The 72,089-nt window shown below is 39.1% G+C and overlaps 1 pseudogene; it reads left to right on the top strand.

The window, feature by feature from the left end:
• The first annotated feature begins 17,676 nt into the window (after window positions 1–17,676).
• On the top strand, window positions 17,677–48,276 carry LOC149164268 (uncharacterized; annotated as a pseudogene).
• Window positions 48,277–72,089: the final 23,813 nt, after the last annotated feature.

Here is a 72,089-nt window from a genome sequence, read left to right on the forward strand (position 1 = left end):
TGACTGATTTATTTTGGCCCACAGAAGTTTCTTTATTTCAGCCAAGGTCTTATCCAAGGATAACTCTTTCTCCAGGGTTTTGATTCTGTCCTTCAGGGTCTTAATTTCTCTTGTCTGTTCAGCCACTGTCATTTTGGACTTATCATATTTTTCTTCTAGTTTAGCCAGCTTTTCTTTGGCCTCCTTTATTTCTGTTGCTTGTAGCTTTAGCTCGTTGACAGCTCTTGTCAACTCATCCACACTCGTGCTAGACCCAGGAACTGTTGTTGCTGCCGCTGTAGCTTCTGTAGCTGTTGTTGTGGCTGGAATAATTGGAGGGGTCACTGCTACTTGTGATGGAGGATCAACAACAGTTGGGATTTTTTGAGGAGGCTGGGAGGTCGACTCTCCCTGCTTTCCTTGCAGTGCTTTCTCCAATTCCCCTTCCAAATCAATTACTCTTTTGTTTAATTTCATCATTAAATCCAACTGATCCTCATCTTCTTTCTCCTTCTGCAATTCTTCTGTTTGAGGATGCTCAGTAAGAAGCAACCTCAATCTCTTCTTTAATGCAACAATGTCATCATCTTTCTTTTTCATAAGGGTTCTCACACCCTTAGGATCTTTAGGATCATGTCCCAAGTCCACAATAATCTCCTCCAGTGTTTTAATTCTATTATCTTTGGCTGTGGAAGACAGTCTTTCAAAATCCAGCAGAGTGTTAGTATTCTTCAATGACTTTTTCAACTCATGGGCCAATGTGGCCTTCTCTGCAAGGGTGGAATAAAGCATTTCGGCTGTCTGCTTGTGCAATTCTATTTGATCCATTGGGTGAATGTCCTTCGCCAAGACCTCCAACCTTGTTTTAAAAAAATCTGCAGCTGACTGTGGCTGCTGAACCTTGGGTTTGAAATGGATGAGAATCATCTTTTCTTGTTTGATATCAAATGCTGCCATCAATCTTTCCTGTTTGGCAGGTGTTGCCTTCAAGAATTGCTTATACAATTGCACTCTTAGTAGCTCATTTTGAGCCTTGATTTATTTGAAGCTGGCCTTGGTGCTGGCTGGTTTCTTGCCTTTCTGTGTGGAGGAAGACACCTCCATGCTCTGTTGTCTATCTTGCTCTTGCTGAAAAGAGCTTGTTGGTGTATGCAGGCTCGCTTCCCTTCTCGGGCTTTCTATGACCTCTTCATTGACCTCCTCCTCAATTGGAGAGTCCCCTCTTTGCATTTTTGATTCAGGCTGCTGTGTAGACCCACTAGCAGGTGTGGAGTCTTCTCGGTCTCGCTTTCTACCTCTTTCTTCATTGATCGGAGTTTGCAGAGGTGGCACTTGCAGCGTTTCCATTTGGTGAGGAGGGGCCCGCACTTGAGATTCTTCCATTGAGGTGACCGACTGTTCCATGACTGTTTGCTCTGTCTCCATCGGCTCCTTCCCTTTGGTTGTACCTGTTGCTGATGTAGAAGCTCCTTGGGCAGCTTGTGAAGCTGCAGCTGTAGAAGTTCCCTCTTCAATTTGGTAAGGCAGCTTGAGATTTACCTGGTCAGCAGAATCCAAGTCAAGAGTCTTTTCAAGATCCTTGGCAGTTTGCTCCAAAATTTCCTCTTGAGTAAATTCTTCAACTAAAGTTCCATGTGCCCATGCATCTTGATTAGCATAATTTTCAATGTCTGGGTATTTGCAGTGGTCATAGGTTGTTAACCTATATTTGACTCTTCTAGCACTAATAAAGCCAAGAGGGTCATAAGGGACCCACCAGAAACTCCTTTTCAGCTTAAATTGATCTTTGAGTATCAGGTCAGCTTCTTGCCAACCATCCTTCTTGTTCATAATGAAGGGGCCTAGGCGGTCTTTGAATTTCAGTTGTGCCTTCTTCTTGGTGCTGTGGAAGTGAGTCAGATCTGAATTTATAAGCTGCCTGTAGTATTCTAGTGCAAACAGCCTCATTGGCACATATCTCGGGAGCCTGTAAGGACACAGCTCACAGCCATAAATTCTGATGACAGTATGGTCTTGATATAGGTACCAATCACCTAATTTGTAATTCTTAGACAGCTGCAAGATCTTTTGCATTTCATAGGTTATTCTGGGAGGAGGAACCTTCATCAAGAGGCAGGACACAGGATATACAAACTGGTCAATGAACTCACAGTATGAATAAGGAGAGTGCTGGACTTGATGAAATACAGATGACCAAAAGACAACAGACCTCTTTTCTCCCTTTGAATCCAGTTTCTTGATAGAGCATTGGAAGATTTCAGATTGATAAAACATGAACAAATGATAGATATAGGAGGAATATTTGAAGATTCCCTGCCTATCTAGTCTAGTGAGTTGGTCATGGATTTTGTTTGATATGAACCTGGCATAATTATACTTGACAGCAGGAGGCTTTCCTTGGCTGAAAGAAGACAATATAACCAGGACTGTCTCATCTACAAGTTCACTTGTTGTGAAGCCCAACACATAGGATATCATATCTACCAGCAGTTGGCCCACCTCATTGAAATGGTCATAAGGAAATGGGGGTGGTTACTTTGGTTGGAAATCTGCCCTCATAAATGTCTTAGCAATCATTTCAATCTTGGTACTAGGGGACCAAGAGGCATCTTCCAGCAAATCATTTATGGAAAAGTTCAGTAGTGTCTGAGTCTCTTTGAAGTTCAACATCTGGTTGATGGTGTCGGGAATGGTGTAGAAAAGTATACTTCCAGATGAAGACTTGACAGCCCTCTGACTTGGTTCATAATTTGCAGCACAGAGGTGAATAATCTCAGGAAAAATATTCACAGAAGGGAGGAAAAAATGGAGCAGATTGGACTCCCATATGCCAAACTTGTCAGTTTTGTTTATGAAACTGTTTCTCAGCTGGCAGTAGGTGTGTAGATGATTCCTTTTGGCAACAAAGTCTTGAATAAGATAATCTGTATCGGCCAAGGGCATGGACTCAAGCTCTTTACTTGGTGGGTTGATGGGGGTAATGTTCAGAGCAGATGGAGTGGCCATTATGCAGCTTTGAATACTTGAGCTGAAAGAAGGGCTAATGCAACAACTGGCTAACAGATTTTGCTTGCAGAAACAAGCAGGAGTAGGCAAACTGAACTCAAATGTAACAGTAGCTGGACAACTTGAGAGTTTATGCTGTAAGAGACCAATTTTGCAGAGTTTTGGGTCAATTTCCCTTTTTTTAGTGAATTTCTGGAGCTAGAGATTGTGAGGAATAGTGCAGAGGAGCAGAGAGTAATTGCAGTTTCAGTGGACGGACTTGAACAGTGGAACAGGGTATTTGCCAGTAAAATTGTAAATGGGCATAGGATTTATGAGGCTTTTTCTGAAATGAAGGGTTTCCAGTGGGTTAAATGGAGTCTTAGGTGCGGCAGAGTTACTATTTGGGGATTTTTTTCCAGGTTTACAGTATGTGCAGTGGATAAACATGAAGAACAGGAGCGAAACAGGGGCAGATACGACAAATACCTGGTTCAAATGGCGCCGAAAGTGGACGAACTGGGGCGCAGGTAAACTATGAAGTCGAATTGCAGGCCGCAGCAGCTTGCCTGATCACTTTGAAGCATTGGGAGTGAGAAAATGAATGAAACAGGAGGCCAGAGCGCTCAAATGAACCAATAGAAATGAAATGTAACGGTCATTAGCGCGCTTCTTTTAAGCAAAAATGGACATTTGGCACTTTTTCGGGATGACGTCAGCGTGACGTCATCGACGGGTCCCGGGTACGGATGGATGACGTGGCAGGATGACGTCAGCAGATGACATCATCATGTACGGATGAGTGACGTGGCAGTGCAGTGGCAGTGGCACGGTAGCAGGGCGCGGGTACAAAGGGATGAGGTGGCGGCAACATGGCACAGCAGCAGAGGCGAGGAGATGACGTCATAGGGGAGGACGTGGTGATGACGTCACACGGGGGAGGGCAGTAAGTGGTTGTGGGCGCACCGCCTTAGTGCCTGGGTGGTTTTGAGGGAGGGGGCTCCGCCACACCCGAGAGTTTGACGTGTGGCAGGAGTACGACGACAAAACCGCCAAACTCTCGGACGCTAAACCTTGGGCTATTGGCGCGTGCTAAGGACCCACCCACCGTAGATCTTGGGCGGGCTAGATCTGACGGCTGGCGAGGCGGGTAAGGTGGGGGAAGATTAATAACTGGTCTCGCGCGTTATTTAATTTAATTAATCACACGGTGGGGTGGTTTAACATTAATAAAGTGGGTTTTTCAGGATATACGAGCGGGGTAAAAAACTTTGGAACATGGGTTTTGGGTTTATATGCACGCGGGGGTTAATTTTGTTAGGATATTCCGACACATAGGATATAGTTAAGTTCAATTTGGTCTAGTGTAGAGTTAGGTATAGACTTAGGTAAAGTGTGTTTCTTTACCGTTGTACATTTTGTAACTTACAATCCGACGGTCACGATATGTAGTGATCCGACGGTTCACTCTCTCCTCGGTATTACCGACACTTGATCCGTGGCTTGACACCCGATTGGTCCATGAGTTCTATTTAAAGCGCATGGAGGGTCATTGTTCGGGTAATCCGTGCATGAGAGAAGCTTATGTAAATTTTCATTCTTTGATTAATAAATTGCCTGTAGTACCCACGTTGGGACAGGCCGTGGACTGTTTCCCTCTTTGAGGGTTTTAATCACGTCAAAAATACTGGTGTATTGATCTGTGATCTGGTTGTGAGTGGTGTCCTTTTGGTGTTCTTTCTGAGGAACTTACCCTGTAAATTCCTACATGGTATCAGAGCTATTTGAGGGCCGCGTCCGTTGGCGATCCAAATCTGAAGCCGGTAGAACTGCATCCGACTGCTGTTTCCTAGATCTGTTGTTTCTGACTGCTTTCGGGCTGAGAGGACTGCTCTGTTGTGTTCGGAGCATCTGTTCCAGTGAGTAACCCCTTTCGTTTCACGCAAAAAGGTTTCCGGTAGCCCTAGCTGCGTCATTTTTAAGATCTGGAGGTATACAGTCTTTATTTGCAATTTACTGTTATTTTCTCTCTGCTTATTTCGGTTTCGGTTTATTTAGCTTTTTTTTAACCAGATCTATACCTTTCATTTCTGCGTATGCTCTTTGCCCTGTGACTCTATGTGATCTGGGCAAATCAGAAACAGAAAGGAAGGATTTTTCTCATGCGTATGCTCTTTTCCCTGCACTTTAGTGTGATCTCGGAAAATCAGAAACATTGAGAAAAATATTTAGTTTTTCGGCTAAAGCTAACTTTGAGACGCAAGGTTCATTTTTTTAAATATCTAGTTTTTTTGCTAAAGCTAACTTCGAGCCATAAGGTTCGTTTTCTTTGCATGTCCGTGTTGGGTTTTGTGTTTTGTAGGGAAAAAGAGCTTTCTCAAGGCAAGCACGCAAACCAAGGCCCCCCCCCGCTCTCTCTCTCTCTCTCTCTCTCTCTCTCTCAAATTTTTTGTATAGATCAATTGGTTCAAAGCTATTTTAAGAGAGTAGAGGTCTTGGGTTCAAGTCTCCATTTTGTGGGGGCGGATTTTTTCATTTCCGCACATTCGCGCACTTTGCCGGCAACTTCAACAATTTTTTTTCAAAAAGCCATAACTTCTTCATCCGGAAGCCTTTTTCAGAGCCGTTTTTTTTAAAACAGCCTAATTTTTCGAGATCTATCCATTGGAACACTTACTGTCAGCATCTTCAGCTTCAGTTTAAAAAAAAAAATGGAAAGTCCATGCCAAGTCATTCTTGACAGCACTAACTACTTCCAATGGATAGCCTACATGGAAGATTTACTTCGAAGTAAAGGTCTCTACAGAATAGCCACAGACCAAGAGAAGAAACCCAAAGATGAAGACAAGGCTGCAAAATGGGAAAATAGACAAGATCAAGCACGTGGTTTGATAGGGATGTCTATTTCTCCTGATCTTAGATTCCATATTGCAGAACTTGAGACTCCTCATGAAGCATTGGAACAACTCACTAAAGTTTTTGGGATTAAAAATGAAATTAGAGCCCATCAACTTGAAAATGAGTTGCTTACATTGGATCCTAATAATTTTTCTTGCATTGAAGATTTCTTGTCCAAATTCAAGACCCTTAGATATCTCTTGGAAGGTGTTAAGGTTAAGAAAGAAGATAGTAACCTTATTTATTCCATCCTTACTAAGTTGGGACCAGCCTACTCTGTATTTGTTTCCACCTTCCATTCTACAAGGGAAGCTTTCATTTGTTAGGGAAAAGACTACAAGGCCCCTTCCTTTGACTCTTTTTGTGATTCTTTAATAAGAGAACAAGAAAAACTCTTACACCTTGGTCTTCTTAATCTTGGAAACTCTTCCAAGAAAGCGTTAGCCGCCCAACAGCAACCAAATTCAAAGAATCCTAAGAAGTCATTTCCTAAAAAGAATGGTCCTAAACCAAACAAGGGTCCTAAGCAAACTCAGCCTCAAAATGAAAGATCATTTCAGCAAAATGATAAGACCAATAAAAACAAATGGAAGAAGACTGATAGACATTGTAACTTTTGTAATCGAGATGGCCACTTAGAATCTAAATGCTTTAAGAAGATGGAAGCCTTGGAAGCCGCAATGAAGAAACATAACATCCATGTGGAGCATTCTTCAACTTCAACTTCAACTTCATCTTCAGGAATGGCACTTTCTGCATGTCGTTTTCAATCATCTCAGTCTGGTTATGCATTAAATGTATATTCTTCTTCTCATTCTCATGAGTGGCTCATTGATTCTGGAGCCTCTTATCACATGGTCAAAAACCAAGCCATGTTTTCTTCTTTAAATGATTGTAACACCAAAAATATATATGTTGGTGATGATAGATCTCTTAATGTTGTAGGGACTGGAACTGTTCATCTAGACAATGGTCAGTTTAATGATGTATTATGTGTTCCAACCTTATCCTGCAACCTTCTATCTGTATATCAGATAACTCATTCAGGTGAAGGTAAAATTGTTGAATTTTCACCTCATGATGTTGTAATCAAGGATCTGAGAGATCCTAAAAAGATTCTACCTACTGGCATTGCTGATGATTCCACAAGGTTGTATAAGTTTCACAACTTTGGGTCATCAAATCTTCCCTCAGTATTTTTTGCTCATAATGATGAAGTGAGCAAACTTTGGCATGAGCGATTTGGTCACTTAAAATATCGCTCCCTTCAGCATCTATGTAAAGAAAATATGGTGACAGGTCTTCCTATGGTATCTTACAGAGATGGTGTTTGTTCCGGATGTGTACTCGGAAAACATCATCGGGACAGTTTTGAAAAATGTGCCTCTTGGCATGCCTCAGCCCCTTTACAGCTTGTGCACAGTGATTTATGTGGTCCAGTTCCTGTTGCTTCATTCTCTGGCTGCAAGTATTTCTTAACTTTCATTGATGATTTCTCCAGACGCACTTGGGTATACTTCTTAAAACTCAAGAGCGAAGTATTTAACACTTTTTTGGCCTTCAAAGCCTTTGTTGAAAAACAATCTAGACATCAAATTCTTAAGCTAAGAACTGATAATGGTGGAGAATATGTTAAAAACACATTCATCAACTTTTGCACCGAAAATGGAATTCAAATGCAACATACTATTCCATACACTCCACAACAAAATGGTGTAGCTGAAAGGAAAAATCGCACCTTAAAGGAAATGGCTAATTGTATGCTGCAATCTAAAGGACTCAGTCTTAGTTTTTGGGCCGAAGCAATTAATTGTGCCAATTATATAATAAATCGCACTCCTACTAAGGTTCTAAAGAATATCACTCCAAAAGAAGCTTGGAGTTCCATTAAACCAGATGTAAGTCACTTTCTTGTTTTTGGAAGTGAAGCATGGGCCCATATTCCAGATGAAAAGCATAAAGCTTTAGAACCTAAGAGTGAGAAATGTACTTTTGTTGGATATTCTGAAGATGTAAAAGGTTATAGACTTATTCCAAATTTGATGAAAATAAATCGGCCTGCGAGCCTAGTCCAGCGGATGTGCCACCTCTTCCTATCTATTCTACTTTTGAAAACATTTCTTCTTCAGATGATGAAAGTGAGGATGACAATCCTCCCCCACCTTCTCAGGATCCTCAACTTCCAAGATGGGTCCGTGCTACTCGGGATGCAGCAGGTGATCTTGCCGGTGATCCTACAGATCAGCGACGTACACGTTCTCAGTTTGAAAGAGCCTCTTCTTTACTGGCTCAAGCTCTAGTAAATCATGATCCTGACACTTTTGCAGAAGCTTCAGGCCATCCACATTGGGAAGCAGCTATGAATGAAGAATATCATTCATTGTTGACAAATGATACATGGGATCTTGTTCCTCTACCAAAGGGACGCAAACTTGTTAGATGTAAATGGGTTTACAGAACCAAGTATGGACCAGATGGGAAAGTTGATAAACATAAAGCTCGTCTTGTTGCTAAGGGCTTTTCACAGGTTGAAGGCATTGACTACATTGAAACCTTCTCCCCTGTTGCCAAAATGAACTCTATCCGCCTTGTTCTTTCCCTTGCTGCCTCTTTAAAATGGGAAGTCCATCAGATGGATGTTAAATCTGCCTTCTTGCAAGGGGACTTGCATGAAGAAATCTATATGGAACAACCCATTGGCTTCATCCAAACAGACTCCAGCCTTGTATGTCGACTTAAGAAATCTCTTTATGGTCTCAAGTAAGCTCCTCGGGCTTGGTATGCCAAAATGGATAGCTTTCTTTTAGAATCTGGCTTTTCTAGGTGTTATTCTGACAATACTGTCTACACCAAGAAAGTGGGCAACTCTCTTATCATCCTTGTTCTTTATGTTGATGATTTTATTCTTACTGGTAGTGATCCCAACCTTATAAACCATGTGAAGTCCAGCCTTAAAAAGAAATTTGAAATGACAGACTTAGGACACTTACACTATTTTCTCGGTCTTCAAGTCTTGCAATCCAAGGAGGGTATTTCCCTTTCCCAGTCCAAGTATTCTTGTGATATTCTTCGTCATTTTCACACGGAAGACTGTAAGCCAGCCCCTTCTCCCTTTCAGTCTGGAGTCAAACTTTCAGTCTCTTGTACTTCTCCTGAAGTTGATGCTACCTTATACCGTCAACTTGTAGGAAAACTCTTGTATTTAACCCATACTCGTCCTGACCTTTCCTTTGCTGTTGGCCTTGTTGCTCGTTTTATGAAAAACCCCCGTGAAAGTCATTGGAAAGCAGCTAAAAGAATACTTCGTTATGTTCGAGGTACAGTACAGTTTGGGATTCATTACAGTGCCAAAGCAGCTCCTCTATTAGTTGGTTTCACTGATTCTGATTGGGCTGGTGACCCTGATGATCGGAAGTCTACTGCCGGTTATGTCTTCACTCTTGGTTCAGGACCTATTACATGGGCTTGTAAGAAACAGGCTGCCATTTCTCTTTCGTCAGCAGAAGCGGAGTATCGTGGTGCCGTGGAAGCCAGTAAGGAAGCCTTGTGGCTTTGTCAGATCCTATCAGAGTTTGGCTTTGAGCAGCAGCATCCAACCACACTTTGGTGTGATAATCAAAGTGCCATTCAGCTATGCAAAGATCCAGTCCAGCATCAGCGCAGCAAACACATTGAACTACACATGCACTTCATCAGAAAGCTAATTCATGATCATGTTCTTGAAGTGCAATATTGTTCAACAGATGATCAGGTTGCAGACATCTTCACAAAGGCTCTCACAGAGGCGAAGTTCACCAAACTTCGATATATGCTTGGAGTTCAGGAAGTTGTCACTAAGGGGGGATAGGCTCTAGTGCCTCCTTCCTTCTCCTATTGTGTCATATTTGTAAATCCTTCAATCCTATCCCAAGTTGTTCTTAAGGGGGGATGTTAGGATATTCCGACACATAGGATATAGTTAAGTTCAACTTGGTCTAGTGTAGAGTTAGGTATAGAGTTAGGTAAAGTGTGTTTCTTTATCGTTGTACATTTTGTAACTTACAATCCGACGGTCACGATATGTAGTGATCCGATGGTTCACTCTCTCCTCGGTATTACCGACACTTGATCCGTGGCTTGACACCCGATTGGTCCATGAGTTCTATTTAAAGCGCATGGAGGGTCATTGTTCAGGTAATCCGTGCATGAGAGAAGCTTATGTAAATTTTCATTCTTTGATTAATAAATTGCCTGCAGTACCCACGTTGGGACAGGCCGTGGACTATTTCCCTCTTTGAGGGTTTTAACCACGTCAAAAATACTGGTGTATTGATCTGTGATCTGGTTGTGAGCGGTGTCCTTTTGGTGTTCTTTCTGAGGAACTTACCTTGTAAATTCCTACAAATTTAATGTTTAATAAAGCTTTTTAAACATTGAGCCTTTGGAAATAATGACTACGGACGGTAGAAATGAAAGGTTAGCAGTTTACCCAGGGGTTAACTGATCCCAGGGGAAAGGAGGAAGGCTAAATATAAGCCCCAAATGGACTTAATATTTCCCTAGCTTTTAGAACATATGGCTATAGTGCCCGGGGAGGGGATATTCATAATTTTTGGGATTCTATATAATTTTTGTAGTGAATGGGGATAGGGGAGTGGTTAAGGAGCTATATAATACAATTAGAAGTTAATATGATTATGGGGTGAAATAAGAGTAGGAGGCTAAGTTCTAGCAGTAAAACTTAGATATAGGGGCAAATGAGAGTGGAAAGTGACTTTAGATAAGAAATATGGCTTCTTTCCCTTTAGGAAAGCCAACATTTTGACTTGATGTTTTACGAAAATGAAATGGAATGAGGACTTCTTGGGCAGATCCCAAGGTCCTTTAGGGGGATGTTAGTAAGAGAGTTTGAGAGGGAGGAGAAGGGAATTTAGACATGCTTCCAAAAATTCTGTCATTTAAACACTGCTTTGCTACCTCTGCCACTGATGAGATGAGTTTCCTTTGCCAGGCCAGAACTGAAGATGATCTTGTTTCTGCAACCCCAAGCTACCTACCCTTTGTACAACACCTAGCATTTTTTGTTACTTCAGGAAAGGTGCACTTAGACTTGCAAACCCTGATTGTTTTTTCTTTTAAACTGCCTTTCCTATCTAAAACTACCCCTGTTTCTTCCAAGGGCCCAGATTAAGCTGTTGGGTTCCTTCATTCTCTACCTAGTTGCTACTATGCCAAGCTTAAGCTGTTTGGACATATACATTCTCTATATTCTAAAGCAAAAAATTTAAACCTAAGGGAACCAAGCTTAAGCTGTTTGGCTTCCCCTTAACTAAGAAACCATTCAAAAATGGAACTTTTGTAGCATGGAAAAGATGAACATTTTTGGTACTTCCACTGTCAATCATGAAATATGAAACCCGTTGCAACAGGAGGCTAACAGTGGCTCCACTTGGGGATGGCTTTTCCTTGTGAAAAGCCAAGAACAGCAGGTCAGATTTCCTTAGTTTTCAACTGCTTCTGTACTCTAAAAACTTTCCTTTTGCTGGCTGCTTTATTTATATATATAACAACAGAGTTGAAGAGCTTAGGGCCTTCACTTCGGGCATCAACCGCATCAAGCTGCTATCAAACAGAAAACTGGAATCCTACCTACCTACCCTAGTCAGCACTTGTCTGCTGGTTAGGTAAAATGAAACAACCAGTGCAACCACTTTAGCACTTGTAGAAGAAAACAAACTGTTTGACTGATAGTTGGTGAAATCAGAAACATTGTCTGGTCATGTACTCCCATAATCAAGATTGTGACATATGAAGGTATTTGCTGAACTTCATGGTCTTCATAGAGAAAATTTGTTACAGATTTTGAGCTGAAAAGATCCTCCATGTAATCAGCTACAGGATCTATAAAAGCATTATGTGAGAGAGTTTCTTCTAGGCTTGCTTTGTATGATGGAACAACTGCATCCTTAGTAATGACCTCTACAGTCAATACTTCATTGTTTCTCTTGAAAGCTTGATCATCTTTAGTCTGTAAGTCAGAAGGTAATAAAATTTCCTTATGATTAGGAGAAGGAAGATTTTGGAAGAACTCTTTAGGATTAGGAAAATCATATGACTGAATTTGAGAATGCAAAAATTCAATCTCATTCTCATGTTCTTCAACAACTAGGTCCAGGAAAGATATTCTGATTTGAGGCTGCTCTATTGTTTTGACTTTATAACAACACAGATCTAACAAAATCTTGATCAAGTTCAGATTGGGATAGCAGCTTCTTGAATTCATCTAAAGCTCGCTCTATTGCAAGATCTTCCACACATCCAGTCATCCTGTCTCACTATTAGCTCTTTGACCTGGGATTACTTAGCCGAAGTAGTGTTCTGAAACTTTGAAGCTTTAGATCTTTAAAGAACAATTTCAGGTATTCCCTTTTCAGGTTCGCTCCTCCAGTGGAGTCTTGTTCGAAAATAAGGTGGAGTTGTGGGTGATTCAACTCTAAAGTGCCTGATCTCTGTCCACCCTCACAGATCAGAACTGAATTTGTGAAAATGCTTCTGAAGGACAGTGATGACTTTCTCTCAAAGAAAATGAGAAAGAAACTTCTCAAGGTCTGGTTCTCTCAGTGGAGCTTTCTTACCTTCTTTGTGAAACTTTGTGAAATTATCTAAGGAAAGTCCCCAGTGGAGTCGCCATTATGTTATCACTCAGGTTGTCCTTAAGCTCCGAAAAAGGATACGGCCGAGGTAACCACAGACCAACTTTGGACTGCAGGTTCTAGCCCACCTGCAATCAGAGAGGGCTCTCTCTCTATGATTTAGCTTTGTTTGGAAATGATTTTAGGCTAGCTATTGAGTTCAGGGGTTTTTGTATTTTGGTGGGAAGGAAAATGCTTTCAAGTAGAGAGGCAATGCATAGTGTGGTAAGTTTCAAACCATTGGGCATGGAGTCACGGGGTAAGACTGATGGTGCATTTTCTTGGTCACGAGAGAAATGAGGAGCAAGGTAGCTGCTCATGAAACAACATTTAAAGCTTAAAGATGGAATGAAAGTTAAGGAAAGAGAGGCAACAAAGAATCTCTCCAACAGTTTAACAGAATGAAGATGAATAAACCTTAATTAGGAGCAGTTAAGAATTCTTAGATAATCAGTCATTCATATGTGAAATAGATCAAACATGAGCCACAAAGGGAATTCATATTTATGTCTAGATCAAGAGGAAAACACTTGAGAAGCCACAGAAACTGAGCATAGAGTGCATTTAAGAAAATTCTAGACCAATCTTTTGTTCTGCAACCTGAGCATATATGAAAATGAAATAACAGAGGTAGGGAACACTTATTGTATCATATTGCAGCACAAGAATTCCTCATTTAACTCTTCAGAGACATCAATAACACATCAACAGTCCATCCTCCAAACTTGCATGCAGTCTTTGATTATAGAAAAATATCAGAAACACAGTGCGAGTCTCTCCTGGATACATTAGCCAACCAACCCTTCTAACAATGTAGGGGGAGGTATATATACAAAAATTGGATGCAAAAAAAAAATATCTGAGTCGGAAGTTAATAGTTCATAACTTCTCTACCAACTCCTAAGCAGTGGTTGATGAAAAAGTAAATGCTGAAATAAATATAAATGTAACAGTTGTTCTTTTCTGCCAGGAAATATTGACTTTTGATTTCATTTGAGTCGGTTGGGGCCGTGCTCTAAAAAAACCGCGCTTTTTTGGGGCTTGCTACCCCAGCGTCTTTGCTTTGTGACTGCCTCAACCTGTTCGGCGTGCTCTTTGACTACTCTGCCCGGTGCTCTCATGCCTTAACCTGTGCTTGCTGGTGACCTACAGCTGACTGTGATTTTAAAACAAAAAAGGGGGAAAACTAACGCTACCTGGGCAAGACGGCCAACATTGCCTGCCACCAGTTCTCAGAAGGCAACTGATGCCTTTGTATTTTGACAAGTGTTTCATCGGCCTCTGTGTACTTGTAATAACTAGGCGACATCTGAAACAGATGGTTTACCTCATGCTCCAGGTAAAATAAGCTTTCCAGCCTGTCGTAGAGTGTCTGTCCTGTAGGCGGCCCTGACTCTGTTGTAGAACCTGGTGCAGAAGTAAGCTGATTTGTGACAAAATTATTGAGCCTGGTAGCATATTGGTCACATTTCAATAGCTTTCCAGCGCTGGTCAACAGGCCGAGCAATCCTCTAATCTGTAGTGCTGCAAGCTTTATGTCAAAATTGTCTACATCCCTCTGTATATCCTGACATCTTCCCTCCAGAGTTTGCACCAAGCTTCTCAATGTGAGCACACTTTTTGCTGTTAATATAGCATCTTTTCTATTCATGATATGGAGTGCTACCAGCTCTTCCCTAGTCTGATGATTCAGAAAGTTGATCATTCTGTTAGCCTGCTCAGGCATGTTTCCTAATGCTGCCTTGGCCCTCTGGTTTTCAAGCTTAGCACGGCCAATCAGTTCCACCTGCTCATATATTGTTCTAATTGACCTCCATTGGCTGGTGATTGACTAATTTATTTTGGCCCACAAAAGTTTCTTTATTTTGGCCAAGGTCTTGTCCAAGGATAACTCTTTCTCCAGGGTTTTGATTCTGTCCTTCAAGGTCTTAATTTCTCTTGTCTGTTCAACCACTGTCATTTTGGACTTATCATATTTTTCTTCTAGTTTAGCCAGCTTTTCTTTGGCCTCCTTTATTTCTGTTGCTTGTAGCTTTAGCTCGTTGATAGCTCTTGTCAACTCATCCACACTCGTGCTAGACCCAAGAATAGTTTTTGCTACCGCTGTAGCTTCTGTAGCTGTTGTTGTGGCTGGAATAATTGGAGGGGTCACTGCTGCTTGTGATGGAGGATCAACAACAGTTGGGATTGTTTGAGGAGGCTGGGAGGTCGACTCTCCCTGCTTTCCTTGCAGTGCTTTCTCCAATTCCCCTTCCAAATCAATTACTCTTTGGTTTAATTTCATCATTAAATCCAACTGATCCTCATCTTCTTTCTCCTTCTGCAGTTCTTCTGTTTGAGGATGCTCAGTAGGAAGCAACCTCAATCTCTTCTTTAATGCAACAATGTCATCATCTTTCTTTTTCATAAGGGTTCTCACACCCTTAGGATCTTTAGGATCATGTCCCAAGTCCACAATAATCTCCTCCAGTGTTTTAATTCTATTATCTTTGGCTGTGGAGGAAAGTCTTTCAAAATCCAGCTGAGTGTTAGTATTCTTCAATGACTCTTTCAACTCATGGGCCAATGTGGCCTTCTCTGCATGGGTGGCATAAAGCATTTCGGTTGTCTGCTTGTGCAATTCTATTTGATCCATTGGGTGAATGTCCTTGGCCAGGACCTCCAACCTTGTTTTAACAAAAACTTCAGCTGACTGTGGCTGCTGAACCTTGGGTTTGAAATGGCTGAGAATCATCTTTTCTTGTTTGATATCAAATGCTGCCATCAATCTTTCCTGTTTGGCAGGTCTTGCCTTCAGGAATTTCTTATACAATTGCACTCTTAGTAGCTCATTTTCAGCCTTGATTTCTTTGAAGCTGGCCTTGGTGCTGGCTGGTTTCTTGCCTTTCTTTGTGGAGGAAGACACCTCCATGCTCTGTTGTCTATCTTGCTCTTGCTGAAAAGAGCTTGTTGGTGTATGCAGGCTCGCTTCCCTTCTCGGGCTTTCTATGACCTCTTCATTGACCTCCTCCTCAATTGGAGAGTCCCCTCTTTGTCTTTTTGATTCAGGCTACTCTGTAGACCCACTAGCAGGTGTGGATTCTTCTCGGTCTCGCTTTCTACCTCTTTCTTCATTGATCGGAGTTTGCAGAGGTGGCACTTGCAGCATTTCCATTTGGTGAGGAGGGTCCCGCACTTGAGTTTTTTCCATTGAGGTGACCGGCTGTTCCGTGACCGTTTGCTCTGTCTCCATCGGCTCCTTCCCTTTAGCTGTACCTGTTGCTGATGTAGAAGCTCCTTGGGCAGCTTGTGAAGCTGCAGCTGTAGAAGTGCCCTCTTAAATTTGGTAAGGCAGCTTGAGAGTTAACTGGTCAGTAGAATCCAAGTCAAGAGTCTTTTCAAGATCCTTAGCAGTTTGCTCCAAAATTTCCTCTTGAGTAAATTCTTCAACTAAAGTCCCATGTGCCCATGCATCTTGATTAGCATAATTTTCAATGTCTGGGTATTTGCAGTGGTCATAGGGTGTTAACCTATATTTGACTCTTCTAGCACTAATAAAGCCAAGAGGGTCATAAGGGACCCACCAGAAACTCCTTTTCAGCTTAAATTGATCTTTGAGTATCAGGTCAGATTCTTGCCAACCATCCTTCTTGTTCATAATGAAGGGGCCTAGGCGGTCTTTGAATTTCAGTTGTGCCTTCTTCTTGGTGCTGTGGAAGTGAGTCAAATCTGAATTTATAAGCTGCTTGTAGTATTCTAGTGCAAACGGCCTCATTGGCACGTATCTCGGGAGCCTGTAAGGACACAGCTCACAACGATAAATTCTGATGAAAGTATGGTCTTGATATAGGTACCAATCACCTAATTTGTAATTCTTAGACAGTTGCAAGATCTTTTGCATTTCATAGGTTATTCTGGGAGGAGGAACCTTCATCAAGAGGCAGGACACAGGATATACAAACTGGTCAATGAACTCACAGTATGAATAAGGAGAGTGCTGGACTTGATGAAATACAGATGACCAAAAGACAACAGACCTCTTTTCTCCCTTTGAATCCATTTTCTTGATAGGGCATTGGAAGATTTCAGATTGATAAAACATGAACAAATGATAGATATAGGAGGAATATTTGAAGATTCCCTGCCTATCTAGTCTAGTGAGTTGGTCATGGATTTTGTTTGATATGAACCTGGCATAATTATACTTGACAGCAGGAGGCTTTCCTTGGCTGAAAGAAGACAATATAACCAGGACTGTCTCATCTACAAGTTCACTTGTTGTGAAGCCCAACACATAGGATATCATATCTACCAGCAGTTGGCCCACCTCATTGAAATGGTCATAAGGAAATGGGGGTGGTTACTTTGGTTGGCAATCTGCCCTCATAAATGTCTTAGCAATCATTTCAATCTTGGTACCAGGGGACCAAGAGGCATCTTCCAGCAAATCATTTATGGAAAAGGGCAGTAGTGTCTGAGTCTCTTTGAAGTTCAACATCTGGTTGATGGTGTCGGGAATGGTGTAGAAAAGTATACTTCCAGATGAAGACTTGACAGCCCTCTGACTTGGTTCATAATTTGCAGCACAGAGGTGAATAATCTCAGGAAAAATATTCACAGAAGGGAGGAAAAAATGGAGCAGATTGGACTCCCATATGCCAAACTTGTCAATTTTGTTTATGAAACTGTTTCTCAGCTGGCAGTAGGTGTGTAGATGATTCCTTTTGGCAACAAAGTCTTGAATAAGATAATCTGTATCGGCCAAGGGCATGGACTCAAGCTCTTTACTTGGTGGGTTGATGGGGGTAATGTTCAGAGCAGATGGAGTGGCCATTATGCAGCTTTGAATACTTGAGCTGAAAGAAGGGCTAATGCAACAACTGGCTAACAGATTTTGCTTGCAGAAACTAGCAGGAGTAGGCCAACTGAACTCAAATGTAACAGTAGCTGGACAGCTTGAGAGTTTATGCTGTAAGAGACCAATTTTGCAGAGTTTTGGGTCAATTTCCCTTTTTTTAGTGAATTTCTGGAGCTAGAGACTGTGAGGAATAGTGCAGAGGAGCAGAGAGTAATTGCAGTTTCAGTGGACGGACTTGAACAGTGGAACAGGGTATTTGCTAGTAAAATTGTAAATGGGCATAGGATTTATGAGGCTTTTTCTGAAATGAAGGGTTTCCAGTGGGTTAAATGGAGTCTTAGGTTCGGCAGAGTTACTATTTGGGGATTTTTTTCCAGGTTTACAGTATGTGCAGTGGATAAACATGAAGAACAGGAGCGAAACAGCGGCAGATACGACAAATACCTGATTCAAATGGCGCCGAAAGTGGACGAACTGGGGCGCAGGTAAACTATGAAGTCGAATTGCAGGCCTCAACAGCTTGCCTGATCGCTTTGAAGCATTGGGAGTGAGAAAATGAATGAAACAGGAGGCCAGAGCGCTCAAATGAACCAATAGAAATGAAATGTAACGGTCATTAGCGCGCTTCTTTTAAGCAAAAATGGACATTTGGCGCTTTTGGCGCTTTTTCGGGATGACGTCAGCGTGACGTCATCGGCGGGTCCCGGGTACGGATGGATGATGTGGCAGGATGACGTCAGCAGATGATGTCATCATGTACGGATGAGTGATGTGGCAGTGCGGTGGCAGTGGCACGGTAGCAGGGTGCGGGTACAAAGGGATGAGGTGGCGGCAACGTGGCACGGCAGCAGAGGCGAGGAGATGACGTCATAGGGGAGGACGTGGTGATGACGTCACACAGGCGAGGGCGGTAAGTGGTTTTGGGCGCACCGCCTTAGCGCCTGGGTGGTTTTGAGGGAGGGGGCTCCGCCACACCTGAGAGTTTGACGCATGGCGGGAGTACGACGGCAAAACCGCCGAACTCCCGGATGCTAAACCTTGGGTTGTTGGCGCGTGCTAAGGACCCGCCCACCGTAGATCTTGGGCGGGCCAGATCTGACGGCTGGCGGGGCGGGTAAGGTGGGGGAAGGTTAATAACTGGGCCCGCACGTTATTTAATTTAATTAATCACACGGTGGGTGGTTTAACGTTAATAAAGTGGGTTTTTCAGGATATACGAGCAAGGTAAAAAACTTTGGAAAATGGGTTTTGGGTTTATATGCACGCGGGGGTTAATTTAATGTTTAATAAAGCTTTTTAAACATTGAGCCTTTGGAAATAATGACTGCGGACGGTAGAAATGAAAGGTTATCAGTTTACCCGGGGGTTAACTGATCCCAGGGGAAAGGAGGAAGGCTAAATATAAGCCCCAGATGGACTTAATATTTCCCTAGCTTTTAGAACATATGGCTATAGTGCCAGGGGAGGGGATATTCATTATTTTTGGGATTTTATATAATTTTTGTAGTGAATGGGGATAGGGGAGTGGTTAGGGAGCTATATAATACAATTAGAAGTTAATATGATTATGGTGTGAAAGAAGAGCAAGAGGCTAAGTTCTAGCAGTAAAACTTAGATATAGGGGCAAATGAGAGTGGAAAGTGACTTTAGATAAGAAATATGGCTTCTTTCCCTTTAGGAAAGCCAACATTTTGACTTGATGTTTACAAAAATGAAATGGAATGAGGACTTGTTGGGCAGATCCCAAGGTCCTTTAGGGGGATGTTAGTAAGAGAGTTTGAGAGGGAGGAGAAGGGAAGTTAGACATGCTTCCAAAAATTCTGTCATTTAAACACTGCTTTGCTACCTCTGCCACTGATGAGATGAGTTTCCTTTGCCAGGCTAGAACTGAAGATGATCTTGTTTCTGCAACCCCAAGCTACCTACCCTTTGTACAACACCTAGCATTTTTTGTTACTTCAGGAAAGGTGCACTTAGACTTGCAAACCCTGATTTTTTTTTCTTTTAAACTGCCTTTCATATCTAAAACTACCCCTGTTTCTTCCAAGGGCCCAGATTAAGCTGTTGGGCTCCTTCATTCTCTACCTAGCTGCTACTCTACCAAGCTTAAGCTGTTTGGACAGATACATTCTCTATATTCTAAAGCAAAAAATTTAAACCTAGGGGAACCAAGCTTAAGCTGTTTGGCTTCCCCTTAACTGAGAAACCATTCAAAAATGGAACTTTTGCAGCATCGAAAAGATGAACATTTTTGGTACTTCCATTGTCAATCATGAAGTATGAAACCTGTTGCAACAGGAGGCTAACAGGTTCAAATACCAAGGACTAACTACCACGGACCAAAGGTAAGTTCTCCAACATATACGTGCTTTTCCTTGCGTGAAAGTGTGTGTATACGCATACGCGCCTTTGTAACGATCAACATGTGTGTATATGCGCCTTAGTCTAGGTGAACCTGCGTATATGTATTTTCCTTCATTCTGAAAGCCTGCACTGAGATCTGTCACCAGAGAGAGTTGCCATCAAGGACAACACCTGTGCCATAGCTCCAAATCTGTGCCATAATGCCAACAATAACATTGTGACTTGATTTCTTTGTTGAATAGAGATTATGAACCTTTTCCCAAAGGGCTTTAGCTATTGAACATTGACCAACTTTTGTTTTCACAGAATTTGGCAAAACATTAAACATTACATTCATGGCCTTTGAATTGTACCTTTTAGCTTCGTCGATAGATGTGTCTCCAGAAACAATTGATTCCCATACTCCATATGCTTGCAAAGATACTTCCATCCTGGATTCCCATATCCAATAATTATCTGCATCAAAATCAGGGGTTCGTACACAATACTCACTTTCTTGAGATTTTTTTGTACATGTACCTTCCTTTGAAATCCTTGTAACCCACTTCTTCTTTGACTTTCCCATCTCTATGCTCTGAAAATTGACTTCCAGTGGTTAATTTTGTTACTGTAGGACCAAGCTCTGATACCAATTGTTGGAAAATACTGGGGGGGTGAACCAGTATTCCTTAGCAATTAGCACTTTTAAATCTTTTCAGAGCATTAGTTAATCTTCAATTATCATTAATGTTTATGCATTAATAACAGTGAATAAAAGAACACAGGAGCAACAAAAAAACTTAGGTGGAAAACCCCCTCCGGGTCAAAAACCACCGAACGATTTTTTAATAATTCTTTAATCTTCAACTCCAATTGAAAAGAAAGCTCCAAATTCCTAGAATCTAGAAAAGAATTCTTCTCCAGCTCCCACTGGATGGACACTCCAACTTCCAAGATTCTTCGGTAGTCAACTGAATGGATACCCAAACATCCAATGAGCTACAACTTGACACCCTAGCATCACCCTACCACCCTAAAGTTTTCATAGGCTTGAACTTGTTGGTGACTTCATGCACCAGCCTAGAACCACCCTACCACCCTGTAGAAGAATAAAATAAGAATGGACTCCTGTACCAGGGAAAATGGTCCACTTTACAATGATATAGAATGATGTAGAAGAAGAAGACACACTAGACCATAACCCCAACTATGACACAACCACCTAATGATGATCCTAGACCTCCCAACACTGCCTCTTGAAATCTTGGCAGATAGACACTTGTACAACTTTTACAATGATGCTTTTACAATGACTATGTACAATGATACTTTTACAATGATTGTATGCAGTGCTTCCCACTTGAAGACTTCATATGGTGAAATTCTTGCTATTGTTCTACACCTTGATTGCTGCTCTTGTCATGCTACCCTTTCTCACTCTTTTGAACATTATATTATGCATTGAGTCTTCTCTTGATGAATATATAATACCTGCAAAAAGTCTTCAAGGAAATACCCATGACATGATAATAGCAAAACTTACCTCATCCTGCAGAGCATATGTCAGTGCTAAAAAAAAACAACAAATTATAATACAAAGAACCTAATGCAATTAAGAAATGAACATGCATATATAGAAGATACTTACCTGTAGCTTACCTCTGCTGCATCATTTTTCCACACCTTGCCCCTTGATCTAGTTTTTCTTGCCTTCTAGGAGAACAATATTTAATCTGATGTATCTCTGTGATTTTAGATCCCCAATATGTGATATTTGGTCCTATAGTATCCCTCTGAGTCTTCTTTCCAATGCTACAGGTCTGACCTGATGTGGACTCTTCAAGACAAAGTTATGCCCAATCTCTCACAATGACCTAATTATGGACTAGTTCAGTAGATCGAAATTGTACGGCGTGCCATGTGTAACTGTTTCCTAGTTTGGCTCTAAACTTGATACACATAAAACTACAGTCTGTGCACTATCCGCCACTTTTTATAGAATTCCAATCCTCTTCTCAGAGAGAGAGTTATGACGATTTTCCCAAGGTCACTTCTTTGCAATGAAATTCGAGGGCCTACAAAATCCCTAACTTCCACAGATCATATCTCCAAAAATATAGCGAAACAAGATCGGAAATTCGGTCACGACATTCATCAGGATTGCTAAGAAAATGGGTTTTGATTTTAGAATCTAAGACTTTGCAGAAATGAAGTTATAGCGACAATGCCACAATCACTTCATTTGGAGGATATATGAGATTTCTTTTTATAGAGTTTAGAGGGGATTCTATAGAGAACGTTGGAGGGATTTTAGGAGCTTAAAAAATTATTAATTATTGACTCTTAAATTACCAAAACCAATTATGAGTGCCATGCCACAAACCCATAGGGTTTTAGCCCACTAACTGGGGTTACTAACTTCAAACATGAATATCTCTCAAACCGTGAAGAATTACTTGGTGAGCCATATATCAATGGAAACATCTCAACGAGTAGAATCCATCTAGAAGATCCTTGACTCAAAATAGAGTAAGTTGTCAAGTCAAAGTCTCCTTGCAATATCACGGTAGCCCATAGTGCTGCTTGGGTTGACATCAATGACAACCTTAGATCTTCATTAGATCAAAAAATATAAGACCTGATATGTGTTTTGTTGTAAATATTTTTAGTCAATTTCAGTTGGAGCCTCATCATGACCATTGGATAGTTACTAAGAATATTCTTAGATATATCTGCGGAACTATATATCACTACCTAAAGTATGATGGAAAGGAAGTTAAGTTGACAGGTTTTACATATTCTTATTGGGGTGGCAGTGAAACTGATGGAAGAAGCACTACTAGTGGATGTTTCAGTTTAGGGTTTGCAATGAGTTCATGGATGAGTAGAAAACAAGATCCTATTGCTTTAAGTAGTGTCGAAGCTGAATACATTACTACATGTGAAGTAGGAAAGGAAGTTGTTTGGTTGAGAAAACTCTTGTCAGATGTATTTGAAAAGCCTATGGATCCTACTATAATAAATTGTGATAATCAGAGCAACATCAAGATGTCTAAAGACCCTGTATTCAATGCAAGGACGAAGCATATCAACAATAAGTACCACTACATTAGGAGTTTGGTACAATATGGGGTCGTAAAGTTACAATGTATTCTGATAGATGAAAAAGTAGCTAATGTGTTGACGAAGTCTCTTCCGAATAAGAAGTTTGAGTATTTTAGAAGCACGCTTAGATTGGTTGACATTGCATATTTAATTGATAAGGAGAGATGAAGCATCTAATGGCAGATGCTTGGGAGGGCTTCTAGCCGACCTATGTGTGTTTGATGTCCTGATCCCAAAGAGGGAGGGTGGCGTTGGTCTTAGAGCTCTGACCTTGGATACACACCTAGATCCCTGGGTTGACGATTAGCTAGTAATCCTGATGGTATCTAGATTGGCTGAAAGCTTTAGTCCATCTTAGTCCCACCTAGATAGATAACCCTGGTCCACTATCTAGTCTATGGAACTGAGTGTGCCTGAACTCTTCGTAGTTCATGTGTTTTTGAGATATTCCATGTAATTGTGTGTGTGTGTGTGTGTGTGTATATATATATATATATATATATATATATATATATATATATGAATACCTCCCTAGTTAAGAGGGAGTGTTGAAGAATGTAACTAGGTTCAGTCTTCATAATTGTATAATGCAATTTATTTGTCAAAAGAAATTTTATTATTAATAAAATTGACTTATTAAAGCATGAGTTTCATGCTCCTGTCATCATTTTTTTAGGAAAAAGCCTCCATTTTAGGCTTCTAGGCTTTATATTGAGTTAATAGAGTCATTGTCAATTTTATTAGACCCTCCTTGGATTTTTGTATCATGTAAAGATAATTATTTTTGAGTCAAATAGGTCATTTGACACCTCCACACCCTATCTTGATGAATTCAGCCTACATTAGGGCAATTTGACCCACATTGTTATAGGGAAAACTAGTGTCGATTCAAACTGCTAGTCCCACTAAGATGGGTAGCTATCTTAGAAACAAACAATGAAAGCTTTTCAAGAGTTCCTTTAAGTGTGATAGATGGAAGAGAAGAAAAGAGGACCAACCTGGATCTTGCGCTTTTATCCTAGCTTGATTTCTCCCTTCCTTGATAGAATTTGCCACTCCTCTCCTACTTCTCCCGCTTCAAAGAGTACTTGTAGAGTCAAAGTAACAACAAACTATCAAAGCATCTCTATCTAAAACATCATAACCAATATGGAATCAAAAACACATTGACCATACAATTGCATTCATAAACAATAAGATTCACAAATACAAGATCATATGGAGGAAAACTCAAAGAACTTTATTAATAGTAATGTAAGAGAGGATTACAACCTAGCTGTCTGATCCAACATCATCCTCCCAGTTGTAGAAGCCCTCTTCACCTCATGAACAAGCAAATCACCCAACAATGCAATGTCTCTTCTCAACAAACCAACAACACTTCCTTACAAAATACAAAATTCCAGCCTCTAGATCTCTCAGATGAGTGATCCATATATAGATATCTTGCAAGGGTGTGAGTCAGCTCTAGGTTTTTGATTACTGTCATTCCACTGATAATTCTTTGTTCCACTTGGAGATTTCATGATCTCTTACTCATCCCTGGGCGAATTCAGAGAGGCAAGTGTCACAGGAGAAGTTTCTGGAAGATTCCATGATCATCCACCTTGCAAACTATCTCTGCCATTTGTCTATTCTCGCTCATCGCACCCCACAGAATGCCATTTTAGTATGCATCGCACTTGGCCAGTTAGGCAATCAGTATGCATCGCACCTTGTCCATGGAGCAGCCTGCATGGTGCAGTTTTGGCCAGTTCTGAGTAGTTTTCATGTGGAACTTCTAGGAAATGATGTAATCAGCTGACCATGATCCATTAGGGTATGAAGCAACACTTTTAGGGACTTGAGGAGTCCTTAGTTTATGGACATATGAGTTTGGGGTTGCAGTGCCCAAATATGTGCCCCCTAAAGCATGAGGTCGTAAATCTTCTGATATCGGGTGAAATGCTTTATTGATGAGGATTCGAGGTATTCGAACTGGAAGGTGACCTGTATAAGATACAATACAATACATCATCATCATATTATTTTCATGATCTACCTGATTTGGGCATTCCCATGCTCAGTTTTATAAATTCATTTTCATGTACATAGGACAGACAATCGTCTATTGTTGCAAACTGGTGATTCTTCGCATGAAGAGTCATCTTCCCTGGCTAGATGACTATCTGTGCAGCTTCTGTGTACAATTGATGTCTTTATTTTCTTGAATATATCGCAGCCTGGATGGATGAAACTAGATCCGAGGTCTTCAAAACTCGTCCAATCTTCGCCCGATGTACAAGTTGATCCATGTGAAAAGATGTTTTGAAGTCGAACATGGAAAGACATCGCCTGATTACCAGCTAATAATGTGAGCCGTTAACAGATGTGAGAGGAATCACCGATAATGATGATGACCCTCAAGGTACTATAGTACAATTCACATGGTGTGAATATATGAGCCGATGCCAAACACCACGCAAAGTCTTTCGGTCGTAGGTCATTGATGTAAACCTGTCGTCGGAAGTGAGAAACTTGCCATTGAAGCATGCAAGCTTCAAAGTACTGAAAGGGTTGTTTTTGGGTCAACTTTCTTAGATAATGAGCTGATGTCAGCAAGAAGTGACCTGTCGTAGGAGGGCCTTGATGTATCCCACATCTACGACATGAAACAGAGCAAATGATTTTTGTGGAGGTGAAAACGATTTGATGATATGAGGTTCAGGAATGGCGGTCATGAAAAATGAAGAGTGGATGTAATGCAGTGGATGAGGCATATGCTGGATGGTGAATTATTTGTAGGAATTCTCTTGAACATATTGGCGACACTAATGGGCTGGTATCGTTAACCCCATGGATGGCACAATGGACCAATGGTGACGGTGAACGGAAAAACCCAACCCAACTCAATCACGGTGATGGAGTGAAAGTGTCATGTTCAAGAGCGACTTGCTACCAATAGAGTTCTTCAAGTTTTCTTCCCATTTTTCCCCAGTCATTGCTGACCAGTACCTCTTTATTTTTGACAAGCTTGAGGAGGATAACATATGCTTGGTCTATAATTTTCCCTTCGGGCAAACCTGTCGCTTTGTGTTTAGCGAGCCTAGCGTCAGTGAGACTCGTTCTTGTCTGGGTGGACAAGTTTGTCGCTATTGTTTTAACGAGTTTAACGACAAAGATAACTCGGTCCTTTTCTTATTTAGAGAGTCTGAATGGATGAAAAGGAGACTCCAACAGTCCTTTTTCATGGCATAATCCCTTAAGTCCGAAAAAGTGTAAAATAATACAAAAGGGATGAATTTTCGATAGTTTTAACGAGTTGACAAAGACAAGCACTCGATATTTTTGTTTTAATAATCCCTCAAGTTCGAAAATATTAAAATATATGAGAGGGATGGCGTTCCCCTTACTTTAACGAGCTATGAAGGCTAATAGCTCGACAATCTTTTTATATTTAACAAGTCTAAAAAGAGTTTAAAAGAGGCTCGTTTTTTAGGAACAAGTGATATTTCTGGGTAGCAGCTGGTTCCAGGTAAATTTGGAACTTCTCAAAACATGGCAGTGTGAAGTGGGTGGCAATCAGAATCACTCGTCGCAGATGTTCCTCAAAAGGGTAAACAATCAAGTAGAAGCGTATGGTCGGCCAAATGAAGTGGAGGTGACGGAAGGAACACAACCAAATTTCAAAACAACAGATAGCAAAGCGATCACAAAGGTTATTTACCAAAGGCGGGTTTATTTTTTTAATGAGCTTGAACCTTGTGCCAACATGTGCTCAGTGTAGGTTGATTTTTTAACGAGATTGAACCTTACGGGAACATTGCTCTTACCAGTCTTTTGATAATGTCTCTTGGTAGATTTATTTTTTAATGAGCTTGATCACTACTATAACATGTGCTCATGACCTTTTTATGTAAGCTAGAAACGACCGAGCTATGAGGTTAAAGGGTTAAGAACCTACAAACTAAGAAAATCAAGGGTCGTTTTTCACTTGCATGCAAAGGTTTGCATGCTCCCAGGTCTTTCAGTAAAAGGAGAATTTTCTAGGTTATCAAATGAAAGTCCTGCGATTAGGCAGGATCGTTTCTATTGGGAGACAAAAACTCTTCCTTTGTGATGTCCATCGAAATAGACAAAGGTGATTGCTATGAGCTTCCAATCACATAACGTACGAAGGTGAATGATGTGAGCATCCATTCACAATTGTACAAAGGAAATAATCACATCAAACTGATTACATAACCTATACGGGAATGTTATTCAGTCCAAGTATTATGACCTTTCAAGAAAATCTCTCTTTTCCTCTGGGTTCGCTTGTCGAAACAGACTAGGGTGCATGCCCCCTAATATTCATCACACTTACCAAACTACCCGCAGTAATTAGGTGGATGGGATGAAGACAAAAGAGACATTTTTTATGCGAAGAGACCATTTAGGGATGATGGTTGATTTATAGATGTGTTTGAACTGGGAAATGAAAGCTCGTCGACAAGCTGTACCAGTCTGCCTTCATGTCGAAAACACATCACCCGAAAGAATGTGGAGACAATGGCTTCCATGCTATATATATAATCACGTCCAAGGAGTAGATTGTAATCTAGTGGACCTTGGACTACCATTACATTAAAATGAACGGTTTTCTTTCTAAAAGTTATAGGCAACTTTGGAAGGATCCCTAATGGTCAACTGGTTCCTTTGTTGAAGCCTGACAAATTTTGTTTTTCAGGCAAAAGCGATGGCGAACCAAGCGCTTTCCAAGCAGTTGAGGAAAGGATACTCACCGAAGCCCCTTCATCTATGATTGTGCCAGACACGATCATTTTGTACACCTGTACTATGATTCGGAATGGTACATTAGATGGAAGGTGAGGTTTCGCTAGTTGATTCCAGTCAAAGAAAACAACTAGATTGCTCAGAGGAGGTACCAGATAAATGTCCAGATAAGATTCATGAACTGGGGGGGTCACTTCCTATTCTGAAGGAATGGGTGGATTTCCCCCAAGTTCATAAGTTTCATGAACTAGGAGGGTCTCTTCCTGTTGTAAAGGAATGGGTGGATTTCCCCCAAGTTCATTAGACTCTATATTGACAAAAAGAATTTGAACAGTGTCGTTCTCATCCTCTTTGGAAACTATATCATCTGAAGGTGGATTTTCTAAAGGCAAGACTGGGTCGACTACCATCTCAACCAGTTGACTTTGATTCGGTATGGACTCAAAAGGCTCACATTCAATGATAGGCGATTCGATCGACAATTGAGGTATGTCAATCAGGTTTTCAACTAGCGAAGGACTTGGCAAGAGTTTCTTGTATCCAGGTGGAAGTTGCTGTGGTGAAGTAGGACGGTTATCCAAAATGCTTTTGGCTTCATCCAGAAAAGGACAACGGTAAAGAGTGTGATCACCTTCACATAACCTACATGGAACTCTAGCTTTTCCTTTCTGTCGATTGACTTCGTTTTCACTAGTTGATGGTGTGCTGTCAACTTGATTGTCAAGGGTTGATGACACCGAATGGTGCAACCGGGGAGACCATTCTCTCAAGATCCGCAGGATGCAAGGGAAATCTCGATGGTAATGGTTCTCCTTGCAAATTGCGCATGGAGTTTTTGGTTTGGAAACTTTAGTGTGTGGATTTTCGCCAGACGATGCTTTGGTGTTCCCTTGTTTAGCTGGCTTCTTCTTCTTCTCCTTCCCTTTCTTTTTCTTCTTAGTTACTTGGTTTTTAGTGTCACTAGTTTCACCAAGCGAAGAGGAAGAAGGGGAAGGAGAAACAAACGAAGTAGAAGGTGAAGGGGTAACTTCAATATCATCTGGTTGCTGATTAGATTGTTGAGGAATTGCAGTGTTTTGAACGACAGAGGTCGATAAAAGCCAGACTGGCAGGCCGATTGTGATTCCTGGAAGGGAAAATGTAGCCATATATGGAGAACCAATATCTCCCCAAGAGGAGAAAGGACTAGGATTCCCGCCAAGGGGGATTCCTTGATTGGTAGGCTCTATTATCTCAACCTCAGATCAACATAGGAACAAGGATGTTTTTCCGTTTAAAAGAAATTTTAAAGACACTTGGACGCAACTTTCTTTTTCAATTTTTAAGAGTCGAGAAAAAGCTAAAGGTGACTCTAGTCGCCTTCGATTTTTAATGATCCTGAAGTGACAAGTGCTCAGATGGACCTTTTCTTTTAAGGAGTCGAAAAGGAATGAAAGTGACTGCTCTAGAAGTCTAGCTAGAGGGTTTACCAAATCGATCGTAAAACTGAAAAATACACCTTGGTGATAAATGATAGAGAAATTACCAAGGACTTATGTACAACAGTCAATCTTTCCGAATGCTGTGTTCAGTGCATTACGATCGATAGGGCGGCAGACACAGCTTCCTAAGGATAAAGGATAATAGCCTATTGTGGTCTCCCAATATATACACAATGGTACAGGGAGCACAAGTCTGTATTGGCACTTGTCGTATCAAAGAGGAGGAATCACCCAACCTATGATGAAAATGATAGTTACCAGGTTTTATGATGCCGGAACACATCTCTAGCCTAGACTTCTAGATGTGTTGCGTTAGATTCCAAAGCGTTTTTATGTTCATTAAGGTTTATTTTATGGTTGATCTTGCTTAGAATTTTGTCTTTCAAGGTTCACTGTGTGATGTAAATGTGAAATTCTTAAATATGCAATCTAAAATGATAAACAATCGTTTATGTTCTTTTAGCAATGAAAATTCTAGCTACAAAGGAAAGAAGATGACGATTTTCTTTCAGCGAAGAGCATAGAGCACACACTAAATGCACTTTCCTAAACCAAAATCATAAGCAATAAAAATGCAGATGCACATGCATGTATTTGTTTTCCGCTTTCTTAATGTGTGAATGACAAAAGGAAATCTAAGTACAGATCTGAACTATTTTCTTTCAAAGCAATAGTACTAACAATTTTCTCTTTTCAAAACGAAAGGAGGACTAAGACGACACTTTTCAATTTTGAATTTAACACTGTTTTCGAAACTTGAAATAACTAATAATTTCAAAATAAATTACAATGAAAAAAGTACAATCAACTATCTAGAAGAGGAAGACTTTACGACACCCTTCTTTTGATTGAGAATGACAATTACGACACTTGTATCAAAAACGACAGTTCGATTAGGCTAATTTCGACAAATGAGGATTGCAAATGATCAACAAATACACAAAAACATTTACAATTCCTAACTGATGGAGGCTGAAATAATGTGAAGGAAGATGGTTACAGCAAGAAGGTATTGATCATGAGCAGCAAAACTACTGGATAAAGCTGAAAACAAAGAGAAAAAACCAAATTTTAGAGAAGAAAACACAGTTTACTCTATCATTGCACCTGCAACACAGGGAAACAGGGATGCATCTCACTTACACATACGGGAGGTGCGATGCATCCAGGTTTCACAGTTCAGACAGTGCGATGGGCCAAGGAGCGAAACTGAGCTTGGTTTTTGCTCAAAACTTGCAGCTAAGTTCAGTGATTTAGGCTGAGTAATGATGGACAGTAAACATAAATCATAAGGGTAGGATCTGATGAGGTTCTGAGCTACCACAAGGGAACTTAAGATGCTTTTTAAGTTAGATTTTCAGTTCATAAACCAATCCGGAGATTGATTGAAGCAACGTTTATCTACTCCGCAATTGCATAGCAAAGGCGTTTCGAAGGTTTGCTGGCTAACTTAAGGCTCCATCTGTAGTTTATAAAGCAAACAATAAACAAACAAAACAAACTATTCGTTCCCCAGTGGAGTCGCCATTTTGTTATAGGGAAAACTAGTGTCGATTCAAACTGCTAGTCCCACTAAGACGGGTAGCTATCTTAGAAACAAACAATGAAATCTTTTCAAGAGTTCCTTTAAGTGTGATAGATGGAAGAGAAGAAAAGAGGACCAACCTAGATCTTGCACTTTGATCCTAGCTTGATTTCTCCTTTCCTTAATAGCATTTTCCACTCCTCTCCTACTTGTCCCGCTTCAAAGAGTACCTGTAGAGTCAAAGTAACAACAAACTATGAAAGCATCTCTATCTAAAACATCATAACCAATATGGAATCAGAAACACATTGACCATACAATTGCATTCATAAATAATAAGATTCACAAATACAAGATCATATGGAGGAAAACTCAAAGAACTTTATTAATAGTAATGTAAGAGAGGATTACAACCCAGCTGTCTGATCCAGCATCATCCTCCCAGTTGTAGAAGCCCTCTTCACCTCATGAACAAGCAAATCACCCAACAATGCAATGTCTCTTCTCAACAAATCAACAACACTTCCTTACAAAATACAAAATTCCAGCCTCTATATCTCTCAAATGAGTGATCCATATATAGATGCCTTGCAAGGGTGTGAGCAAGCTCTGGGTTTTTTATTAGTGTCATTCCACTGATAGTTCTTGGTTCCACTTGGAGATTTCATGATCTCTTACTCATCCCTGGGCGAATTCAGAGAGGCAAGTGTCACAGGAGAAGTTTCTGGAAGATTCCATGATCATCCACCTTGCAAACTATCTCTGCCATTTGTCTATTCTCACTCATCGCACCCCACAGAATGCCATTTCAGTATGCATCACACCTAGCCAGTTCGACAGTCAGTATGCATCGCACCTTGTCCATGGAGCAGCCTGTATGGTCCAGTTTTGGCCAGTTCTGAGTAGTTTTTCAGGTGGTACTTCTGGGAAATGATGTAATCAGCTGACCATGATCCTTTAGGGTATGAAGCAACACTTTTGGGGACTTGAGGAGTACTTAGTTTATGGACATATGAGTTTGGGGTTGCAATGCCAAAATATGTCTATAACGCACATAAGAGGCTATATATAAAAATGAATTTTTATCCATTTGTATCACTCACTTAACAAGTTTGATACAAAAGAAATAGAGTCAAAAAAAGTGTAATGTTGCTAGAGAAGGAAGAATATTGCAAGGAAAGACAAAATCAAAGTTTTGGGCCATCTATCTCTCACACGTGTGAAGTTACTAGGCATTTATAGGGGTTGAAAATATGAATTCTACTACAGGTCGAAGTTTTTTGTAGGGAGGTCGAACTTCTACTGCTGCAAGGTAAAAAATTTAGGTCAAAGTTGTTGGGAATTTATCGCTTGGAGAAGAAGGAAGGGTTGACTTGGTGATTGGAAGAAGTCTATGCCTAGGTCAAAGATTCTTGGATTATCTCATCTTGTCTTTGAAACTATTAAAGGAAGAGTTATGACTGGGTTTTCCCCTCATAGCAGGTTTGCCTTAGTTGTTTGCCTACATCTTGCATCTCCTATTCTTGTGATCTTCATACACATATAATTTGATAATTTCTTGATGAAACATAATTTAATAAAGAAGTAAAAAAATCCAACATTATTCACAAGTAATTATCAAGAAGAGGAATCAAAACCTTAACTCTTATTAGTGTTGGTTTCTCAACATTGTTGCCTCTCCGGATCTAGAAAACTTCCTCTGGATCATTGGCCCTGCGCCTCTCCATCTCTTCTTCCCTTCTATGGCTCGAACTCTTTTGAAAACTACTGTTTCTCTCTGGAAAATCGAACTCTCCAAGGGAATTGATCTCTTGTGTGTGTTCTCCATCCACCCATCAACTTATTTTTATAGTATTATGTTGGGACTCCAATGACCAAGATTAAATCTTAATCAATGGCTAAGATCATGTTGGAGTCAATCTGTGCGATTTTCTAGATGGTTCACATCTTATCTCAATTAATTATGATTAATTAACCCCTTTTCCTAAGTTTAGACGTAGGAAATATTTAAAAATAGTCTAATAATCTAATTGATACAATTGTAGGTGGAATTTCTAGAAATGATTTTTGAGTTATGGAGAAATCATGTGTTTTAGATTCTCCACAAAGATTTGATACTAGAACACCGCTGATGCTACAAAAAATAACACTCCCTCTTAGCGAGGAAGGTGTTCTAGTGTTGCACTGATGTTACAACACCATGTCTTTGTATCACCCTTTGTCACATTGTTGATGTCTAGCCACTGTGGCTGACAGCCACTGCCCACCAACCATTGCACAAATTTGATGGTGCATTCATGCTGCTACTGACACTGCCATACTACTGCCAAATATGCATCTACACTACAACTCCCTCTCATCTATTGTGCCTGCTACTACAACTACTGCAACTGAGAAGCTTCCTAGATACTGAATCAATTATGTTTGTTGCATTTTTCTCTGTAGAAATTTTGAATAATTTAACACATATTCAACAGAGATTATCCTGATCATGTACTATTGCGGAATACATACACAATACATAAGCTCCTCTATGTTGATCATCAATATAGCAGCATCAATAACAATAAAACATCAAGAGCATTCACACATTAACACAGTATGTAACCTGGGGAAAGCATCTCGCTAAAAACCCCAACTATCTGTATATTAATGATTGAGACCATGTAACATTACAAAGTACAATGCTTATCACAAGCAATCCAGTACCAGCTCCACCTGTTACACACAATACAGCTCAGATCTGATCTCCAAATCTATTCCACTGCTTGCCTGCCTCCACTGCTCAATACTTGCTCAAGAACTGATGAGAATGGCTTACCAAACTCGTATTTCACCTCAAAATAATCACTCACACTTTGTTGGACGTGAGAAAAGGCTACAATACTGGGCAAATACGTGAGCAAACTCATTGGCATACTCAATCGCTTGATTGTGCAAGCTCTGGTGCACAACTATAGTCACAACTGATAGCAATCTGATTCTCTACCACCTGTCCCTGTTGAACTGAACATGCACTGACATGCAACTGAGTTAACTGATGTATTCATTATTTGCATCATGAGTTAATAATTAGTTTAACAACTCATCATTAGTCTATTTGCAGTTAGACTAATTACAACTAGTTTAACTAAGTCAAATTGAACACAACTCCATCAACTCCACAATGAACTCCACCAAACTCAACTGATTGAGTTCTAACTGAAATCATGCATGCAACAACTCAACTGACTCATAAGAAAAGCGTATTTCCTTCTGACAGCTGCATGTGCCACCTCTGTAGCTCAAACTGAAGTGCTCCAAGAGAATAAGATCATGTTTATAGTCCAAATATTATTATGAGACAATAATATTTGACTTTTCTATTTTTGACAGCCAGTCTAAAAATAGACTTTGATCACTCACACTGTGATCACTCACACTTTGATCAAAAAATAGAAGTCCATCTATTTTTTCCCAACTTGACCAATCATCCATAAACAACAACCTGCAATCCATAGACATGATCCATATGTCTAAAAATAGACATAGTCTAAAAATAGACTTGCGCCAAAAATAGCCTGCGGGCCCACTTAGTGAAGGCGACTCTTTTCACTAAGCTCCATCATCTTGTTGCAATCTCAACATCTCTTGAGTCTTGATTGGTACTAGCTACTGCATTTTCCTTTGAAGAATTTGTGTTCCTACTTACTCTGCATTGTGCCACTCTACATTGTTTCCAACACTTCATTGCACTCGTCAACACTTGACTACTACTAGTCTACAACTATCACTCTGGAATCTAACTTCATCATTGACACTGATCCATCCTACTACTAAATATTGTGGGCCCCATTAGCAAGGTAATGATCCATGAGGAGGACACCTCAAGGATCCTGCCCAAACTTTGTGGTGCTCTAGAACTATAGATCTATATCGCCCCACCTCACTCGTAGAAGTATACCTACAAGCACAGAAAAATCTTCATCTAAACTTGAGGACAACTTATCTATCTCTGTAGATGTTGTCGCCTGGTCCTCCTTCTCTTGCTTGTCCTTATTCGTAAGAGGAGATTGCATATTATAGCAACCACTCTTGCCACACCTAAAGCACTTGATCTTAGATAATTCCTTCTTCTTCTTCTTCTCCCCTTGTCTTGGGATAGGACCCTTGATGCTAGGGCCACATTCTCCTCTTCCTTATCACCTTTCACGCCCTTGTTGTTGCTTCCATTGATGGTATGCTTAAATAGAGCATGCCTCAACTCCTCCTGCAATAGGTATAATGTTATGTCCCTATAATATTAGTGTATTCCCCTTATTGTTATTGTTTTTCCCATGCCTCCCTCATGTTTTTATTGTTGTTCCCCCATAGAAGCCAACTATTGTTATTATTGTGCCATTACATTATTATTGTTATGTAGGCTCTGATTATATTGTAACCCCTTAGACTCCTATGTATACCAAGGAGGTCCTATCATTTGTATCATCCAAGAATTATTCATTTATTTAGTGTAAATGAGATTTCCCCCTCCAAGAGGATAATTTTTAAGTCGTTGATCTATCTATTTGTGAGCTAGTTGCATAACATTTGGTATTATTGCTTTGGATTCTAGGGTTTCTCTTCTTCAAAAAGGTCATCTTGGAATTTTCATTATAAATTTTTTTCTACGAGGCTTCAGAAGATAAAATTCAAACCACATTGAGCTAAAATATTGGTGAACATCGTGTACAAATTTCAGATCATGGTTCACTATATTTTTGGAGATATGATCTGATGATGTTAGAGTTTTTGCAGGCTCCAAAATTCCATCTCAAACAGGTGACTTAGGGAAAATCATCATAACTTTCTCTCCAAGCATCAAATTTGAATTTCGTAAAAAGTGGCTGAAATTAAAGAGACTTTAGTTTTTTTGTATCATTTTCAGGGCCGAATTTCAAAAGTGACACTTGGAACTTTGTACAAGCTCACTTTACACAACAAGTCTATAATCAGGGCATTGTGGGAGAGTGGGCATAACTCTTTCTTGAAAAATCCAATATCGGTCTGACTTATGGGGTTGGAAATAAGACTTAGAGGACTACCATAAGATGAAATTTCAGATCTTGGAGATCCAAAATTATAGAGATACACCAACTTCAATATCAAATTCCTAAAAAAAAAAAAAAAAACGTGTGTAATTTTTTAAAGTTCGCAAAACTTTTATTTGAAAAATCAATTTGAAGTAATTACAAGGGCATAGTGAAGCATAGATATCATTATTTGATTCCAAAATGCCTCAAAACAAAAAATGGATACGCCTAGTAAGAAACCAGAAAGATCTTCTTTGATGCATGAAGAAGAGAAATAAATGCAACATGATATATCAAATTTACAAGACCAAGTGCAACAAATTTCGCTCTCGCAAAAAGTAACCAAAATTGAATTGGAATCTAAGATTGATGGTTTAGAAGAAAAAATAAAATGCAACATGGAGGTTTTTAAAGTAGACATGGACGCGATGAATGTCAAGTTGGAAGGGTTGACAAAGTTGTTGCAAGAAAGGCTTCCCAGTGGTGACAAGGTAATCCATGAAAAACATGATGAGGACAAAAGGAATATGAATTATGATTTTAGAGACTACAATGTGGAGTTTAAGAACGACCACATTCCAAAAATAGATATGAGGAAGTTTGATGGCAATGATCCAGTAACATGGATACTACAGATAGAGCAATATTTTGATCTCCATGATGTGAAACACAAACAAAAGGTACGCATTGCATCTTTATATTTAGAATCCAATCAGTTTGTATGGTATCGATGGATTTTTTCTCGTAAACCACTTGTCACTTGGTCAATTTTTACAGAGGAAATGATAGAAAATTATGAGGATACAAAGAGAAACACCTTCTTTATCCAATTTATAAATCTCAACCAAAAGGGTTCAAGGACGGAACACATTGAGGACTTCCAAAAATTGAATATCAGGGTAATTGATATTCTAGAGGAGCATAGGATTGATGTTTTCATAGGGACTTTGAAGGATAACATCCAATATGATATTCACCTTTACCTCATTCATTGGAGAATACATTTAGAGTGGAAAGAAAAGTTGAAAGAAAAATTATGGCAACAAGGAAGTTTACCACTCTCAACTATAAATATGGAAGTGTTGCTGCTCCTAGCCTTCCACAACCTATATGGTTGATTCCACGAAAATTGGAGGAAAAAAGAGAAAAATGTTTTTGTTTCATTTTGATAGAAAATACACTGAAGGTCATAAGTGTGTCGAGAAGAAATTATTCTACATATATTATGAAGAGGAAGAATAAAATGAACAAGAAACATCAAAAGAGGAGGATATACACTAGGAGCCAACCCCAAAGAAAGAATAAATGAATCTGAACATATCTTGTAATGCATTAGCAAAAATTACCACTCCTCAAACTCTCAATATAGAAGGATATATCAAGAATAAAAAGGTAATAGTGTTGACTGATTCAGGTAGTACCCATAATTTTATTCTTTGTAAGATAGCCAAGGAATTGAATTGCTTCCTATATCTAGCACCAGAGTGTCAAGTGATAGTTGCAAATGGAGGAACTATAAATTTCTCTAGAAAGTGCCAAAATATCAAGCTAACCATGGGGGAATATGTATTGAATAGTCCAATGCTTTCTATTCCAATGGGTGGTGTTGATTGTGTACTAGAAGTCCAATGGTTACAATCTTTGGGGACAATAGATTTTAAGTTTCAAGAACTTTTCTTGAAATTTTTCTGTGAAGGAAAGTAAGTTGAATTAAGGGGTATCGCAGGGAAACAAGGAAAGATAATCAACTCTAATGGCATGAAAAATCTTCTGAAGAAAGAACAACGGGGTGCAATTATGCTCACTAGAGGTTCAAGCATCGAAATCATCTATTTCTCTAGATCTCCAAAAAGTCTTGGACAATCATTCCAAGGTATTTGTGACTCCCAAAAGCCTCCCACCTATTCATGATAATGATCATGCTATTCATTTGATTCCAATAAGTGTTCCTTCAAAACATTAGACCTTACATATATCCCTATGCACCAAAGGGTGAAATTAAACATATGGTTGCAGAAATGCTAGAGGCTGGTATAATTCAACCAAGTCAAAGTTCTTTCTATGCTCCAATAGTACTAGTACACGAGAAGGATGGATCATGGTGTATGTGTCCATATTACACGGAGCTCAACAAGCTCACTATTAAAAATAAATTTATGATTCTTGCCATAGATGAATTGTTGGAAAGTTGAATCTTCATTTAGGATATCATCAAATTAGAATGAATACTGAAGACATTTTGAAAACAGTATTTAGAACTCATGAGGGTCATTATGAATTTTTGGTCATGCCTTTTGGACTTTGTTAAAATTGGAAAATATGACCAAACTCCATGTGGGTCATATTATTTATGGCAGATGATATTTTTCTTGGATCCCTCTCATCAAGAGGTGTAGGATTGATCTAAAGATCATTCGATTCCAATAAGTATTCATAGAGATATGAATTTATTTTTATTATGGGACAATTCATAAAGGTTGGCTAGCAACTAAACTGCCCCCACTTGTGCTCCACGTTTTAGTATAAAAGGAAGTGACTTGATAGTCATTTGTACACACACTACACTCTTGATTGCTCTCCACTTGTTTTGGGTTTTAGTGGAAGAGAAGTCTAAGAGGAGGAAGCCCTAGACGCAAGAGGAAAGGAGACTATGGGAGCTTCCCTAGAGGAGATGCCCTAGCCCTAGACACTATCTAAAGAGACCTAGACACAGGCACTATGGACGCAGTCATGAAGGATGATTATCATTGGAGAGAGGCACCTACGCTGCCCTAAAGGAGGCTCTCCTACGCTATCCTAGAAGAGGCCTTATCACAGATAAGAAGACGTCCTAATTGCAGTCAGGAAGGAGAAACCTTATCACAGTCATAGAGACCTTAACGTAGTCATAAAAGAATACCTTAACGCTGTCTTGAAGGAGAAGCTTTAATGCTGTGAAGGAGGCTTCCATAACGCTGTATGGAGAGGCCTAAACGCAGGTCCTATGCTACTGTTCTAGAGTGCCCTAGACGCAGTCATGGGAAGATAAAATCACAGTCATACGCTATCACAAATGAGGTTATTCGCACAGCAAGGAGAGGCTTAAATACATGGCCTTAGGAAGACTCTATACGCTGTCCAATGAAGGTCTAAAAGAGCCCTAGCCACAGTCAATAAGTGGAGATCAACTTACAGCTAGTCGCAGTCCTAATGAGAGGATTCTAGTCTCACCCTAACTGTTGGTTATGGAGAAATCTGGTCGCAGTCCTTATGGGGTTGATTTGTTGACTGTGGGATAACATTAAGGCTACAACCATGTGCCCTAACAAACAGGGTTGGAGTAGCATGGACTGCCAATGTGTGAGGGTAGGTAGGACTGTTGATGGCCTAACCTGTCCATGATAAAGGCTGCCCAATCTACTGTTTGAATGTCATCCAATGCAGCAAATAGAGAATCCTCTAAACTACATGATGATGCAGTTCAAGAAGGTACAACAGTATGAGATGTGACAACATTGTGATAAGGGGCAGCATGATGTGGAATGCTATTGCATAATGATGGGCATCATGACAAAGTGAAGTGTAGCATGTTGTGTGCAGCACTTGCAAAGTACAGTACAATGATATAAATGCTACCATGAGATGCAACAGGATGGGTACAGTGAGGTACAGTATGAGGCAGCACTGGTGAGTACAGCAAGATGATGTAGTACAGGAAGGTGCATCGTAAGGTGCAACAATATGATGTGTGTAGCATGGTAATGAGGTCCAGCATGATGATTGGGTGCAACACAATGATAGGTGCAACATGGTGATGGAGTCACCTTGGAGAATCAGTTGAAGCAACATGTCTTCAACTAAGTTCAGCTACCTCATGTATCATCTTCTTAGAGATGATCTATGCTCTTATTTAGATAAGTCAAAGTGTTGATTTCTGTTGTATATGTACTATCTCTCTCTCTATGCTGAACTATTGAAGAACATATAAGAAGAATTGATCAAGGGTTTCCCCACATTGGGATTTGTCCCTGGCTAGCGCCACATCTTGTGTCCTCTTGTCTTGTCTTGTCTTCTGCGATTTATGTTTATGTTCTATCTGCATTTTACTATCATGCTAAATGTGATTGCTAATTTGGAATTGATATTGAGTTAATATGGAAAATTGAAGTAAACTTTCTATCAGCATAGAGCATACCTAAAATTTACAAATTTACTAATTCACCTTCTACATTTCAAGGTTTAATGAATTCCATTTTCAAACCCTTCCTTAGAAAATTTGTGTTATTATTTTTTGATGATATACTAATCTACAACAAGTCTTGGAAGGATCATGTTTAACAGCTGACATGGTACTCAAACTATTAGAGGAGAAACAATTATATGAAAAAACCTCTAAATGTTTCTTTGGAAGACAAGAGGTGGAATATTTGGTTCATATTGTATCTCATGAGGATGTTAAGGTAGACCCTAACAAAATTAAATCCATTAAGGAATGGAAAATCCCCACAACCAGAAAGCATATTCGAGGATTTTTCAGGTTGACAGGGTATTATCACAAGTTTGTTAAGAATTATGGGAGAATAGCATCACCTATAACAACATTACTGAAGAAAGATGAATTTTCTTGGACTCCAAAATCAACTAAGGCCTTTGAACATCTTAAATAGAAAATGTGCCAAGCACTGATCTTAGCTACGCTAGGGTTCACAAAAACCTTTATTATGGAATGTGATGCCTCTAGAAATGGAATTGGTGTTTTTTTAATGCAAGAAGGAAGACCCATTTCTTTTAAAAGTTGTCCAATCAAAGGAAAGTGTTTACACAAACCTATTTATGAGAATGAGATGTTGGCAATACTACATGCATTAAAACAATGATGACCTTACCTAATGGGAAGAAACTTCAAGGTAAAAACAGATCATAATAGTCTTAAATACTTTTTGGAACAAAGATTATCTTCATAAGAGCATCAAAAATGGGTCAGAAAGATGTTGGGTTATTACTTTGAAATCATCTACAAAAAAAGAGAAGAAAAATGTTGTTGCAGATGCACTTTCAAAAAGGATGAGGACGTGGAAGCATTTCTTTGTGCCATTTCTATTATCCAACCTGATTGGATAACTGAAGCAAGGGATGAATGGAAGAATGATGAAGAGGTGTGGACACTCATTCAAAAGATGCAATAAGATCCTAGAACATCTAATACATTTAGCTGGAAAAATGATTCATTATGGTACAAAGATCGATTATATCTTTGTAAGAATTCCCAACTGAAGAAACATATTCTTTTGGAATTGCACACCTCCCCCTTAGGAGGGAACTCATGATTTTTAAAAGATTACCACAGGTTCAAGAAGGATTTTTTTTGGGATGGCCTTAAATTTGATGTTCAGAAGTTTGTGGCACAATGTTTGTTTTTCCAATAAAATGAAGTCAAAACAATTAAGACCTTGGGTCTGTTACAACCTTTAGCCATTTCAAGTCAATGTTGGGAGGAGGTCTTAGTGGATTTTATCACAGGTTTACCTAAGTCTAAAGGAAATAGTGTCATCATGGTGGTAGTTGATAGACTTACCAAGTATGCATAATTTTGTGCATTATCTCATCATTTTAAAGCCAGTACAATTGCTACTGCATTTATGGAAACAATTAAAAAGCTACATGGAAACCCAAAGATTATTTTAAGTGACATAGATATCATTTTCGCTGGAAAGTTTTGAATGAAATTATTTTCTTGTTTTAGTACTCAATTATCTCATAGCTCATCTTATCATCCCCAATCTAATGGGAAAACGAGATAGTGAACAAATGTTTGGAAGGATATCTTCGTTGCTTTGTATCTGATAAACAAACACAATGGGTCAAGAGGTTATCTCTATCTAAATGGTGGTATAACACTTCCTTCCATAGTGCAACAAAAACAACCCCATTTATGGCACTTTATGGATATCATCCACCATCCATCACATCATCTTTAAGAAAAAATTCTAAGGTTCAAGTAGTGGAATATCACATCGAGCATCAACAACAAGTTCTCCAACTCTTAAAGGATAACATCACTCTAACACAGAATCAAATGAAACAAGAGGCAAATCAACATTGCAATGAAACAAGTTTTGATGTAGGTGACTTGGTATTTTCACAGCTACAACCATACAAACAAATTTCCTTCAAGCAAGCTAAGAAGGATAATAAATTATCACCCAATTATTATGGTCCTTACAAGGTGTTGCAAAAGATTGTTACTATGGCATACAATTTGGATTTGCCTACATATTCCCGAATACACCCAATTTTCCATGTTTCGTGCTTAAAGAAGGTTATTGGTGACAGGCTCCTAGTTCAAACAGTGTTTCTAGAACTTGATGAAGAAGAAAAAATCATATTTGAGCCTCAAGCAGTTATGGAAACAAAAAATCAACAGCTAAGAAATCAATTAATTTCAAATTATCTCATTAAGTGGAAGAACTTTCATGCTGAAGATTCCACATGGGAGGATGAGAATTGTATATAGAAGCATCCAGAACTACTCAATCATTGAGGACAACACTCTTTTGAAGGAGAGGGGCATGCCATGTCCCTATAATACTAGTTTATCCCCCTTATTGTTATTTTTATTGTAGCCTCTTATTGTTATTGTTGTGCCCATATATCCCCATGTTGTTATTGTTGTACCCCTACATCATTATTATTATGTAGACTCTAATTATATTGTGACCCCTTAGACTCTTATATATACCAAGGAGGTCTTATCATTTGTACCATCCAAGAATTGTTCATTTATTTAATGTAAAATATGTTCCCCCCTTGAAGAGGATAAGTTTTAAGTCGTTGATCTATCTATTTGTGAGTTGGTTGCATAACATATGCCCACATCTTGTCCCATCCAATAAATGTGTCACTGCCCAATATACTTTGGACAATGACTTTCCAATCCTCTAAGACACTATTTAGTGCTAACCATACAAGCTTTGTGGGTTGAGTTTCCTCCCCAAAAACTGCTAGCTGATCTCGGACCTCCTGAATCCTAGTGAGGAAGGGATATATGATTTCACCCTTCTGCATTCTGAGGCTTCTCAGCTTCTCCTGGAGGAACATCTTCCACTACGCGGAAGTACCCTGATATAGCTAGACAAGAGCATCCCACATCTCCATGGATGTACCTTTGTTATTTTTATGTGAGACTATATGGTCTAAGACTCCATCCAGGATTAGTAGCTTCACCTTCACCATTTATTTCATCTACTCCTTCAGCTGATCCACATCCTAGGTAACTACTACCACATTCTCTACATAGGTCTTAAGACCATATTCATCTAGCATGAAGGACATCCTATCTTTGTGGATGACTAAGTGGGAGGATCCCTCCAACCTATCTTGATCTCTAAGCCCATCTTTGGCCATCTCTGAATCTGGCTGAGAATATCCCTATTTCCATCTACTTGGCTGCTAATTTGTTATTTGCACTCCCTTCTAGAGTGAGAAAATATGCTCACAACTTCTGCCAATTTGCTACAGGGAAAAACATATTTCTAAAATTTGAAATCCCTTAAGAGAAATTGTTGGGCCTAAGAATTATCCTTAAAATACAACCACTTTCACTCCATTCACACATTTTCTCACCTCTATTTCACCACCAGGTCACCACATCAGCTTCACTTTCATCATTATATGGGTTCCTTTGTGTTTTCCAAAACATTATTAATTCTTAGTATTTTTAAGATAATTTATGGTTAACCTTTAGAAAATAATCTCCATATACTTATACCTAACAATTAGAATGAGTTTGTTGACATGTGTAGGTACAAATGAAGCTTCCAAGGCATCTTTATGTGGCACTCTATGTTCAAATTCGAGTTTGAGGAGATCATGGACCTCATAGAGAATATCATGGACCTCATGGAGGAAATCATGGAGGATAGGGTTATGTGTCACCATTGGTTGAAAAATATGTGGAACAAAGGAGGGAATAGTGGATTTACATTTATGAGTTTGTTATCATAGCTTTTGTATAAATAGGAGTGTTATGTCCTTCATTTGTAATCTTCATTTTGTAATTTTAATTTTTAGAATTTAGAAACTTAGTCCTTCATTTGTAGTTTTAGATTTTAGAATCATTGTAATGTAGAGTTTAGGACCTCTTGGAATGTAGAACTTGGAGCTTGTAATTGCAATTTGCAATTGATGATAAATAAAGTGGATTGGATTTTCTTCTACATTTGACTTCTTGCTAGGTGTGCTTGTGGAGCTATGGAGGGCCCCTATTGCCTCACTTGCATGCTTGTTTTGTTTTGCTAAACTTTCATTTTATGTTTGTTGTGAATTTCACTAGATTAAATTATTGGTTCATATGTTTGAAATATTAATGAATGACCTTTTGTAAGAAAGTATTAATGTTTCTTTCGATGAATCTGATTTGTTATTTAATGTTTGATTTCATTAGTTTAAGTTTCTGATTCATTTGCTTGAAATATAAATGAATAGTATCTTGTAAGAGAGCTTTAATATTTCATGCAATCAATTAGAATTAGATTTAAGTGCTTTAATTTTATTATTTTAAATAGTTTTTTGATTAATATGATTAGAAATATTAACGAACAGTCTCCTGTAAGGGAGATTTAATATTTCTTACACTTGTCATAATGTCTTTAGATTTCATTTTCTTAAATGACTAAATAGGTGTTGGAGATCCCAATGAAAGACCTCCTATAAGGGAGCTTTAGAATTTCTTCACCTAGCTTAGTTTAGTTTGTCTCTAAGTCCATATATATTGGATGATGCTCGAAGTTTACTTACCCAGATTGATAGTAAATGAAACTCTAATTTGCATCCGCATTTTAGACCAAATAGAAATTTTCCTGTAATGTGTTCTTTCTCTTCCACCTGACGTTATTTCTATTGTTGCAAACTACAAAAAAACCCTCTATGCCCAAGCAAGGAATCTTCTCAGCAAAAATATGAGTTGTTGCTTCTCCCTTTACATGTTGAACTCACTCAATTGGAAAGCTGATTTTTTCTACTAACCTTCACTAAAAAATCTAACTTCCACAAGCAACTCGATCTTCCTGGCCCAAGCATTGTGCCGCCTCCAGAAATTTGTCATCTAACTCAATCTGAATAACAAATTTATGCTTCCACTTCTGAGCTTCCCTATCTGATCAATCACGCTCAAATACCATGTGCAAGTTTCAGCTAATGAAATCCTATTGCAACAACTGGTACTACCTTTTCTAACTGTTATTTAAATTAGTAGTTTATTGCTATGGAAACAATGAAATAAACACACTGAAATATTCACAAAAATATTGCAGAAAATAATAGCACTAGAAACTGAGAAATAATTCTAGCACACACACATAAAATTGACTCAATTATTTATGGATAATTGTCCCTGGAAAAAACCAAGTTGGGAAATTGGTGCAACAACTAAGGGTTTTTATTATTATGCAACAATGAAATTATGAGTACAATCTATGGATGCCCAACTGGTGATCCAAACAACAAGAAAATATGACCAAAATTATCTAAGGGGATTTCCCTTCCTCCACAAGCAACCACGACACAACTTCGCTTAAAAAATGCATCATCGTGGACCCCTCATGCTGGCTTCTACGCAGTGCTTCCACACATGCTTGGACGTCTAGCCTGAAACTACCTTTGATAAAGTCATTATGCCCGTGTCTTCTAAGGAAAATGATTCTCTGTCCTTCTGGAAGACTTTCCAACCTCTAAAATCTTAATCGATTTTCCCAGTCCTCTGCGCTGCCTCGCTGGGAATAAATTAGCTTCTTTTTGCTACCTCCTCGAATCTAGAAAAAATCCTCTGGATCACTGTACCCACCCCTCTGTCTTTACTTCCCTTCTATGGATCGAACTCATTCAACAACTACTGATTCTCTATGGAAAATCGAACTCTCCAAGGAAATCGATCTCTTATGTCTGTGTTCTCCATATACCCATCGACTTCTTCTTAGAATCTTTTGTTGAGACTCCAACGACCAAGATTAAAACTTAATTGATGACTAAGGTCATATTGCATTCGATTCGTCTAAGTTTCTAGATTATTCATAGCTTATCTCAATTAATTATGATTTGTTAAACACATACATGGCAGAAACAGAGTATGAATGATAAGCATGAGAGTACATCTATTATTGACATGATATACATTTATAATACATAGGAGTGACCCTTGGTTTCATATTCCAAGTGGTTCCTTGGACTCCCTTTGGTTGTTCAACTTCCACACCAACCTTTAGATGATTAGGTGTCCAACATTCCCCCCTTAATTTGAAGGGTTATGTATGAGTCCAAGAAGAGAGGTGTAATACAAAACGTGGAAAAATGCATGGCAGCACTAGGCTGAATGTGCTCTATGAAATGTTGGTATAAAGGGAGGTGGTTTAAGGATGACCACCAGCACTCGAATGCTTAGTGCAGTTACCAGAACTCTTCCAAATCTGGCATGCAGCTGAGGTCTTCTGCTAGAGGAAGTGATCCTGATATTTTGAAGAGGGAAACCTTCAACCATGAAAGGGAGGTCTCACCCTGCATAAAAGGGAGAACCTCAACCTCAAAAGGGAGGTCTCAACCTGTGATGGTTTAAGGATTACCACCAACTCTGGAATGCTTAATGAAATTCCTAGAACTCTTCCAAAACTGGCAAGAAGCTAAAGTCTTCTCCTAGAGGAAGTGTCCCCAATTCTTTGAAGAGGCATCACCAACTGAAGGCATGCTTAGGGGCATCTTTGTCTCTGGCTACAAATCTAAATTTGGTATGGCAGGTTGTGGCTCAGGCTCGCTTGATGTGGCTTTGAAGCTCGTAGATGACCATCAATTCTCCCCTATCATATACAAGGTGAGATGATGGAGAAAACTCAACTGCAAGACTATTCAATATTCAAGAACAAATCCTGTTGTATGAGAGAAATATCCTCTTGGTTGTTGATGCCCATTACCAAGAAGCAATCCATCCAAGATGAATCTATGTTCTTATAGGAGGTTTGTTTTTGAAGCATCTGTTTGAATAATGAATGGTTTTATGACAATGCTTACATGGATGAAGATCAAAACAGTGATCTTTCACATGGCCAACTCAGTCACAATGTTGGCATTTAACATTTTGTTGTTGTTGTTGTGGAAAATGAACAGAATCTGAAACAACTGAAGGTGAACTATCATGAAGAAATCCAGCAATCTGAAACTAGATGGACTTTGAGTAATCTCGAATATGAAAGGATACATCCTTTTCATATCCAAGACCAGTTTTGTGCTTGTTGTGGACAAGCTCTTCCCAAGGTTTGATGATGGACATGCGAAGTGTATGCTAAACTTATGCTTCTTTCTGCAAATATGTTCCTTCATTGGGCATTAGATCTGAATCAACTTCAACATTATTGACTTGTTTTTTATGGGAGTTTGTCTCAATGTTCTGAACAAAAACAAGTTCAGAATGACAACTGAGCTGTTTTAATTCATCTCGCTGGAAGTGAGATTCTAGCTGCAAAAATTCAATCTTTTCATGTGCATCTTGTAGGCATATTTGAATATTGGAAAGAGTGGTTTTGCTTATTTTTATTGTATTACGAATAGTAGAATGTATCAATGTCTTCAAAAACTCTAATAATTTTTCAATGTTTGCCATTTTCTCAACAACTCAAAGTCAACAAATGAAGGTGTGAACTTGTGCAGAAAATGTGCCAGCAATAAAATAATCAATGAAATAAATGAGTAACAAATTCGAGATATTTCTTTGAAATATCTACCATTATCTTGCTTGGATACTAGATAGAAGTCATGTTTAGAAACAATCTTGAATATATCAATGTTCCTCCCTTGTTCAAAGTGAAATTTTCAAAGGTTGTTGCCCATAATTTAGAAAATATAGAGAAACTTAGAATTTAGAAAAGGCTTCCACAGTGTTTTATCTTGAAAGATAATCACCCATCTTGTCTCTCCGCAAATCCTGTCACTTTCTTTCCAGGAAATTTCATTTGTTGAAATGTATGGCAGCTACTCTAGTGGTAGTCATTTGAGCGGTTTGTATAGGCATACTGGATACAAAGTTATTGTGCATGGACTACCTAGCTCTGCATTATGGCAAGATTTGAAGGATCACATGCACCGTGCTGGTGATGTATGCTTTTCTCAAGTTTACCACAAAGGAGTGGAACTGTGGGAGTTGTAGACTACACAAGCTATGAGGATATGAAAAATGCTATAATTGATGATTCAGAGTTCGGCAATCCATTTTCTCAATCGTGGGCATAGTTATTCTCGAAGTTACTCAAGAAGCTACAGTGAGAGAAGTGCTAGAAGTTATGATTCTCGTCAGAGTCATAGTCAAAGCCGCTCTAGGAGCCCGTTTATATATTCAAGATCAAGATTAGTCTCAAAAAGTGCATACTCTCCCAGTCATAAATCTTACTCTCATTCAATATCACATTCATGCTCACATTTCTTTTCTAGGTCTAGATCGAGGGCATCTTCTTACAAGAAATCGATTTCTCGAAGCAGGAGCCATAGTTTGAGAATACCCCATAATACTGAAAAGTGAAGCATTAGTGCATCTCAATATCGGTCTCAGTCTCGGTCTTGGTCTCTATCTCGATCTCCTTCTCGCTCTTGCTCATGGTCACGTTCACCTTTGGAGAAGGCCAAGTCATGAAGCCATAGTGAAGGCCCATGTGTTCGAAGTCTTAGCCCGAGATTAGAAGATGATATATCTTTGAGGTGGGATTCTTCTTTATCTAACTGATGACGGGAACTAAACTGTATTAACATGCATCTATTAACAAAACCATATCAGGATCGAGGTTCGATGCGGGTGTGGCATCCACCGACGAATTCAATGAATGTAGATCTTGTAAACGAACCGTATGGTGCGACTGTTGGCATTCAAAGTGAAGGGTGCAACTGTATGGTGCGATTGTTGGCTACCAGCTATCCAATGATCCAAACCTTTGAGGCAATGAAATGATTGTCCTCAACCACGTGCAGTGTAGGAAAAGCAAGAGCGGAAATGGCAGATGATGTCTGTACTATGGAAGTGGCTCGGTTCCCTCAAGGGAAGTACTTGCAATGGTTTCTACTTGTCACAAATTTCGACCGTCTAGTTGTCAAAATCCTATACGACGCAGACTCAGGATCTTCCTTCGTTCAAGTCCATACTTCAGCCTCTGCGGGACGCGCCAACAAATATTGAAAGAAGAGAACATGACAACGATCTACAATAAATTTCAACAACAGACCATTTCACCATCAAGCGAGCCTGAGCCACAACCTACCATATCAAATTCAAAGTTATAGCCAAAGAAAAAGATGCCCCTGAGCATGCCTTCAGTTGGTGAAATGGTTCAACCCATAGCAAAATTGTCAAGGATGTCAGGTAATCAAGTAGCACAAGTTGACAGAGTAACAAATGAGTAGGGATAGAGAAACGCTCAATTTTGAGAAATTTCACAAAGATGAGAAGCCGAAATACATAATTGTTTAAGAACCCAAAATACAGAACCATTTAGGAACCCAAAGAGGGATAAGTTTGGACATGGGTAATGCGCGTTGGAATAGGGGATAGGTCCTCATATCGTTGAGCGTATAAAATTCATATCCAACCTAACTCACAGTTGGGTTAAACATGTCTAATGTCTAGGAATTTAGAATGTCAACTGTCACATTTTTTTATTTTGCAGAAGAACGCCAACACCGGGCTCATATTCAATGCTCAACTTTAATCTAGTTGCCACCGATTTCTCAACTTTTCAAAGTCTGAATTACAGTAGAAGAGCAAGTTAGAGGCGGTCTTGATAGGTATGAAAGAGAGAATTTTCTAATTACTGCCAATAAACAATGACGGCAAAGAACATTTCATGCCAGTCCAAAATAAAGAGAGACGTGCTCGTGCATAAGTCTTCTGAAAGCCTGAATGTCCTGCAACCCGATAGGAGTGAAAATATTCCAAGATGCATGTTTTGAGGGTGGAGGTTGAGGATAACACAACCCAATCCTTGTAGCGAAGAATCTCATGCTTCCAAGAGTAGTCCTTTGAGGAATTAGGATCTTCCCTTAATTTATTAATGAGCTGGGACATAAAGGGGTGGGAGAACCATTCATTAGGGGCCTCTTCAATCCAATCTGGTATGGGTAGAGAGGGATAAAACATTGCCCTCATACTCAAATTGGTGAGATAACACATCAACCACTACATTGTCACACCCCTTCTTGTAAATTATCTCATAATCATATCCCAACATTTTTGCGAGCCATTTATTTTGTTGTGGCGATGATAGACGTTGCTCTAGGAAATATTTTAGGCTATGATGGTCAGTGCGGATTTGGAAATGACGCCCCAATAAGTATGGTCACCAAGTGTTGACTGCGTGTAAGATGGCCATCATTTCTTTCTCATATGTAGATTGACCCAGATGCTTGCCACTAAGTTGTTGACTTGTGAAGGCCAATGATCTACCTTACTGCATTAATATTACACCAATACCCATACCTGAAGCATCACATTCAACCACAAAAGGTTTTGTAGAGTCTGGTAGGACCAATACTGGAGTGGAGCACATGGCGAGCACATGGTCTGTTTGAGAACCAAAAAGACTTGCTGACCTGCAACAATCCAAAGAAATGATTTTTTCTTGAGAAGATTAGTGAGGGGTTGGGCAATGCATCCGTAATTGTGGAAAAAGTTGTGATAATAGCCCGTGAGACACAAGAATCCTCTCAAACTCTTCAGGGTTTTTGGTTGGGGCCAATCTTGCATTACCTGAATCTTTTTCGGATCAACCTTCCCTCCTTCATGACCCACAATGTGTCCCAAATACTCTACTTCTTCTATGCCAAAGGAGCACTTGGATAATTTGAAAAATAGTTTATGATCTTGGAGCAGTTGAAATACCTGGTCAACATGCTGAAGGTGGGTGTCCCATGTTATGCTGTAGATGAGAATGTCATCAAAAAATACCAGGATAATTTTTCTAAGATATGGTTTCAGAAGGTAGTTCATGAGGCTCTCAAAAGTGGATGGGGCATTACAGAGACCAAATGGCATGACCAGGAATTCATAATGGCCTTCATGAATTCTGAAGGTTGTCTTGGGAATGTCAAATTCCTTCATCTATATTTGGTGATAGTTTTAGCGAAGGTCCAACTTGGTAAAAATTTGGCACCATGTAGTTCATCAAGCAGATCATCAACTATTGTGATATGAAATTTGTCCTTGATAGGGCCCTAAAGTCTAGACACATGCACCATTCACCATCTTTCTTACAACCATGATCACTGGAGATGAATAAGGGATGGTGCTGGGATGAATAACACCTACTTCGAGGAGTTCCTTGACGAATTTTTCAATTTCATTTTTTTGGGCAAAAGGATATCGATAGGGGCAAAGATTTGGTGGTTGGGTACCTGGTAGCAAGGGGATGCTATGATCATGTTCACCCCTAGAGGGTGGGAGCTCCTTAAGTTTTTCAAAGACCCACAAGTGGCGATATAATACTTGTTTCATTTCAAGAAGAGTGGCAGAAGTGGATTCAATGGCATGAATGGCATTAAATTGTACAGCTATCCCATGATGGCCCTTTTTTAAAAGCTTCTCCATTCGATGTGAGCTGATGATAGTAGGAGCACCTGCCTGGAGTCCCTTTAGTGTATGAGCATGGCCATTCTTCTTAAATCTCATATATAACTCCTAGAATTCCATTGTGATAGGGCCCAATGTGCAAAGCCATTCGACACCAAGGACAATGTCATAACTACCCATTTCAATGGAAAATATGTGGGTTTTCAGGTGATAATCCCCCATTTGAAGCTTAATGTTTTCACAACGACCTTCACATTTCGTGGTCCCCCCATCAGCGATAAGGACTTGGAAATTAGATATCGCTCTAACAAAAACAATGAACTTTTCCCGTTGAGGGATTTAGATGATTCCCTAACTTCATAATCATAGTTCTCAAGAATGTGTTGTATTGAATTTTTATAATATAGATTCTGCTATCTGCTTCAATTGGTCCTTGCTTTCCTCAACCTCCTCCAAACACCTTTGGCATTCTTTCCGCTAACTGAAGGTGGGCTTTCCAGGAGCGTGAGCTATATGCTTCATTTGCTGCACATATTTAAATCTAGACTTGAAGGCCCTGACTGATGACCCACTAGGCTCTACTACAACATTCTTGGCTTTCTTTGATAAAGCAACATGCTTCCCCTTTCCCTTAACAACTGTTGATGTAGATGACTTTGACTTGTCCTCTGCTAGTTTGACTGTTTCCTTTAGATCTCTTTTATTTTTCTTCAAGAATGTTATTCTCAATTTATATTTATAAAGTTCTTCTTTCATCTTGGTCATTTTAGGGTCCTCTTCTTCATAATTCATAACACCTGTTTTAGGTTGTGCTATGTCCCCTTTCTAGTTTGGCTGTACTATTTCAGGTCCCTTAACTTCATCTACCATGTCATGATCTTTCTTATCTACTTTTCTATCTTCAAAAATATCCACTAATACTTGAGGGGTTGCCTCTTCCTAGGTTGTTCTGACTCTGTACCTTGTCCTTTGCACCGTGTCTTCAATCTTGATTTTAATCCTGGCATGTTGACCTGATGCCACCTGCTCCTTTGTTTCTTCGATCGCTTTCTTATCCTTCATACTTTGCACCTTAGCCTTCTTGCTTAGTCTGCCTATATGCCCTTTGTTTGGCTTCTCATCTTCCTTCTTTACTGGTTTCATCTCCATAGTTGAATGTATCTTTCCTTTTTAGGGGTTTCCTGCTTACGATCTTCCTCACCTATCTTCAATGATGGAGAACTAGTTTTTGGAAACAAATCAACACTAGCAAGGAAATCAACCCAATATATTTTCTTCCTCTCAACTTCATGCTTAACTAAAATCTTCATTAAAGAAAAATGAAAAAGACTGGAAGCATGAATATCCTTCTGAATTTTCACTTTAGTTTCCATTCTCTCTAAACTCTTGAGCAAAAAGTAAGGAAGATTCACTGGCTTATTCTCTATGAATTGCCCTAATAGTCTCAGATGGTATTTATATATCCTACTAAACCTGCCCTCATAGGTGAAGTATCTTTGAATAACTTTCAAGAGATTGACATATTGTTCTTGAAGATAAACACTAGGGAAAGTAGAGGAAAACTTGTCCAAAAACTTTGGCTTCATAAACTATTTATAGGCTAAGATGTCTAATTCATCCCCTTTAAATGACTTCTCCCTACTGTAGGGAGGTTGGTTGCATCGGAAATAAATTTCTCAGTCATAACAATCTCCAAGTCCCCTAATTTTACTCTGCCATCATGGAAATTGAGAGCAAACAAATTGGCAAGTCTTGTGTTGTGACCTATCTTCTGGACTTTTTGACAAAAAGGAATGCAACCTGCATTTTCAAAGGCCACTCTAATGGAAGGTGATGAGTTTAGCAAGCTTAAGGTATTGGGTTCAGTACACACAAGGTCTCCACCCTTTTTACTGGTAACAGGGGCCATATTATTTTAATACTTGGAAAATTAAATTTGACTTTGAAAAAGGGCTACGTGTACAGACTCAATGAAACAAATATGATAAAGGGTGACAACACAATTCTGGTTCAACAACTGTGACAATGAGATGGTGACAGAGAGGTTTTCTGGGGTCGAATGTAAGCAGGAAAATTTCATAATCATAAAACAACTAACTTAGACCCTTCAACAATCAACTATTGACACAATTTCATATCTATGGTATGCGACAACAAATCTAGAAGTGAATGCTTATTGCTGGGCAAAACAGAGTGTGTGCAACGTATTTCTTAGTAGGAAAAACTCAAGGTTTGACAACACTAATCAGGATATGAAACAATGAGAACTTAGGATAGGTCATTGACTTCCTACCTCTCCAATCCTTGAAGGCAAAACTGTGCGTTGATAGCTGGCCTGTGAAACAATTTAATGCCTTGACCCTTTGCGTAGAAAAACACAGCATCTTGCGTGAATTCCTCTGTGGCCTCAGTTTCAAAATACAATTAGTTTACCCATTCCCTGCATGAAGAACGAGCCCATTCCTCTGTGATCATTCATGAAGAAGATTGGTGTCTTTCTGGAATGATTCAAAACAATTTGCTGATGTAATCGAATTTGACATTTAACCTAGTTACACTTGAAAATCAAATGGAAGGAAATCACTGATTTGAGTTTGGGATGATGGCGAAAACTTTGGAAATGATGGGATTATGATCAAAGTTTGTATGAAGTGGAAATGGACATAAGTCAATCATGATATGCAATGGTGCTCACACAAGGAGTATTTAGGCCTAGGGACTTGTAGTTAGGATAAAATGGGGGTGATGGTCTAGACTTGAAATAGGGAATAGGGATAGTGAAAATGTTTAGGAATAGGAGAAAATTAATGTAATGAGGGAAATAAGGGGATAGGAAAAGGAGCAAATATGATGTTTAACAAGGGAATAGATTTTGGGTAGCATCAGATGTGCTTTAGCCATAAAAATTGGTGGAGAGGCTAAAGCACATGAGCTCTCCAAGACCCAGAAATGGTTTGGGAAAATTCCATCTGGTTAGAGGGATATTAAAATAATTAATATTTTAGTTGGAGTTCCTAAGTCTAAACTTAAGAAAATTAAAATATTAATAGGTATTAATATAAAACTAGGTGAGAATGTTCTAAATGACATGGATCAAGACAAATCTAATCTTAGCTATTGATTAAAGATTTAATCTCGTGAGTTGAAGACTCAACAAAAAAAGTATAAGAGGAGACTTGAGGGTGAGTTGGAGATACACCAAGATTGATCAATCAGTTCGATTTTCTGGACCGGGTTTGTTGAGAGAAATCAAACTAATGATTAGAGTTGCAACGAGGGGCAGTGAGTGCATAGAAGAGAGGCATAAATAATGTCAAAGGATTAGTGCCGAGGTAGAGAAGGCTACGCAGAGCTAGCAAGAGCCACACAGAGGGCCAAAGGGATTGCGCAAAGGCTACCAGGGCCTGCGTGAGTGATGCAGAGGGCCAGAGAGCCAGCGTAGAGCATCAGAACGCTGATAATAGAGGGTTCTAGGTTGACGCAAAGGCTAGGAGGGCAGACGTTGAGCCTCAGAGAGGTGTTGGAGAGATTTTCGTGGAGCAGACTTGCCGAATATCTGCTTTCGAAGAGAGGTGTTACTACTAGATTGACTTCTCATTTGGGTGAGCCAGTTTGGCACCCTAGTTGTACTTAAGAAAGCTACTTAATAATAAAACCCTTAGAACTGTTGCACTAGTTTTCCCAAGTTGGGTTTTTCTAGGGACAATTGTCCAAAAATAATGGTGTCCCTTGTGTGTTTGTCTATTCTTTCAGTTGATGATTTGTAAATGGTTGAGACTGCATTTGTGTTTATCTTTAGTATTTATATGGTTAAATAACTTGTTAAGAAATTAAGTACGTCAAATCAACTAGATAGTGTAGGAAGAATTTCTAACGTGTTAGACTTAGAAATTTCAACATGGTATTAGAGCATTGCAGATCACGGGAGAGCTAAAGGCACCAGCTAAATCAAAAAATTTGCAACAAAAACAGTTGTGCCGAGAGACAAAAGTTGTTCCTAACCAGAAAGTGGCAGAGAAGGAGTGACGCAAAGGGCCTGCGTCATCATTTTGATCTAGAGAGAGGGACAACGTAGAATCAGTGAGAGGCAGAAGAGGCTCACGAAGAGCCACATTATCCTGCTCAGCCACGTAGGAGTGACGCATTTGGCGAGAAGAGCGATTCAGCCTTGCTAGGATTGCACAGAGCTAAGAGGCTCAATTTCTTCAGTTGCTGGGGCCTAGGGAGCTGTGGACAGATTGTGAATTGTGAAGGTGGTGTGGTGTTGTTGCTGTCGAAGTAGAATAGTACCTAACTGGACAGAACCAAGGTAGAGGGAGTCGCTACCTAGGGGGATTTCTAGCCAAGAAATCCATATCAGTGTTGCAGGAGTAAAGGGGATTGGAGAGGAGTGAATTCGACTGTTGGCAGAAGGATTTCTAGGAGGGAAATCGAGACTCAGAGGGAGTCTAGGAGAGGATTTCTAGGAGGGAAATCGAGACTCAGAGGGAGTCTAGAAGAGAACTTCCAGAAGGGAAGTAAAGACTCATAGGGAGTTGAAGAGAAAAGCAGAGATGGAAATCAACGGACTGAGGAATCAGGACAGGTTGTACGGGGCATCCAACTTTGTCATTTGGAAGGACAAGATCCTGTCTATTTTGGATAGACATCACATTAAGGGCTTCACCTTGAGAACCGTGGCTATCCTAGTTGACCCTACTGATAATGAAAAGTATGAGGATGCAATGGCCAAGGCCAAATGCATAATCCTTGATGGGGTCAAGGATCATGTAGTTCATCATATTGCCAAGAAGAACACGACAAAGGAGATGTGGGATACCTTGATGACATTGTATCAGGGCACTTCCGCGTAGAGGAAGATGCTACTAGAGAATCAGTTGTGGTCATATCAGATGCAAAAGGGGGAGCAAATAGATCACTACCTCAGCAAGTTGCAGGGTATCCGGGACCAACTAAATCCCATAGGGGCCACGTTGGATCAGGAGTTCATGGTGAGAACCACCTTGAACGTAGTCTCTGAGGAGTGGGAGACATTCGTCCAAAGCATTTTGGGTAGAGCAACTCTTCTAGGATGGGAATAGATGTGGGAAACTCTTTGCCATGAAGAGATCAGATGACTTACCAAGGTGGGAAGTAGCAACAAAGGAGGTCAAATCAAGAAAGAGGAGGAGGAGGATGCACTCTGGCATCTACGAGATAACAAGGGAAGAGGAAGAAGAAGGACATCTCCAAGGTGAAGTGCTTCCATTGTGGAGAGCTGGGCCATTATGCAACCTAGTGTCCTAGGAAGAAGAATAAGGGAGAGGCTTCTGACTCCATGGCAGCTCCAGCTAAGGAAGAGAAAGAAGTCGAGACCGATGACGACTGTGCCATGAGTGCTCATGCACCTATAGAGAAGAGGTGGGGTGACATCGAGCTGTAGTCATGAGGACTAGAAAAGATGTGGGGAAGGATTCTTGAGGTACCCAAAATCTTGGATCATATCCGGCTACGAGAGCCCCGAGTGATAGTAGCAGGATGACAGATGTTGGTAGAAGCAAGATGCAGATGGAGTGACAGAACAATGCTAGAGTGCATGGATTTGTAGCAGCGCAGTGAGGGTTGTAGCAATGTGAGAGGCACATAGGAGGTTGTAACAGTGTATAAAGGCAAAAAGGTATTTGCAGCAATGCGAAAGGCACAAAGTTCTTGCAACAGTGCAGAAGCAGCAGAGGGAGCACAAGCTAGTAGCAGAGGGAGCTTCAGCATCAGGAGGGCTTCTAGTCTGACAAGGATGTCAGTAGTTGGGTGGATCAATTACTTATTTTTAGTAACTAAGTTGTAGTGCAACGATTAGTAGTGGTAGTGCTATGAACAACACAATGCAGCATGATGAGAGAGAATTGTAGTGCAGAGGCAATGTTGGGAGGAAGGACCACCAGCAACATGGATGCAGAGGGAGATGCAGTACAGATGTAGAAGTGGCAATGGTAGAGCCATGGGAATCATCAGAGGAGGCAGTAGTGCAGAGGGTGTTGGGCAGTAGGCCAAGAATCAGCACAGGTACCGATGCCAAATGATCAGGGTGATGTTCAGTAGTGGAGCATTACTGGAACACATTCCTCGCTAAGAGGGAGTGTTGATTTGGGGTAGTATTGGATGTGCTCTAGCCAGGAAAATTGGTGGAGAGGCTAAAGCAAATGAGATCTCCAAGACCTAGAAATGGCTTGGGGAAATTCCACCCAGTTAGAAAGATATTAAAATAATTAATATTTTTAATGGAGTTCCTAAGTCTAAACTTAGGAAAATTAAAATATTAACAGCTTGACCCTTCCAAATGAGGTTGCCACATTAGACCCTCCAAGGTAATGTGGTCCGAGGGGAGCTGACAATGACACCCAACCACACGGCTGTCCAAAATGAGTTAAGTGGATTTCCATTTTTTAGCAGAGCATCCCACAAATAATTTTTCCATCAATTAACCGACGGAAAAATTTCCCATCTTCAGTATGAGATTTTCAAGTTGTGACCTGCCCATACCCTGCCCTTTGTCCTTGAGATCCAGACATCATTAAAAAGGCTGGCTTCAACCATCTTTAATACCCTAAAGGTTGAAAACAATGACTAATGACTTATATAAAATTGGGAGAGAATGTTTTAAATTACATGGATCAAGCAAAATCTAATCTTAGCTGTTGATTAGAGATTTAATATCGGATGTTGAAGACTCAAAAAAAAAGTATAAGAGGAGGCTTGAGGGTCAGTTGGAGATACACCAAGATTGATCAAACAGTTCAATTTTCTGGAGCGGGGTTTGTTGAGAGAAATAGAACCAGTGATCAGAGTTGTTGCAAGGGGTAGTGAGTGCATAGAAGAGAGGTAGAGATAGTGCCAAAGTATCAGCAGTGAGGCAGAGAAGGCTACGCGGAGCCAACAGGAGCCATGAAGAGGGCCAGAGGGATTGCGCAGAGGCTACCAGGGCCTGCGTGAGTGACGTAGAGGGCCAGAGAGCTAGCGTATAGCATTAGAAGGCTGACGCAAAGGGTTCTAGGCTGACGCAGAGGCCAGGATGGCTGACGCAGAGCTTCAGAGAGGCATTAGAGAGATTTTCATGGAGTAGACTTGTCGAATATCTTCTTCCAAAGAGAGGTATTACTGCCAGATTAATTTCTCTGTTGGGTGAGCCAGTTTGGCACCCTATTTGTACTCAAGAAAGCTACTTAATAATAAAACCCTCAGAACTGCTGCATCGGTTTTCCCAAGTTGGGTTTTTCCGGGGACGATTGTCTAGAAATAACAGTGTCCCTTGAGTGTTTATCTATTTTTTCAGTTGATGATCTATATATGGTTGAGACTGCATTTGTGTTTATCTTTAGTATTTATATGGTTAAATATCTTGTTAAGAAATAATGAATCCATACAGGTGAGGATAGTTTTTATAGAGGAGGAATGACCTGTTATAGAGTTTTGTGAACCCAACGTTTCGGACTACCAAGTGAGTCCATCATCAGGGGTGCGTCAATAGATATTTTCCAAATCTTAATGATGTATCCAGGAGCTAGATTTAGGTTATATATATAGGATTTTAAAGAAAAGATGTAAGAAAATAGGTCGGCTATTATTTTACTAAAAAAATAGAAAAAATTAATAAACATAATAAGTAAATCTATAAATAATAAAACTAATTAAGTTATCCCTTTAACCTATTAATAAATTAACGAATTAATTTATCCTTTAAACGTATTAATTAGCTAATTAAAAATAATAATAATAATTAAATTAATTAATTAATCAAATAAAATAAAAACTAGTAAAATAATAGCCGACCTATTTTCTTACATCTTTTCTTTAAAATCCTATATACATAACCTAAATCTAGCTCCTGGATATATCATTAAGATCTGGAAAATATCTATTGACGCACCCCTGATGATGGACTCACTTGGTAGTCTGAAATGTTGGCTTCACAAAAATCTATAACAGGTCATTCCTTCTCTATAAAAACTTGTTAAGAAATTAAACAAGTAGGTGAAATAAACCAGATAGTGCAAGAAGAATTTCTAACGGGTTAGACTTAGAATTTTCAACAATGATTATGATTTTTTCAGATCTTTCCTTCAACTGTAAACACCTTGACCATGTAATCATCCTATCAATACCTAATACCCAGACTCAACAATTTATTACAACAGATTTCCATACACAAACATTCCTTGCCATTATTGACTTTAATGACCAGAGTAATGACCCAACTCATGATGACTCTTTAGGCAGTGACAGGTGAAATTATGATAGTGAAAACATTATGGAACAACAAAAAATTATTCACGAATACCTTTGACTAACAAATTAACCTACTATAACATGGGCTCCATTGGGGATGGTAGTCTCCTTGTGAGGTTCCAAGAATGACACCATAGACTAGATGCCTTCCCCTTGGGCAATACAGTCATAATATACAAAAATTAATATACATACTCTGAATTAGAAAAATTTACTCATTGGATTGACTAAAAAAAATAAGAAACAAATGACTAACAGACTCTAACTAAACAAACTGATTTATTTATGGTAGCAACTAGTTAGGATCTTATGGCCTTCACTTCGGGCTTTAAATCTTAGCTCTGACTACCCACACTTGCAATATTCCAAAGTAGAATGGTATTCACAATGAAATGATCCTTCAACCTTCAACTTAAGTGAGGAAATGTTTGAGTAGCCTGCCATTCACAGGTCCTACTCCAATGGGTTCATTTGATAAATCTTCAAGTAAATAAGCATTCTGTCCCCTGAATGCAACAACTTTGAAAGGCCCCTTCCAAAAGTTCTCAAACTTTCCATGCTTTCCCTTATATCCATTCTGAGTATCCCACTTCAACACCAAATCTCAAACTTGAAATCTGTTTCCTTTGTTCTTGATCTAGGAGGATCCATTGATCCAATTATACAGATGTTCAAAGTGTCGTCATCAGTGTTCATGGGTGTCATTCAGTGTCGTCATCGCTTCAGTTCAGCTTCAACAGATCGACAGTGTTGGCTATGATTAGGTTGTGCAGGTAATGTTCGTAGTAATGTTCATGGAATTCAGTTGATGTGGTATTGTACTTGGCTGTCGACTTAGGTTCATCGACAATTCCGCCAGGATTGGTCGATGACATGTGTTTTAACGTTCGACTTTGCATTTTTGATGTGTCGACATCAGTGTCATCCATTGCATAGATTCATTGTCTGAGTTGTCTTTGCAAATATAGCTGGAGTCAACGATGTGTGTGGGTTGTCATCGTGGCAGAGGATCGATATCGTCATTTGTCGACGATAGGCATGGGCTATTTGTCATTGTGTGATGAATTTCACGAACATCGCATTGTGAGAGAATTGTGCACATGGGTTTTTAAAATAAATCTAATCTATGTAAAAACCCTAAAACTATGCCTAAATTATTCAAACCCTAAATCCTATGCTAAACATCAAAACCTAGCCTAAAAGCTATGCTAATACATTAAAAACTAAGCTAACCCTAATACATTGAAAAACTATGCATTAATACATTAAACCATAATCCTAATGCTCTCAGCCTATTTTGTATGTTTAAACATTGTAAATAAACACATACAATATAACAGTCCCTAACCACAACCGCGGCGGGACTGTTAGCATATGACCATGCCTTTCGTGGGTTGACATCAAATGGAGGTCAGCTTCGTAACCGCGTCAAAAGTCTTAACCGTTCATATGAACGTTACAGGGAAGACCTTCGGGGTTGTATAGACTGCATGATCCATACCGCGCGGAAACCACGAGAACCGTTTGCATATGACACATCTCCACCAACCAGAACCGCCGAAGAATAAGCCGCCGAGGTAACCGCTCTCCAAACAGGTAGTCACATGCGCTATTAGCACCCTCTACCCAGTTAGCTAGCCACTAACAGTTCCGGGGTAACCTATAGTCAAAAAGTGGGTTTCTGTTGCGATTTTGGTATTAAATTAATTTGAGGACCAACCAACTTACCCTAAGTGGAAAAAAACCATAAGACCAAGTTCCCAAACTCATCATGGAGCAACTAATTCATCTTGTAATCATCCTATGGAGGTTATCATGTACCTACAGGCCTATAAGAGGTAGATTTTCCCATTAAAGAATAGCTTGAGTGGTTTTTAGCTTTTATATGCAGGTTTTGGAGGGATAGAGGCGATTTTGTTTTTAGTGTTTCAGGAGCATCCGGAGTCGGATTTTGAAATCGTAAGCGGTGTTGAAAAGCTAGTTCAGAGAGCTATCTGATGACAGAGGTCAGAATTTCCTATGTGCAAGTTTAGTCTATCCAAATCACTGTGTAATTGACTTCTTCTTCGCATTCTTAATAAAAACGATCACCCATCTTGAAAGCGGACCCAGAGATGTAGTCCATCAAGGACAAACTCCATAATCAATCTTGGTGTCTGGTATAATTGTGTTTTCGCTGTTTTCACTTGTATTTTGCATCTTAATTATGGTTTATCAACTGTCGTAAAGTGTTATGCTCCAACATTTTTCCTCGATTTCCATGCTTTTAGTTATCATTCAAATCACTAATGGCTAAACAATTATGCATCAGTTTTTAGTATATGGTCATTTTAGATCATATAATTTGGTATCATGATGAATCTAAGTGTTGGAAACTTTATCTAGAACTTAAGCCAAAAATTTCCTTAAGACGAAGGATGAAAAGAAGGTCATTGCAGCAGTCCAGCAGGATCTAGGTTCAGATTAAGGTGATGAAAGGAGGATAACTGCCATGGTTACGACAGGTAAAACTTCTAATACTAGTTCAAGTTCGAAAACTAATGTATATTCTTAAAACATAAATCCTCCACATGAGGATAAAAGAGTTGAACTCTTCCACATAAGGATAACTTCTAAGCATACAAAGATTGACACAATGTTTGACAGTGGATCACAAGCAAATTTAATATATGAACATATATTTAATGAATTGGGATGGAGACATAGAATCATCCAAGACCATACCCATTAGGTTGGATTAATAAATCAACTCATATACATGTCACAAAGCAGTGTTGGTTAAAATTTGCAATTACATCTAAGTACATTGAGGAAGTGGAGTTAGATGTGGTCCCACTAGACATATATGGAGTTGTCTTAGGAAGTCCTTATCTTTATGATAGAGATGTAGTGTTTTACAGAAGAGAACATAAATATCACCTAAAGAAAGAAGAGTTGAATTTATTGTTAGGGTACATAAAGTCAAATCAAACTTGGATTTAATTGTTAAAAATCTAGTTAAGCAGTTAATAAGTTCAAGTAAATAGGTACTCATGTTTATTAAGGAACAACATAAGGTTGATTGTTCAAGATGCGAGATTCAGTTTATAGATCAATTAGACAAGGTGGTTAATTCTTTTCCAAGAAATCTTATTCATGAATAGGATACGCAACATGAGATACATTTAATGTCCTATGAACATCTTCTTAAAGGCAAAATGAATTTCAATTCATTCATTCAACTGAATTCTAGAAACTATCATCATCGGCAGTGTATCGCAGGAATGGTACATGTGAGTCTAATCAGAGACTTGTTTTAGATGGTATGTTTATTTTCAGTTTCATGGATGCAGGTTAGTATTGGGGAAAGTCAGTGTTACATTTCTTTGGTATTGCATCATCATTTCATGCTTTAAAAAGTAATGAAGCCTCTTTTCAAGTGGAGAGGAAGTCTATAAGTTTTCATGAAAAAGAATTTTCGAAAGAAGATCTAAAGTTTCCTTATCATGATTTGAAAACTAATGCATTAAGTGAAAATGTTAGTCAATGGAGATATCAGTTAATAGACGAAGAAGTAGTGATTCAAGTAAATCAACAATTACTTAGATACTTTCAAAGTCAAACTAAGTTGCAACAATCTTTACATCACAATTGGATGAGTTTTGTGCAACAAGTTCACTTAGTAATCAGTCAGCAGGAAAGTAAATCAAGTCAAGTAATTGATATGAAGTCAAAATCAAAGGAGTCTTTGAATATTTCAGTTATTCCAGAAAGTAGATTTTTAATACCCATCAGATGTATTGAACAAAGTTCTACAAATAATGTTTTCAAAGATGTTTTTGAATCACTAACTCACGATTATTTGTGGAAATAATTAAATTGCCATGTTGATAATAGGTTGTTTGCCTATCATCACAAGTTGTTCATACTGTGCACGGAAAAAAAGGTCACCAAATCAAAAGGTATCACGATCAGCATCATCAGGGTCATCACATGCAGGTGATTGATCGAATGTATTGGTACATTGTCAAGTCGAGGTGGAAAGAGAGGGAGTTCTACCCTCATCGACTAATTGGTTAGTCAAACTTTTGTGTTACAAAAGCTTTCAAGTGGAGAGGAATGATCCAGAAGGATCCATCGATCGAATTGTACAGATGTTCAAAGTGTCGTCATCAGTGTTCATGGGTGTCGTTCAGTGTCACCGTGGCTTTAGTTCAGCTTCGATAGATCGATAGTGTTGGTTATGATCAGGTTGTGTAGGTAATGTTCGGAGTAATGTTCATGGAATTCAGTTGATGTGGTATTGTACTTGGTTTTCGACTTACGTTCATCGACAGTTCCACCAGGATTGGTCGACGACAAGTGTTTTGTCATTCGAATTTGTAGGTTTGATGTGTTGATATCAATGTCATCCATGGCATAGATTCATCATCCGAGTTGTCATTACAAATACAACTAGAGTCAACGATGTGTGTGGGTTGTCGTCGTGGCAGAGGATTGATATTGTCATTTGTCGATGATAGGCATGGGTTATTTGTCATTGTGTGATGAATTTCACGAACGTCGCATTGTGACAGAATTATACACATGGGTTTTTAAAATAAATCCTAATCTATGTACGAACCCTAAAACTATGCCTAAATTCTTCCAACCCTAAATCCTATGCTAAACATCAAAACCTAGCCTAAAAGTTATGCTAATACATTAAAAACTAAGCTATAAACCTAAGCTAAACCAATCAAACCCTAATACATTGAAAAACTATGTATTAATACATTAAACCCTAATCCTAATGCTCTCGGCCAATATTTTATGTTTAAACATTGTAAATAAACAAATACAATATAACAGTCCCTAACCGCAACCGCAGCGGGACCGTTAGCATATGACCATGCCTTATAAACCGCGGGTTGGCATCAAACGACGGTCAGCTTGGTAACCGCATTAGAGGTCCTAACCGTTCATATGAACACTGCAGGGAAGATCGTCAGGGTTGTATAGACTACAGGATCCATACCGCGTGGAAACCGCGAGGAGTAAACCATTTTCATATGACACATCTTCGCCAACCAGAACCGCTGGAGAACAAGCCGCCAAGGTAACCGATCTCCAAACAGGTGTTCACATGCTCTATCAGCACCCTCCGCTCAGTTAGCTAGCCACTAACAGTTTTGGGGTAACCTATAGTCCAAAAGTGGGTTTTTGCTGCGATTTTGGTATTGAATTAATTTGAGGACCAACCAACTTACCCTAAGTGGCAAAAAACCATAAGACCGAGTTCCCAAATGTTGGGTGTGGAGCATGATTATTTAGAGGTCTTTGTTTTAGCCGGATGTATACCCCAGGAAGTTTGTACACCCCTACACACGGGGGGGTACGACGGGGACTTGTCCCCCCCATGGGGGTTCGAGGGGCGATCCCCCCCAGCTAGGGGGTCTGGGGGCCAGCAGTCCCCGGGCGGGAGTTTCGGGGGCAACACCCCCGAAGCTAAAACCATAGTGTAAATTTCCTTGTAAAAGTATAGTAATTTCTAGTCAATCTGGGCCATTCATTAGGCAGATGATCTGATGGTAGAACTTATGTTTAGTTTAGGGTTTTTGTCCCTAGAAGGCAACCCATCTCTTTGTATGAGGGCATTGTATTGAGGTTGTGTAATAGATGTGTATTCTCCGAGCGAGAAATAGAGAGGTGATATTGTGAGGGAAAACAAAGGATATTATAGTGGATCTATTGTAGGTTGTGTCTCTTCATTTTGCTGGATAATAGAAAGGAAGGACTGGCTATTCGAGGTGGACGTAGCCGAAACTGGGTGAACCACGTATATCTATGTCTCTAGTTTTATGCACTTTTTTTTGTTTATATTTATGCAATATTCTATGTGTTCCATTGTTCTGTAATATATAATTTTCTAACACCAAACTCATCATGGAGCAACCAATTCATCTTGTAATCAGCCCATGGAGGTTATTATGTACCTGCAGGCCTATAAGAGGTAGATTTTTCCATTGAAGAATAGCTTGAGTGGATTTCAGCTTTTGTATGCAGGGTTTGGAGGGATAGAGGCCATTTTGTTTTTAGTGTTTCAGGAGCATCCTGAGTTGGATTTTGAAACCATAAGCGGCGTTGGAAAGCTGGTTCAGAGAGCTATCTGATGACAGGGGTCAGAATATCCTGTGTGCAAATTCAGTTTGTCCAAATCACTGTGTAATCGAATTCTTCTTCTCATTCCTAATAAAAATGGTCGCCCATCTTGAAAGTGGACTCGGAGACATAGTCCATCAAGGACGAACTTCGTAATCAATCTTGTTGTCTGGTATAATTCTGTTTTCGCTATTTTCACTTCTATTTTGCATCTTAATTATGGTTCATCAACTGTCGTAAAGTATTCTTCTCCAATAGTTTTCCTCGATTTCTATGCTTTCAGTTATCATTCAAATCACTAATGGCTAATCAATTCTACATCAATTTTTAGTATATGGTCATTTTAGATCATATAATTTGGTAGCAGAGTAGGTTTCTTTTGTAGAGTTTGCCATTGAGCGTTAACCAGGTCTAAGTCGCAATGAGGAGAAGGAATCCTTGAGTAGATCGATCCATAGATTGGAAAGCGACAAGTCGTTCAGAAATTGACCATGTCAGGACCTAATGTAGGTGAAAACACTGAGACTAAGATGAGTGTATAGTTTCAGCAGGCATTCTTAATTATGCAATAGATGTTTTGAGAATTGTACGAAGACAAGAAGGTGAGAGATGTAGCTTCTTCTTCAAAGGCATCAGAGAAGGACAAAGGTAAAGGGAAGACTGATAAACCTCCTTCACCTCCATCGTCTCCATCATCATCATCTTCTTCTTCTTCTTCTTCTTCTTCTTCTTCTTCTTCTTCTTCTTCTTCCTCTTCCAGTGCAGAATATGAAATGGAAAAGAAACCTAAGAAAACATCTCTTTTGAAACTTGATTTTAAATTTAAGTTACATGTTTATGATGGCGAAATGAATCCTGAAAAGCTAGATAACTGGGTAAAGCAGTTAGAAGTGTATTGTCACATTTAGAACATTTCTAAAGATAAAACTAAAATTCAGTTAGCTACACTTAGAATGGGGGTAACAACTTTAATCTGGTGGGAAAGTAAAACTCGCCTAGATTTCAAGCGTAAAGGAAAAGTCATCTCTTCATGGTATAAGTTTTTGAAAGCTCTTAGGAAATAGTTCTATCCTTTAGGATACATGCAGCAAGCTATTATTGATTGGTAGCATTTGAGGCATGTAAAGGGCAGAGTGTTCAGGAGTTCAGAAAGAAAGCATTGGCGCTTGGTATTTCATTGGATACACGTGAAACTTTGTTAAAATACATCGATAGTTTACATTCATATTTGCAGCATACTTTATTGATGTTTAAACCTGATGATTTTGATGAGGTGTGTGTTCAGGCCATACATATTGAATCAGGTGGCAGACCATACAAGTTTTCATCTTAGTCATCCAAAGAGTTGGAAACCAAAGATTCCAGTGACAGTAAGGGGAAGAACATTTTGAAGAGAAAGAAATCAGCGATCGTTCAGAAGGAAAGACCTACTTGTTCTCATTGCCAGAGAATCGATCATGATGAATATAAGTGCTGGAAACTTCGTCCAAAACTTAAGCCCAAAAAGTTCCTTAAGGCGAAGGATGAAAAGAAGGCCATTGCAACAGTCCAGTAGGATCTAGGTTCAGCTTCAGGTGATGAAAGGAGGATAACCACCATGGTTACGACAGGTAAAACTTATGATACTGGTTCAAGTTCAAAAACTAATGTATCTTCTTCAAACATAGATCCTCCACATGAGGATGAAAGAGTTGAACTCTTCCACATAAGGATAACTTCTAAGCATACAAAGATTGACACAATGTTTGACAGTGGATCACAAGCAAATTTAATATCTAAACATATAGTTAATCAATTGAGTTTGGAGACACAGAATCATCCAAGACCATACCCATTATATTGGATTAATAAATCAACTCAGATACATGTCACAAAGCAGTGTCAGTTAAAATTTGCAATTACATATAAGTACACTAAGGAAGTGGAGTTAGATGTGGCCCCAGTAGACATATATGGAGTTGTCTTAAGAAGTCCTTATCTTTATGATATAGATGTAGTGTTTTACCAAAGAGAACATAAATATCACCTAAAGAAAGAAGGGGTTGAATTTATTGTTAGGGTACATAAAGTCAAATCAAACTTGGATTTAATTGTTACAAATCAAGTTAAGTAGTTAATAAGTTCAAGTAAATATGTACTCATGTTTATTAAGGAACAACATAAGGTTGATTGTTCGAGATGCGAGATTCAGTTTATAGATCAATTGGTCAAGGTGGTTAATTATTTTCCAAGAAATATTATTCATGAACAGGATAAGCAACATGAGATACATTTAATGTCCTATGAACATCTTCTTAAAGACAAAATGAATTTCAATTCATTCATTCAACTGAATTCTAGAAACTATCATCATCAACAGTGTATTGCAGGGAATGGTACATGTGAGTCTAATCAAAGACTTGTTTTAGATGGTATGTTTATTTTCAGTTTCAGGGATGCAAGTCAGTATTGGGGAAAGTCAGTGTTACGTTTATTTGGTATTACATCATCATTTCATGATTTAAAAAGTAATGAAGCCTCTTTTCAAGTGGAGAGGAAGTCTATATGTTTTCATGACAAAGCATTTTCGAAAGAAGATCTAAAGTTTCCTTATCATGATTTGAAAACTAATGCATTAAGTGAAAATATTAGTCAATGGAGATATCAGTTAATAGACGAAGAAGTAGTGATTCAAGTAAATCAACAATTACTTAGATACTTTCAAAGTCGAACTAAGTTGCAACAGTCTTTACATCACAGCTGGATGAGTTCTGTGCAGCAAGTTCACTTAGTAATCAGTGAATAGGAAAGTAAATCAAGTAAAGTAATTGATATGAAGTCAAAATCAAAGGAGTCTTTGAATATTTCAGTTATTTCAGAAAGTAGATTGTTAATACCCATCAGATGTATTGAATAGAGTTATACAAATAATGTTTTCAAAGATGTTTTTGAATCACTAACTCACGATTCTTTGTGGAAAGAATTCAATTGCCATGTTGATAACAGGTTGTTTGCGTATCGTCACAAGTTGTTCATACTGTGGATGGAAGAAACAGGTCACCAAATCAAAAGGTATCATGGTCAGCATCATCAAGGTCATCACATGGAGGTGATTGATCGAATGTATTGGTACATCATCAGGTCAAGGTGGAAAAAGAGGGAGTTCTACCCTCATTGACTAATTGATTAGTGAAACTTTTGTGGTCCAAAAGCTTTCAAGTGGAGAGGAATTATCCAGAAGGATCCATCGATCCAATTGTACAGATGTTCAAAGTGTCGTCATCAGTGTTCATGGGTGTTGTTCGGTGTCATCATCGCTTCAATTCAACTTCGATAGATCAAAAATGTTAGTTATGATCAGGTTGTGCAGGTAATGTTCATAGTAATGTTCATAGCATTTAGTTGATGTGGTATTATACCTGGCTGTCAACTTATGTTCATCAACAGTTCCACCAGGATTGGTCGACAACAAGTGTTTTGTCATTCGACTTTGCAGGTTTGATGTGTCGACATCAGTGTCATCCATGGCATAGATTCATCGTCCGAGTTGTCGTTGCAAAGACAATTGGAGTCAATGATGTGCGTGGGTTGTCGTCATGGCAGAGGATCGATATCGTCATTTGTTGATGATAAGCATGGGTTATTTGTCATCGTGTGATGAATTTTGTGAACGTCACATTGTGACAAAATTGTACACATGGGTTTTTAAAATAAATCCTAATCTATGTACAAACCCTAAAACTATGCCTAAATTCTTCAAACCCTAAATCCTATGCTAAACATCAAAACATAGCCTAAAGTTATGCTAATACATTAAAAACCAAGCTATAAACCTAAGCTAAACCAATCAAACCCTAATACATTGAAAAACTATGTATTAATACATTAAACCCTAATCCTAATGCTCTCGGCCTATTTTGTATGTTTAAACATTGTAAATAAACAAATACAATATAACAGTCCCTAACCACAACCATAGCGGGACTGTTAGCATATGACCATGCCTTATAAACTGCGAGTTGACATCAAATGGCGGGCAAATTGGTAACCGCGTCGGAGGTCCTAACTGTTCATATGAACGCTGCAAGGAAGACCGTTAGGGTTGTATGGATTGCAGGATCCATACCACGCGGAAACCTCAAGGAGTAAACCATTTGCATATGACACATCTCCGCCGACTAGAATCATCGGAGAACAAGCCACCGAGGTAACTGCTCTACAAACAGGTGTTCACATGCACTTTCAGCGCCCTCTGCCTGATTAGCTAGCTGCTAACAATTTCAGGGTAATCTATAGTCCAAAAGTGGGTTTTTGTTGCAATTTTGGTATTAAATTAATTTGAGGACCAACCAACTTACCCTAGGTGGAAAAAAACCATAAGACCGAGTTCCCAAACTCATCATGGAGCAACCAATTCATCTTGTAATCAGCCCACGAAGGTTATTATGTATCTGCAGGCCTATAAGAGGTAGATTTTCCCATTGAAGAATAGCTTGAGTGGTTTTCAGCTTTTGTATGTAGGTTCTGGAGGGATAGAGGCGATTTTTTTTTTAGTGTTTTGGGAGCATCCAGAGTCGGATTTTGAAACCGTAAGCGGTTTCAGAAAGCTGGTTCAGAGAGATATCTGATGACATAGGTAAGAATTACTTGTTTGCAAGTTCAGTATATCCAAATCACCGTGTAATTGAATTCTTCTTCTCATTCCTAATAAAAACGATTGCCCATCTTCAAAGCAGACCCAGAGACGTAGTCCATCAGGGACGAACTATGTAATCAATCTTATTGTCTCGTATAATTGTCTTTTCGTTGTTTTCACTTATTTTTTGCATCTTAATTATGGTTTATCAACTATCATAAAGTGTTCTGCTCTAGGATTTTTCCTCGATTTCTGTGCTTTCAGTTATCATTCAAATCACTAATGGCTAATCAATTCTACATCAGTTTTTAGTATATGGTCATTTCAAATCAGTTCTTTTGTCACATATATTATTTACCCGGCCTTGTAACAGATGTGTGTTCTTGAACACCTCTTCTCTTGACTATTGGAGTTGAATCATTTGGCCAATTCTCCACTGCATATCATTTGGTTCCACTTCTACCCTTTGCAACAATCTCATGACTAGCACTCCGAGTGAGGAAGGAAAAAGTGCCTTTGTTCCATAAACCAACTCAAATGGAGACATGCCTATGGATCTTTTATTACTCACACAATCTACCCATAGTGCACGAGTCAACTTTTTGTGCTAGCTCCTTTTATTTTCCTACAACAAATTTTAAATAATGTTGACCAAACTCTTGTTAGATGACTCCACTAAGCCATTTCCCTGAGGGTAATAGGTTGTGGAATGACCCAAAATGATGTTATATTTGTAGCAGAATTTAATCATATTCTTTGACTTAAATGTACTAACATTGTCTGTGATAATTTTTTGTGGACAACCAAAGCAGGACAGAATGTTATTTTCCAGAAATTGAATGATGGTTGCATCTGTGGCTTGCCTAGTAGGAACTGCTTCAATTGACTTTGTAAAATAATTTGTTCCTATTAAAATCCGTTTATGTTGCCCAGACGAAAAGTGATGAATTTCTTCAATGAAATCAAGTCCCCATTGTTGAAATGGTGACTCAACTGCTATAGGAACAACTTCTTTCTTCCCTCAAAGATATGACATTCCTTATAGCTGGCTACCTTCATATACACATCAACAAATAAACTAGGTCAGTAAAGGTCAACTCTTAATATTTTTTCATTGTAGTTTTCCAATATAAATGATCACCGCAATCCCCCTTATGAAATTCTTGTATTGTTGCTTGAGCCTCATCTTCAAGTAAGCAATTAAGAAATATCCCATAGGGATCCTTCCAGTATAAAAATTGATCGATAATGCAAAACTTTACTCCCTTCAATTTTATAAACTAGGCTTTGGTTTTGGGCTAGTAAGGAGGTGTTTGTAAATGCTGAAAGACATATAGAATATCTGCATGCCACAATGAAGCAACAAATTTCTCCGGCACTTGTTGAACAACATTTGAGAGCTCTTATTGTATTAGGACAACAAGGAAATCAATTTGAAGGGACTGCAAATTAGATTCAGCCATCATCCAAGACAAACCCTGACCTTTAATCAACTTTGTTGGTTTTATTTCTATGTCGTATTCAAGAATTGTTGCTATCCACTTACCCCTCCTTCCATCTGGGTCATTTGGAGTCAATATGTTTTTTACTACAGCACTAGACACATCTGCCACAACATGAGAATGAAAAATGTACACCCGAAAATCTTTCAAGGCCTTAACAAGAGCAAATTCTTGTTTTTCCATTATGTCATATTTGAGCACAACATCTCTGAGCACCCTGCTGAAAAATGCAATAGGTTGTTCAACTTCCTACTGATCTTTTTGCAATCAAAAACACTGTGCTCAAAAGCAAAATAAAATAATATAAATTCACGTGTATCATTTGGAATGGCCAATGTGGGAGCACAAGACAATGCTGCTTTGACTTCATTGAAATATTTCCTGCTATCTTC

The sequence above is a fragment of the Pinus tabuliformis genome, chromosome 5_1 (assembly GCF_031772625.1).
Source record: "Pinus tabuliformis cultivar Carrire ecotype Pingquan chromosome 5_1, CPIR1, whole genome shotgun sequence".
NCBI classification, from domain to species: domain Eukaryota; kingdom Viridiplantae; phylum Streptophyta; class Pinopsida; order Pinales; family Pinaceae; genus Pinus; species Pinus tabuliformis.